The sequence below is a fragment of the Kogia breviceps genome, chromosome 17 (assembly GCF_026419965.1).
Source record: "Kogia breviceps isolate mKogBre1 chromosome 17, mKogBre1 haplotype 1, whole genome shotgun sequence".
Taxonomy (NCBI): domain Eukaryota; kingdom Metazoa; phylum Chordata; class Mammalia; order Artiodactyla; family Physeteridae; genus Kogia; species Kogia breviceps.
In genome coordinates this window covers 57,601,405-57,673,493 of record NC_081326.1, presented here as the reverse complement: position 1 = coordinate 57,673,493, position 72,089 = coordinate 57,601,405, and the positions used below count along the sequence as shown (strand labels likewise).

At 40.2% G+C, this 72,089-nt stretch overlaps 1 protein-coding gene across 1 annotated transcript; it reads right to left on the bottom strand.

The window, feature by feature from the left end:
* Positions 1 to 24,745: 24,745 nt before the first annotated feature.
* Positions 24,746 to 46,256, bottom strand: MED30 (mediator complex subunit 30). Its single transcript, XM_059042843.2, has 4 exons — positions 45,916 to 46,256; positions 38,985 to 39,143; positions 36,952 to 37,056; positions 24,746 to 26,551 (listed from the first exon to the last, which is right to left on the bottom strand). Exons 1-4 carry the CDS (start codon positions 46,090 to 46,092, stop codon positions 26,456 to 26,458), a joined length of 537 nt encoding a protein of 178 aa, XP_058898826.1. The 5' UTR covers positions 46,093 to 46,256; the 3' UTR covers positions 24,746 to 26,455.
* Between the last annotated feature and the right edge of the window lie 25,833 nt (positions 46,257 to 72,089).

Genomic DNA, 72,089 nt, shown 5'->3' with positions numbered 1-72,089 from the left:
ATTGCTTTGATAAAAATCAAAGTTCATTAAAAATAAAGAGCATGGATAAAATTTTTTTAAAAGGTATTGAATAGATCTATGCAACTGATGACTGGTTCTTATCCGCGGCATAGAAGTCCAGGATAAATTAAAAAGTGGAATATGCTGCATTTTTAAAAAACAAGCATCTGAAGATGTCAGACTATTCAGTCATATTTTGCTGAATTTTATTGGGGCAGGAAGCAAAGAATATGTTATAATGACCTTTTTGCATTTGGAAATTCTTGAATATCTCTGATTATATCCCTATGAATGTCAAAGATTTATTGAACTAAATCCAAACTAACAAAGCAAATAAATTATGAAGAGATTTTTTTGGCATTAGGGAGAATTCCTTTGTTTTTTGAAGTTTTTGTGAGAATTCCTTTACATAGCAGCCTCCTCTGGTACACTGAAGTTTTAGTAGATATCAACCTCTAGCAAGAATCTAGGGAAGATCAAAAGAAGAGATACTTAAATCTAAAGAGCTGGGAGTTGCTTTTGTTCCTTGATTTCTCAGGAGATAAGATAAAGCAGCTCTGGCACCGCAGCTTGAGTTAACAAAGTTTGACATCTGTGCCGCTTGTGAGGAGCAGACCCACTGCTTTATTAAGCAGGGTGCATATTTACAATCGTTGAGTGCAGTGACCAAACATGTGAACTCTTCTCAGCTTGACTTGGAAACTGCTGAGATTAAGAAACTTCCAAACCACTGAAAACATTTTTTAAAGAAAGAAAAATCAATCCCCTTGAACAGAGCTAGAGGTGAAATTTACATCACTTTCGAAAAATTTCTGGCCCTTCTTGTTGCAAAAATAATGTAACTGTGAGAGTTGCCTTCACTGGCAGGAAAGTAGCAACCAGTACTGTCTTGAGGAAGTAAACATAAAGGGTAGGTCAGTCTTGAAGCCTCATTAGGCATAGCTTGCTTAAGACTAGGTCCCCAGGGCTCTGTGAATGGATGGTGACAGCCAGCCCCTTTTCTGTCACCTGAGCCTGAAAATTCATCTGCAAGTGATAAGATGACAGAGCTGGTTAAAGAGCAAGGCTGAGAACAGCTCCCTCTCGGTGCATTTTCTCACCTTATGTTGACTTCTAGAAAGCTACCGCCTCTGCCCTCAGTACCTCCAGCACATCCTAATGTCTCCTTGAGGCATCCCGTCCCCACCCCCAGGTGGGCCGACGCATCCAGTTTCCCCACAGTGTTTGGGGAAAAGGAGAACAAGAAAATCGAAGCAGCGGCCTCTTTTGTTGCCATTCCAGAACAGAAGGACATTTCAGAGTCTTTAAGGCATCTCACCAGGGAGAGAAGATTGCAGTGTAGCAGGAAGGAGGCCGGCAGTGTTCTGCGGCAGATTTAGATTTACACAGGGCCGGTGAGAAACAGCCGCTGGCTCTGTCAGTGCCCAAAGGACGTATGAGCCCTGAGCAGCAGCTGGGCAGCCTTTTTTTGCAGGGAACCTAGGAAGAGGCCTTCCTGCATATTTTCCCTGTGAACCTGGGCAGCCCCTCCTCCCCCCACCCCTTCCCTTGCTAATTTCAAAGGCCCTTACAGATGCCAAGGCCAGCAGCCAAAGCTTGCTGAGAAAGTTCAGCAAGAGAAGAGCTCGAATGATTCCGGATGACGATTCCTTCTCCTTCATCTGCTGGGTATTAATAATAGTCACTGCTTCATGGGGTTGTTGTGAGGATTAAAGGAGTTATTAATTAAGTGGAAGATGATTAGAAGGATGTGTGACCCAGAGAGTGTTAGCTGTCTTTAGTCATAGTAGTTGTGGTAGTATTCAAAAGATCAGCAAGAACGTGAGAGATGAAATTACACTTTATCTAAGGAGGCAGTTGGGTGACCAGATGACTAGATATTATCTGATTGAAGTGAAGTGTCACAGCTTTGAATGAGGACTTCTGTGCTGGAGGAAATGGGTCAACAGAGCCCTGCAAATGAATCCCAGAGAGGTTACAGAAACTGAACCCATCGGAAGTTGGCTATTGATTACAGAACCATTGAATGTAGGAGAATAAGTGTTACTAATTTATTCATTTATGAATATTTTGGAGACTTTGGTCCAAAGCCTTCTTGAACAGTTGAGAACATTGAGGGGTCAGGTTAGATCAGCTTTTCCTAAGGACATGCCCCCCAAGGAAGTAGGAGACCCTCAGAAAGCCTTTGTCCTTCATTGCACAGTGTTCTCCTATGAAAAAAAAGGTTGCAGGATGGAAGGCCCACTCTTCCTCAGTTTGTAGCCAGTTTTGAGCCTTGACAGTGATACAAGTGGGACATGGTCTGCCTCCTTTAAACAAAGGTAGAGCAGGTGATTTCGTTACACATGTAAAACTTGGTCAAGTATGCTTACCTGCCTCTTAGAATTGTGAGGATTCAAAGGTGCTTGACCCAGAACCAGATAACTGATCAATAAATGTTGATTCATCCCCCTCCTGAGAGGGATTCATAGTAGTTTCTGTGGAATGCAAATAGTATTGTCAGAATTGAAATTTGCACACAGTGCTCTCAGACTCCAAAGCCTGCTCCCAAACTCGACTGTAACGTAGGCAACTGTGGTGCAAAGCAGAATCGAAGCAGAGAGAGAGATGCGAAAAAGTTGTAGTTCTGTGTCCCACGTACTGCTCAAATGCTCACATTTAGTTTCCAAACTTAAGAGAGTAAATTAAATTCTTAAGTTGGCACTGTGGTTGCAATGAGACGCGAAATATATTGCTTTTGTATCCATTCTGGACTGGTCTGAATTGCCAGTATCCTGTTCAGTGCACAGGGAGCCCAAGGGAGAAGCCCCGAGTGAGGGAGACTGGCCCAGGCGTGTTGGGAGGTAGAAAGTGGGAACTGGCTCCTGACCTTCAGCTGCGATGCCCCAGGCAGTCACTTAAGCTTGTGAGAACCGCAGTGCATTCAGCAAAAGTCTTCTTTTGTCCAGGATGAATGGGAACAGTCCCTCTGGAAAAAGATGGCAGCTGAAGAGTAGAAGGGGAAATCAGGGCTCTTGATATCAGGAGCTGCATAACTGGCATGCTGAAGAGGTGAAAAGAAACTCTTAGGTGCAATTAAACAATTTGCATCCTTGGAACAGGGCCGGGTCCAGAAACTTCTAATATATGTTTCTGGAGATTTGGTGTCTTTCCCACAAATGCATGTGCCCCTCCCCTACCATAGCTCAGCATTCCTTCATGCAACAAATACTACTACATGCCAAGTAGAGTTCTAGGTGCTAAGGAAATGATAGTGTTTCGTTGTTGTTTTCTTTTGTTTTAATGTGGACAAAGCTCATGGGTCTTATATTCTAGAGAAGACAGGCAACAAACAAGTAAAGAAATACATAATAAAATACCAGGCTATTGTGTGGAGAAAAAGTAAGCAGGGTAAGACATAGGAAATGTTTGGAGATAGCTGTTATAAACTGAGCTGGCAGGGAAGGGCTTTCTGATGGATGATCTTTGATCAGAGAATGGTGGGAATGAGCAAGCAAGTATCTGGGGAAAGAGAGTTCCAGGAGATGGAAAGGCAAGTGCAAAAGCCCTGAGGCAGACACGTGAGGGATGTGGGCCAGGGCTGGGGTAGTCAGAGCAGAGAGAGCAAGAAGGAAAATGCAGGAGATAAGATCAGACAGAGGCAGGAAGCGGAGCAGGCTGGACTTTGATGGCGGGGAAGCTTGACTTGTCTTCTGAGAGAAAAAGTCTCACTTCTCATTTATGTTTTAATAGTATCATTTCATCCAAGCTGAAGGCCAGAATGTTTGGTTCCTAAACGTTCCAAAAGGAACAGTTCATTAGTGCAGAAAAGGAGACAATAAAGAGGAGGGTACCTTGCAGGAGAGGTGTGTTTACATTCCTTCAAATTTTAAGTGAACATAATTCCTACACAACAGAGGTCTGCTTTCAGGCACGATAGGATAGCTGTCCATCAACCCCTCTCTGCTGTGGGGATACAAAAGGAGGAGGAATTGTACATAGAAAATTCAAAATAAGCAGGGGTTTGTTTGACTAATGTCAGAAAAAGTCATATAAAAATTAACTCGTGTCGATGGCAGGGCAATAGATAAAGGAGGCAGGAGCCCAGTGGTTGGCCTGGGAAAGTCACACCAGTATTAAAAACTTCCCAGAAATGGCCCACAAAGTGGATAATCCACAGGTGAGTAACCGGTGACTGAAATACAACAGTTAAGACAGCAGTTTTGATGAAACAACCTCCAAAGCTTATTAAGTGATTTTTCAAAAGAAAACAAATTGGCTTGAGCCTCCTCCTAAAATAGGCAGCTATCTAGCAAACTCTTGATATAATGATCTTGGGAGGTTAACACAAGCCTTGCTCTGTCCTTTTGCTTCTTGTTGCTCTACTTGTAAAACCGTGGTCTCTGGATTGTTGATTAGGAATAGCTTTGCCGTTAACGGTTCAGAATCCTCCCAATACTGTGGCCTTGATGTGGAGAAACGCTTCGTATTGTGACACCTTTGGACCTTTGAATCTCCGAGCCACCAACGTGTATAGTCCTGATACCTCGACTCTTCTACTATCATCATTCTCAGTCCTGAAACACAGGCACTAGGTCTGCAGAGCCCAGACTCTGGAATCGAACTGCCCATATTTAGACCTTGGCACTGAACCCTGGCTCTGTATTTACTGGTTGGGCTTGGATGTACCTAGATTTCCTCATGCATAAAGTAAGGGAAGATAATAGAGTACTTGTAAGAGCTCAGTGTAAATACACGCACACACACACACACACACACACACACACACACACACACAGAGTAGTGTGTGATAAAAAGAGTTCCTTAATGCTAGTTATTCATATTATTAGTGATATCAGCTTAGAGTTTGGTTATTTTTCTTTCTTTAATTCCGTCCTTCCCTTTTTTCTTTTCTTCTTCCTTCTTTTAAGATTTCTTTCTTGTTGTTTGTTTCTTCTTTTCCCTTATTACCATCATTAGTCTTCATCCTGTCATTATGGTTGCTGCATCCCAAGAATAGGCTGTAGACCCCCTTGATTTGGGCAGATAATATGGCGGCATGATGGTGAGTGGAATGTAGGCGGAGTCAATGCTAGTACTTTACAGATGATACAAAGGCTAATAAACACACCTTCTTACCATCCCTGGCCCAGAAGGAAGGTGGGTGGAGGAAGGGGCAAGGGAGGGGAGGTGTGAAAGGGGAGGAAGGAGGGGGAAGATGGAAAGAGAAGGGAGTGAAGAACAGCCACAGAAAATCCTGGGGGGGACAATACCCACAATGTAGAGAACGTAAACATGAGTCATTTCCTGAAGTGCTTTACCATCTTATCATGGGGATAATTTATCCTTGATTATAAGCACTACTGCAGTTAACACTTCAGTATAAATACGTGCATCAGGAAAACCTGCTTTTGTACAAATGAGGCCCTTATGGGCCACCATAAAGTTGGGAAGATGTAAAAATGGAGTGGGAGGTGGAGACCAAGAGAACAGTGGAAGCTTTAGGGAAATGGATGAGCAGGTTGATACAATATCAGCTAATGGGGTACGTCTGAGGCAGATAAAAAGAGCACTGACTCCCAGGAGGAAGGTCTGAAAACGCTCCGTCTTTGGGAGCAGCTGTGTCGTCTTGGCCATGACAAGCTACAGTATGTCTTGCTGGCAGTCAGTACATTTTACAGTGCTGGACGGCATCGGTGAGAGTGAAGAATCCTTGTTTCGGTTTTTCAGGTGACACCAGGGACTGCAGAGAGAGACGTTTTCTTCTGGAACGGGGGCGATGGACCTGAAACCCAGAAGAAACTGAGCCATTACCTAGAGATAAAGGGACGAGCTCCCTGGCTGGGAGAGGGGTAGGGAGATGGACGGCCAGGCCGGGACCCAGGCCCACACCACCCCGCTGAGCGCCAGGCGCTTCATCCGTCCCCCTCTACCGGAGTGTGCGTCTTCCTTCTCGCTTGCTGACGCGTCCTGGTCCTGGAACCTGACCTGCAGCCGAAGGAGGGAGAGGTAAGGTTCTGCCCCATCTCACCATGTGAACTTGGGCAAATTGCTTACCGTTTCCACCGCTCAGCCTCCTGATCTGCAAAACGGGCGATGGAAGAGTGCCTTCAGATCAGGTTAGTGTTATTAAACGGCGTCCTTTGGAAGCCCTTGAAGGACAGAGGTCTCAGGGGACGGGGAGAGTGGGGAAAGGTTGTGTTTCAGTGTTCCTTACGTCCGCATGCATCCCCTGCCCTGCCGCCACCGTGGAGAACAGCTTTTTCTCGCGTGAACTGTGCGTTTGCACTGCAGGGCAATATTAGGTCTGCGAAAGGCTTTTCAAGGCTGAGATTGAAAACCCACCGGCGTCGGCCATCTCTAGGATTGCTTCTGCCTCTTATTTTCTGTTTCTGTTTTTCACGAGGTGACGTGAGAGTACCTCGTGCTGAACACACGGTGGGGAAAAGGCCCAGAGAGAAGTAAACTGGAAAAATGAGTGTGTGGAGGGTACCAGGGCTTTGGCTGGGGGAACCCCCAGGGCTTGCTTAGGAAGAGGCAGAGGAAGGGTCTGCGTCGTGCTGGAAGGGGGTCGTTCTCCCCTACCCCCCTCACAGTGGTCTCTCTCAAATGCAGAATTAGTTCCTCCTACTTTAGATTACAGGAAGGATCCAGTTTGGAGCACCTATTTCTTACTAAGAGTGTGCTATGTAGTCTGTAATTTAAGATATATTACCAAAGACAGTATGATAAAAATAGGTGCTGCTGATCGCCCTAATTGGGATACACATTGCAGGGCTGGTTCCCTGCAGTGATGGTTGCTGTAAATGCTCAGCTTTCTTTATCTGCAATTGGCGGCAGAGCTTCAGATATTAGCATACTGTTATAATAGGTTAACCTTGAGATTACTGGTGTTCAAAATATGTTGGTTCTAGAAATCTCATATTATAAAAAAACCCCTCTTGTATTTGCATAGAGCACCGCAGTCCAGTTAACTCAGCAGTCTGTACTCTTCACAGCGGTGCCTGAAGCTTGATTCTGAAACTGCCCTTTATCCGGCAGTTGATTCTGCGATTGCCTGATTCATCCTCTAACATTAATAGAATCTCTGCTTCCAGAACACTGCCACTTTGGCTTATGCAAGGGCATGGTCAGAACAATTAAGAGGGCAAAGTTTTGGGAGTTCATCCAGTTTATAGAGCAGGTTGTACGCCTCTGTTGTTCCTTTGCAGACTTTGGTCTGAGGCCTGTTTCTGATAGAACCTGGGAGCAAAGTTTTGGGGGCAGAAAGTTACACGTTTGCCACTCAAAATGGTGGATGCAACCAGCAGCCTAGTTATCACCCAGGAGTTTGTTAGAAATACAGAATGGGGCCCACCCCAGACCTGCTGGATCAAAGTCAGTATTTTAATGGGATCCCAGGCGATTCATGCACATTCTGCTACAGACTTCACCTACCTCTGACTTTAGTTGCTGATACCAAAAAGAATCCAGTAATTGTGAAGCATGAGATTGGTTTAGGCCAGTTTGCAACAGAAAGAAGGAGAGTTTCCAAGGATTTTATGCTGAGAGGAGCTGGGAAGGAAGAGGGAAAGAGAAGCAGGGACGGAAGTAAAGCTTAGTAGAGGTTGCAAACTCACGTGCTTCCGTGGACGAGGCCGGTATGGGAAACAAGGAAAGGGGGCGTGATAGGAACTCTACTGCGACCTGGAGAATTTGTGCCGCCGTCACACGGCCGTCACTGCTCTGCTCTGGACGGTTGCCACGCAGAAACGTGGCCACCGTTGTCAGACCTTCTGACTTTTTCAAGAGCCTGGAACATACATTTTAATGGGAGATTCTCTCATTTTTATTCAGTGAGGCCCAGTAGACTAAATCTAATTCTATCAGCTAATAACAGCTGAGCTTACACAGTCACTAGCTGCTTAAAAGGGCCGTGGCAAGTCACTTCTCTCTATTTCTATTTGTTCATTCCTTTCATGGGTTATTATTAGAGAACATGTAATTTCCCAAATCCATTAGGATAATAATGACGTGCTTGGGAGACCTGAGCCAAAGGCTCTGAGAATACATCGCTGGTTTCAGTTGGAGATGATATCCCTTGGAAAGCTGGAAACCTGCAGTTTCCTTACGGGGGTCTCAGTTTTCTGGTGGTGAATCCAAGGGTTTGGAAAACAGCTACTTAGCCATCCATTGCTATGTGAACAGGTGGCAACTATAAGCTTTGCAATTTGGTGTTATGTAACTGAGTTCAGAGTTGAGGTGTTTGATTGATAGGATTTTATTTCTCTAGGGAGGCACCAGGCATTGTGAGTGAGCAGTGATAGAGGTTATGGGAGAGCTCGGAACCCCCAGGTGAGCGCAGTGAGCTGCTTCCCTGGGGATGTGCCTCAGAGTTGATCATTTTCAAGGCTTTGTCTAAAGATCACCTCCATTAAAATCGCTTGGAGTGTATTTTGAAATGCAGAATCCCAGGTGTGATTACAAATCTGCTAAATAAAAAATCCAGGGAATGAAGCTATGAAAAAATTTTAACAGACACTCCAGATCATTTTTATAAAAATTAAAATTGTAGGGCGATAGCGTTTCAATGAGATAATGCTAGGTGGTAGCTGATTGTTCTCCATTCTACTGAGGATAGAGTAAAAAGAAATGCACTTAATCTGCTGCGAAAAGAATGAGACCGTGTCGGAAAGGACAATAGGATTGAGATGCTTGAATGACAGTATCATGCCAGTGAGAGAGCACCCCTGACTTAGACCAGGTCCATATGTTGTCCTGTAAGCCAGTTCTCTGGGAGCAGAAATACTATGACTTGTAGTGTCTCCCTATTTCTGTGGTGCAAATACTCCCGTCACGGCCAATTTCTTGCTACCGACATGTCATCACTGAATGGGAAGTTGGGAAGGGACGTGAAGAATTGGCTCTCATGAGCCTGTGCCAGCCGGCTCTAGCTGACCACAGGCAGCCCCTCACAAAACAGTCCCAGAGGAAAATGTAAGTGCATGGAACAGTTAATGCTATCAATACATACAGGAATTAGATATAAATGTAACTATATATCTAAATACATAATTATATATATAAATATAAAAAATTATATAAATGTAAAAAAAGTGTATAATTATATATAAATGTTAAAAAATAGTATATATATATATATAATTAATATAGTTTAACCACATAGAAATTTATACAAAATCCCACTGTAGTGTTCCAGATAGCTAGGTTGGACTAGGTGCAAGGTTTCTTTACCTTAATGAAGCCAGTTTACACACCCGGGGCTGTGTTTCCCAAAATGTCCATGTGAATCACCTTTGGATCTTGTTAAAATGCAGATTCTGGTTCCATAGGCTGTGGGGCGTGGCCAGAGAGTCTGTGTTTCTAACAAGCTTCCAGGTGAGGCAGTGATGCTGGTCCATGGACCACTTTGAGAATGTCAGGAGAGAGTCAAAGCAAGTTGACTCATTTTGCCCCTTTCCCTCGAACACAGATCAAAGCCTCAAAACTTATACTTCAAGGGGTTGAAAAGTCTTACCTTAGTTAGCACCAGCGCAGACAGAGATGGAGAGCTCCAAACATGAGAAACATTGTCCTGGTGTTCGGTTAACCAGTTCCACAAGGTTCTTCCTCAGGAAGGGAGTAATTGGAATGGGTAGAAAGATTTCTTTTGCCTAGGGACCTAAATCAAAGGGCAGTTCCCTGCCTGTCTGTGTGACTGAAAATAGGGATCATAAACAAAAGCTGACTCTGAAGTCTCCTTTACTAAAGATGCCTGCAGACATGATAAATCGATTGCCTATAGAGGCCACATTGGACTTGGAAGGACCACGGACATCCACTGTAATGAGGGGCTCTGCCTGATGTCCCTCTTTTATATGTACCACTTTAGGATTCCTAAACAGTCTTTTAAGGATTAGGACTGGCTCTTGGGGCCAAGAAAACCAAGCTTGATAGTGAGACAATAAATCTCTCTTCTGATCTCTCTTCTCTTCTAATTGAAGAATAGAGCGTTTTGAGTGTTTATGGGTATTAAGCATTGTGCTAGTGTTTCACCTGCTTTTGTTTTTTTCACAAATCCCCCACCAATTATACAGGGACGGTATTACTGTCCTAATTCTCAAGTGAGAAATTGAGGCACAGTGATATGATTCAATGTGCCTGATGTCAAAGGGCAAGTAAGTGGTAGAGTCAGAATTTAAACCCAAATCTGTTTCTGCATTTGCTCTGCATGTTTGTCCTTTTTGCTTCTTATCTGTAAACTTTTGTGAATAAGGATTATGCCTTCTCTCTTTATTTCATCATTGAATACCCAGGTAGAATTGTGTCTGTGTTTGTGTCTGTTGTCTATATACACAAGAAGTCTATATACAGTGCTTTGTTTCTTGGAGCTCTTGGGGACTGATAACTGTGCAAATGAAAATGAAAATGTTAAATCCACATTTATATGCTTATATGTTCACACACTCAATGTGTTACAAATAATTCCAAACTATTCAGTAATTATTGTGTATAATTTTCAACATGCAACTGATAGAATTGGCTAATAATGTACAAGAAAATGTGCATGTAGTTGGTACGAGCACACATGTGGACCACTCAAGAAGAAGTTAACAAACCCAGTAGCAGAATGGAGCTGGAGAAGCTCTGTACATCGCAGGGGGCACGCAAGAGAAAGACATTTAAAAGCCTGGCAAGGTCAGATCAAGATGATGGAGTAGGAAAATCCTGAGCTCACCTACTCCTGCAGGCACACCAAAACTACAACTACATGTAGAACAGCTGTCTCTGAGCACAACCTGAAGACAAGCAGAACAGATTTCCTATACCTAAGGATGTAAAGAAAAGGCCCCATTGAGATGGGTAGGAGGGGCAGAGATGTGATCTAATCAGAACCCACAGCCCCGGTTTGGCAACCCACAAGCAGGAGGGATATCACAGCCACAGAGGTCACCGCTGAGGGGCAAGGGGTCTGAGCTCCATGTCCGGCTCCCCAGCTTGGGAAACCTGCACTGGGAAGAGGAACACTCATAATATCTGGCTTTGAAAACCAGTGGGGCTTATGTCTGGGAGAGCTGGAGGGGTGTGGGACACTGAGACTCTGTTTTTAAGGGGGTTGCACACAAACTTACTCTCCCTGAGTCCCAGTGCAGAGGCAGCAGCTTGAAAAGCACTTGGCTCACACAAGAAGGAGAGTCATTGACTAATTTTAGGGCATGTGCTAGAGGGACCAGGATCTATTGGAACTTTCTCTGGGTGTGGAGACACTGACAGGTCACATTTCTTTTTGCTCTCCTTCTACCTAGCTGGCCCAGTGCTGGTGGATATCATTTCTGACTCTCCCCATCTACCTTGCCAGCACCTGTCCTGTCGCTCACCTGGGGACTTGCCCCAGCTGGCACTCCTCCAAAGTGTCCCCTGCCACATCACGCCTGGTGGGCAGCCTTAGACGGCACTGGTACCCCTCCAAAGCAGCTCCCATTCTAGGGCAATCAGCGCTGCTCACCGGTGCTGCCCACAGCAGCCATAGCCAGACCTCGTAGACAGCTGGGCCAGGGACCAGCCCTGCCCGGCAGAGTGTCTGCAGCAGTTGTGGCCCAACCACAATGAAAGCATTCATGCAGCCCACACAGGGGATACCTCTAGAGCCCCTGGCTCTGTTGACCAGGGGAGATTGCACTACTGGGCCCCACAGGACACCTTCTACATGAGGCCATTCTTTCAAGACTGGGAGACTTAGCTGAAATAACTAATGCATAGAAACAAACACAGAGAGTTAGGCAAAATGAGGAGACAGGAATACCCTCTAAAGAAAAAGCAAGTCAAAACCTCAGAAAAAGAACTAAACTAATGGAGACAAGCAATACCAGATAAAGAGTTCAAAGTAATAATCATAATAATCATAAACATGTTCTCCCAAACTTGGGAGAAGAATGAATGAACTCAGTGAAAACATCAGCAAAGAGATAGAAAATATTAAAAGAAAAATTGAAGAATACAGTAACAAATGAAAAATGCACTAGAGGGAATCAGCAGCAGATTAGGGGATGCAGAAGAATGGATCCGTGATCTGGAAGACAGAGTAGTAGAAATTACCCAATTGGGATAGCAAAAAAAAAAAAAAAAAATTTAAAAAGAATAATTTAAGGGACCTCTAAGACAACATCAAGCTTACTAACACTCACATTATAGGGGTTCCAGAATGAGGAGAAAGAGAGAAAAGTACAGAAAGCCTATTTGAAGAAATAATGGCTGAAAACTTCCCTAATCTGGCAAAGAAAACATATCCAAGTCCAGGAAGCATAGATTTCCAAACAAGATGAACCCAAAGAGACCCAAACCAAGGCATATTATAATTAAAATGGAAAAAAATTGGGCTTCCCTGGTGGCGCAGTGGTTGAGAGTCCACCTGCCAATGCAGGGGACATGGGTTCGTGCCCCGATCCGGGAGGATCCCACATGCCGCGGAGCGGCTTGGCCCGTGAGCCACGGCCGCTGAGTCTGCGTGTCCAGAGCCTGCGCACTGCAACGGGAAAGGCCACAACAGTGAGAGGTCCGTGTACCACACACACACACACACACACACGCGCACACACACACACACACACACACACACACACAAAGGAAAAAATTAAAGATAAAGAGAGAATCTTAAAAGCACCAAGAGGAAAACAAATAAGTACATGAAAGGAAACTCCCATAAGACTATCGGCTGATCTTTCTGCAAAGTTTGCAGGCTAGAAGGTAGTGGTATGATATATTGAAGGTAATGAATGGTAAAAACTTAACAGCCAAGAATATTCTACCCAGCAAGGGTATCATTCAGGATTGAAGGAGATATAAAGTATTTCCCAGAGAAGCAAAAGCTAAATGAGTTCATCAACACTAAGTTGGCCTCACAGGAAATCTTAAAGGACCTCTTTAAACAGAAAAGACCATTACTGGAAACAAGGTAATTATGAATGAAAAAAATCTCACTGGTAGAGGCAAACATATAGTAAAGGTAGTGGATCAACCAGCTATAAAGTTAGTATGAAATTTAAAAGACAAAAGTAATAAAATGATCTATATCTAAAATAATTGATACAAAAAATACAAATACATAAAATATGACACCAAAACCATAACACATTGGAGAGGGATTAAAATGTAATGCTTTTAGAATGTGCTTGAGTTGAAGTGACCATCAACTTGAAAAGACTGCTGTATATAGGTTGTTATATATGAATCATGGTAACAGAAACCGATACCTGTAACAGATGCACAAGAAATAAGAGAGAAAGGAACACAAACATAACACTTAAAGTCATCAAATCACAAGGGAAGAGAACAAGAGAAGAAGAAAAGAACAGAGAAGAACCACAAAAACAACCAGAAAACAGTTAACATAATGGCAATAAGTACATACCTATCAATTACTTTAAATGTAAATGGATTAAATGTTTCAGTGACGAGATATAGGGTGACCGGGTGGGTGCAAGACCCATCTATACACTGTCCACAGGTTACTTCAGATCTAAAGATGCACACAGACTGAAAGTGAAGGAATGGAGAAAGGTAGTCCATGCAGATGGAATCAGAAAGAAAGTTGGGGTAGCAATAACATATCAAATAAATCAATAAAAATTTTAAAATAATAAAAATAAAAGCCTGGCAAGTGCCTTGACCTACTGAAATGTCTGAATCAAGCCAGATGTGAGGTGCCCTTCTCAGATCCCCACCCATTCTCAGACCCCAGGAGTGTGGGTTCAACTCTGGCCAGGCCTTCTCAAGCGGAGGTCTGCTTGGCTCCCTACAGACCTCAAACTCCAGGGACACTCGGGAACGGGAGTCGGATCACCGACGCTCTGGAGAGGGAATCTCAGTCCCACAGCACCATCGGTCTTCTTGGTAGCCTTTCATTTTTTCCTGTAAGAACAGAGCACTGGTATTAAAAGTTGTGGGCTGCTCCCATCTGAGGAAGGGTTTTCCTTCCTTATGCTTCTGCATACTGTGGGGTGAATGGTACATGTTTCTTGAGGTGAGAGTCAGCTCTATCAACCTCTCATCTTTGTTAAGCGTGCAGACACTGTGTATGTTGGCCCAATTCTTCTTCTTCTCTGCTTCCTTCCTGGCAAAGCCAGCATCCAGTGCCAATGACTAAAATGCTGTGTACCCACTTGTGCACTATCCCTCATGGCTACAGGTGGCCATGCCATTCATTCCTGCCAGATTAGGTTTAAGGAGAAGCGTGTTAGGGAGTTCAGGGTAAAATTTTCTTCCCTGATGCAAAGGGTGCTGTAGCCAAAGAAGTCCCGGCTCCCCTCTGCCTTGCCTGTGGTCTGGGGGTGTAAACGTGGTGTCTGGAACTACAGCAGCCGTCACACAACCATGAGACACGAGGCCTAAAGACTGTAAGCCACCATGTCAAAGATGGAGGAGGGGAAAGATGGATAGAACTAGGGTCCTTGATGTCATTGTTAATTTAATGACCCAACCCTGGGACCCAGACTTCCAGACGCCTTGTTCTCGGGGATAACTTGAAGTGTTTTTGTTTAAGCGATTGTTAGGTATTCTGTTGCTTGCGGTTCAAAGCATCCTAAGTGAGACACAAGTTATGTGATCTCTCTGAACCTAAACCTTCTCATCTAAAAAGTGAGGTCAGCACCACCTAGGAGAACTGCGGGTCACTAAATAATCTGATCTACGTAAGTCACCTGACAAAAATGCCATCTCAGAATAGATACTCAGCACATTTTAGTTAAATGTAAAGAAAAATTGGAAGTGTGATGCACTGCTTTTGGCTGAATATGAATATTGCTACAGCTATTTTATGAACCTTCTAATGTATAGAGTGAACAGTACAATTTTTTTTTTTTTTGCTTTACATTGCTTTATATTATTACTTTGTAAGTATCATGTATGTGTAACTATGCATACCCACACTTACATGGTTTTTTTTCTCCTAACATCTTTTTCTCTGCTTAGTTGGGAAGTGGACTCTTTCTCCTTTCTCTGGGAAGGAAGGGAGATGATCACAGTAGAGTTCAAAGGCTCAGGAAACAGTCTGAGTACTTAACAATAGCTCTCCATTTAAGAACTCTTTCTACAGCTGGCTAGACTGGTTTAAGCCTCCTCATATCAGATTTTCCTGGTAACGTTTTCCAGTTTTCCAAGTTTGTATAAGCTTCAGCAGGCTACAGACTTTACCAGAACTTTGGACAGGATGCTCATTGATCTACTAGGAAAACACTGTGAAACCCATCTTCCTCCCAGATGGAGGAAATGCATTCGCTGGTAAAGCTTCCTCTCTTTTGTTTCTCATCTCTTTGTCATTTCAGAAGTGGCTGCTCTCACAGACTCTTTGGTGGTTGCTGAAATTGGCTTTATTTGTTTGCTTCTTAGAAAGCAATCAACTTGTCTATGAAAATCATCTTCCATTGTCAGGCCAACAATGGCTCTTGCAGCCTCCTCTGTGTCTTCAAGTGGAATTCAAAAGGCACTGGTCTCTTCCAATTCCAAAGGGCCAGAAAGCGCCCAAGGCTCGGCTCTTGAACTGCCTAACTAAAGTACCCCTGTGTCTTCCTGCCTGCTCGAGGAAGTGTGCAAAGTGGCCCTTCCTCACTGGAAGTTCCATTTTCAAGAGTGCTGGAGTGGACAACTTCATGTATGCCCCTCTTATCTGCTTTTTTGCAGTACACTATACTGCAAGATGCAGAGACCCATGTCTTTGGTGAAAGTGGCTGCAGGCTGATCTGGCATAGGCTGGTGCTGAATTGGACCAGCTGCCAAGGAAGGCAGCCCTGGTCCCCATACCCACGTTTGCTTTGCAGGCTGAGGTCATATGGTTGTGACATCTCACCAGATTCAGAACCAAAACGTTGCTCAAGATGCAGCTTTCATGAGTAGTGTGAACTGGAGGCAGATGCTCAGTACAGAGGGTCCCTGACCTATGACTTTTCGGCTTTATGACGGAACGTGATAGGCATTCAGGAGAAACTGTACTTTGAAGTTTGGCCTCTTGCCCAGGCCAGGGGTATGTGGTTCGATACTCTCTTGTGACGCTGGGCGGCGGCAGCAAAGCCCCAGCTCCTCGTCAGTCACCTGGTCACGCGGTCAACAACCGACACACTTATAACCGCTCGGTCCCTTTCGGTACAGTATTCAGTAAATCACGTGAGATATTCAACACTTTGCTATAAAATTGGCTTTGTATTAGGTGGTTTTGTCTAACTTTAGGCTAATGGAACGGTTCTGAGCAAGTTTAAGGTAGGCTGAGCTAAGCTATGATGTTCGGAAGGTTAGGTGTATTAAATGCCTTTTTTTTTTTTTTTTTTTTTTTTGGTGGTACGTGGGCCTCACTGCTGTGGCCTCTCCCTTTGCGGAGCACAGGCTCCGGACGCGCAGGCTCAGCGGCCATGGCTCACGGGCCCAGCCGCTCCGCGGCATGTGGGATCTTCCCGGACCAGGGCACGAACTCGTGTCCCCTGCATCGGCAGGCGGATTCTCAACCACTGCGCCACCAGGGAAGCCCTAAATGCCTTTTTGACTTACAACATTTTCAACTTGTGATGGGCTTATCTGGGACATAACCCCAACAGAAGTTGAGAAAGTTCTGTATTTACATTCCAGAACATTCTGGAACATAGTCGAGCAAAGCTGCTCCTTCAAGAGTGGCAATGAAGCATGAGTCTTAGGAGCATATGTTGTTTTTTTAAAAAAATAATTTATTTTTTAAATTTTTGGCTGCGTTGGGTCTTCATTGCTGCATGCAGGCTTTCTCTAGTTGCGGCGAGCGGGGGCTACTCTTCGTTGCAGTGCACAGGCTTCTCGTGGTTGGCTTCTCTTGTTGCGGAGCACGGGCTCTAGGCATGCAGGCTCAGTAGTTGTGTCTCGTGGGCTCTAGAGCGCAGCCTCAGTAGTTGCGGCGCACAGGCTTAGTTGCTCCGCAGCACGTGGGAATCTTCCTAGACCAGGGCTCGAACCCGTGTCCCCTGCATTGGCAGGTGGATTCTTAACCACTGCGCCACCAGGGAAGTCCCAGGAGCATATGTTTCAATCTAAGATTATCTGAATGTCTCTCGGGCAAGCTATTTCACCTTAGTTTCCTCATTTGTAAAATGAGGGTTTTAATAAAACCTACCTCATAGTAGTGTCTATAAGGACTAGGTGAGGTAGTGGTTATAAACCACAGGGCATAGAAGTTAATAACTGTTGTGTATTATTTTCATAAATTCTTTATAACCTTATGAGTCATTTATTCAAGAAGTATTCATTGGGTGCCTATTATGTGCCAGGAAGATTCCCTTCTTGTTGATGTTCAAAATGATACATTCACCTTGAATGACGTGTGGCCGACAAGCCCCGTCACAGGTCAGTTGTTCATGTCCTCTGAGATGCTGCTGTTTCTTCAGGAGTTTCCTCCAGAAAGCACTGCCCTGGTTGAAGAAGGCAATCCACCACCCCCCCCCCTCAGGAAGTAAAACCCACTCTTGCCCAGCTTTTGTGCTCTGTAACCAACTGTGGCTTGTAAGAGCATTTCAGACTCTGCCAAGAGCCCTTGGAGCACAGGTCTTACTGAATTTTAGCTAACAGGCCTCACAGAGTGGAGTGCTGTGCTCAGCCAAAGTATTGCTCTGATTTGCTGGATGCATTTGGATTCTCCTTATGGTGAAATGCCTGGTGGCTTCTGAAGAAGTATATAACTAGATACAAGGAAAATAGATGAAAGAAAGTGCAAAAGATATCTAGGGCAGGAAATAAAAAACGAAGACCATATTAGCTCTGTTTTTTTCAAATATTACTTTCTTTTTCCTTTCCACGAACTGCCTGTTCAAATAGTCCTTTATAACACTGCAGAAGGAGAAAATAAGATAAAGCGTACTGCATCTCCTTCTGTGAAAGCAAGCAAGATTCCAGTCTCATGTTCTAGGAAGTCATAGTTTTGAAGTGGTGCTGGTCCTTCCACTGCACCTGAAGGGAAAACAATGGTGGCCATGGCAGGAGTGCCTGACATTTACCAAGTGCTTCTATGGACCAGGCCCACGCTAAGGGCTATACTAATATTATCTCATTTTGTGTGTGTGTGTGTGTCTGTGAGGGGGTCACCTGATTGCTAAGAGGAGCTCAAGGTCTAGATCTTCCAGGGGCGTTCAGATTTTAATACCCTGCACATCTGTCTATGTTTTACTTTACCCATGTTTTTGAATCTTCTAGTCCATGTACTGGTTAAGAATGAGGACATTGGAGCCAGACTAAGATTTGAATTCAATTCAGCTACTTTCTAGCTGCATGGCCTGGGGCAAGTGATTTAACTTCCCTGGGCTTCCATTTCCTGATCTGTAAAGTGGGAGAATTAATAGTTCCTATTTCATGGAGTTGTGCAGGTTAAATGAGTTATTACATGTAGAACAGGGCCTGGAACACAAAATCTATCATTTTTTCTTGATCCTCTATGATTAATTCTCCAAGGAAAATATATTCTTTGCTTTCAGTCCTCACCCCCTTTCTAGCACCTGTAAAAAGGGAATGATAATATCTTATTCATATGGTTGTTTTAATGACTTAGTGACTTAGTGTATAGAAAGTATTACCCTCTGTACTGTCTGTTCATAGATGGCACTACATAAATGAGTTTGAACTCCTCTTGATATTGTAGCATAGAAGCTTATTCTAAGATTTTTGGTTTATCTTTAATTTTATGGGTGCCAATCATTAATAATAATGCATTCATTAATGTATAAATTTAATCATTAATATGTAAATATTTTGACCTCAAAAGTATTGTTTCTTGCATCAAGTATAGTGGAAAAAAAAGAGAAATAACTGCTTAAGGTAACGTACAAAGTAAAGAGATCATCTCCTAATCAGTAGAAATTTATGAACTAAAATGAATTTTGATTCAAACAGGCTTGAACACTATTAATTGAATATCTGTGATGGTTATAGCATTGTGCTGGGTGGAGGAAGAGGGAAAATTAATCTGAATCCCAGGGAGCTTTCCATCTACCTGGGCAGACAAAGCACACACATGAAGCTGAAACATAAGAGCAGAAGGTAGGGTGTGATTGACCCAGGAATCTGCAGAGTTCAGAGATGGTAGAAATCAGTGTGGAAAGATGTGAGGGCCAGCAGTGGGTTCACAGGAGCCTTGAAGGATCGTTAAGGATTTAACCAGACAGAAGGAAGGGAGGACAGGGCATCCAGGTTGAGGAAGAGGCACAGCCAGTGCTGGATTTGCCAGCGTGTGACATGGAAAGGCTGGGAACAGAGCCTTCTGAAGGGCAGCCATCAGCTACCTGGGTCTGTCTCAGGCAGGTTAGAGTTTAGAGTAAAACATAGCCAGAAATCGGAGACTGACAGGACAGAAGTGTTAGAAGCAAGAAGACGGGATCAAAAAACGCTTGGGGTAGGGTGAGGAGTTAGGGCTTTGCAGACAGAGAAATGGCAATGGCAGTGCATCTAGTTGAGTTTTGAGTTTCCGCTGTGAGTGTGAGGAAACTTGAGCGCTGCTTATTGGAGGCTGGAGTAAGCATTGGCTGTAGAGAGGGGGTAATAAGTGGTGATGAATTTATTCTTCAAGCTTGATCTTAGACTGAACTCCAAGTAGAGATAATGGCATCTGACATCTATGTATTTCTTTACCTTCTCCACCCTTGTAAACAACCAAGTTGATTGTTAGGTGAGGCAGTGGTAGATTTTAAGTATATAGCTTTTTAAAAAAATGGTATTTGTCTTTCTCTTTCTGACTTATTTCACTTAGTATGATAATCGCTAGTTGCATACATGTTGCTGCAAATCTCAGCACCAGTTTTTAAAAAAATTTTATTTATTTATTTAATTTTTATTTTTGGCTGCGTTGGGTCTTTGTTGCTGCGTGCAGGCTTTTCTCTAGTTGTGGTGAGCGGGGCCTACTCTTCTTTGTGGTGCGTGGGCTTCTCATTGTGGTGGCTTCTCTTGTTGCGGAGCACAGGGTCTAGATGCGTGGGCTTCAGTAGTTGTGGTGCGTGGGCTTCAGTAGGTGTGGCTCGTGGGCTCTAGAGCGCAGGCTCAGTAGCTGTGGTGTGTGGGCTTAGTTGCTTCGTGGCATGTGGGATCTTCCCGGACCAGGGCAGGTGGATTCTTAACCACTGTGCCACCAGGGAAGTCCAGTATATAGCTTTTGTAAATATAAACTTTCCAGTTTTCAGAGCTATCTAAAAATATCCACATAACATATTATGTGTCCCTTTTACAGAGGGGAAAACCAAGTCATAAGCAAGCTGAAAAATTTGTCCAAGGTAACAGCTGGTAAGCAGCAGAGCTGGGATGCAGGGAGTCTGTCTTTAGGGTTCACACCCTCACCCACTATTCAGGACTCAGTCTCATAGAGTGAGAATTCTCTAAGAGCTGAGATATTTCTCTCACCATCTAGAAGCAGAAGACCCTTTCCTATCTAGGTCCATCCCACTCCCCCACAAATACAGAGTCTTGTAAACAAGCAAATAACCCAGTACTTATACAAAAATCTTTCAAAGGCTCAGGAGAAAATACATGCTCAAAACAGAAGCTAGGAGCTCCAGGAAATGCCCCAAACTCTCTGACCTCACTAGGCCAACAAACTGTATTGCTACAACCTTGCATGTATTGGCAAGAACAAGCAACATGTAGGAATCCATCAAGACGAGCAAGGAAATAAACTCGGCACAACTCTGTTTCATGCTTCAGTTATTTCTCACCTGGACTGTTGCTGGCACCTTGGCAAGCTCTTTTCGTTCATCCGTCTTGCTTTTACTGTCTATTCAAAACCCAGAAACACATTTATTTTTTCTCCACCAGCTATAATTCTCAAACCACCCTTTACTCAGGCAATTATACCAGTCTTCTGTTTCATCAGAGAATTCAATTTAAATTTTTAGTGTCAGTGGTTAAAATACTTCATACATAACTTCAAGTTTGTATGGTTTTAATTCACATTTATGTTTCCGTTTACACCCTGGCTTCTTTAATTGATTTATTTGTTAGTGATGCCATCTGTAGATTTTAAGTACTGAGCTTTCACAAATGACTCCCAAAGCTGTTTTGAAGACGATTTCCCTCACCTTATTGCAATTAAAACTGTGCTACATTCTCATTTCCAGAGGTGAACATTTTTATAGCACTGCCTTTTTGTGTCTTTAAGATTGTTACAGGTCTGGGCATACGTAGCAGTAACTTTTTAACCACAGAGATAATTTTTTCTTTTGTGGAACCCCTGGGAAGGAGACCTCTAGCTTCAGCTCTGTAATCTGCTCTGTAGGCACCAAGATAATCTAAGTCCCCATGGAATAAAAGCAGGCCATTGGTTCTTTGATTTGGTTGGTGAGTGTCCAATTTGTAAATGTGAAGAAGTCCTCTGAGAAGCCTAGAGTTTGTGTATAGGGACAGCCAGCTCTCTTCTAGCTTATATTCCATAACCTTTGAGCAAAAGGTCCTTTCCAACTTGGTACATCCACCTCCTAGCCTGGTGCCCAGGGTCTGTAGGTGATCAACAGATGCTGTTTAGATGAGTAAATCGTAAATCCAGCTTAGTTATTTTATCAGTCCCGAACGAGACGTGGCTGGAACTTCCCTCGTGGCTCAGTGGTTAAGAATCCGCCCCTGCCATTGCAGGGGACACGGGTTCGAGCCCTGGTCTGGGAAGATCCCACATGCCGCGGAGCAGCTAAGCCCGTGAGCCACAACTGCTGAGCCTGTGCTCCAGAGTCTGTGAGCCACAACTACTGAAGCCCGCGCGCCTAGAGCCCGTGCTCCGCAACGAGAAGCTGCCGCAACTAGAGAAAGCCCCGTGCGCAGCAACAAAGACCCAACGCAGCCAAAAATAAAAAGATAAATAAATAAATAAATTTATTTTAAAAATAAATAAAACAAGATGTGGCCATGTACAGCATGAAACGGGGAACAAGGAGAAATGTCATCTTCCTTTTGTCTTCACTCAACCTCTTAAGTGTCTTGAAATTATTACGATCTGTAAGGATGGAAGATCATGCATCAATCCCCTTTGCCTCTAAAAGTTGTTGACTGGATGGCGTTCTCCCTTCAGTTTTTTCCTAAGCGGTACAATTGTGGTTGATGACACCCAGACCCCTGACACCCAAGAGTGTAGAATCAGCCAGCTAGCCTTCAAAAATACATTAGTGTATAGTTGAGTTTTAGAACTTTTTCCTCTTGAAGTTCTTTGCTCCAAATATTTAACTATTACTGGAAAAATCAGGCCTTCAAGATTCTTTCCATGCTTTTAAATCTGCATACAGCAGTGGCTCTTACCTTGGCTGAACGTTGGAATCACCTGGGGAGCTTTAAAACACTTCGCTGCCTGGATCCCACCCCAGCTATTCTGACTGAATTGGCCTGGGGCCTGGCTTCACAAGGGATTTTAACATTTTCCCAGTTGATTCTAATGTTCAGCCAAGGTTGAGAACTGCTCATATAAAGTATTATTTTTAAATTCTTAAAAGGCTAGAACTTTAAATATGGCACAAAACTTTTCATTTTGTATCAATACTGCTACTTTTTATACAGTTTTTCATGTTAAAATACTCATAATGACTTTCACTAAACTGCATAGAAAAATATTTTTCCAGTGTCAGTGACAGATCACTTGGAAAACTTGTTTTTAAATATGCAAAACTTTCAGACCCTACTTTAGGGATTCTGATTCAGCAAACTTGTGCTAAAGTCCAAAATCTGTATTTTTAAAAGTGCACCCAAGTTGATTCCTGTGCTCACTAACCTTGAAGAGGTACTGACTGCCTCAAAAAGACATCTGAATAAGTTAAAACAGGTTAAGGTAGTTCTAACAAGGACATGCCACGTGGTGATCTTGTAATCCTGTGTCATAGAATAAGACCTCAAAGTACAGAGAAAATACAGGTTTACATTTTCTTTATAAGTTTTGGGAATGCAAATTACATATTGACAACAGTTAGAATTTTCCAAAAAAAAATGCATGAATCATCAGTGCATTCGTACATTTACTGATGTAAATGCATTAGTGTACAATTCAACCCTATGTAAAAATATAAACTTAAAGATATTAACTTAAATATATTAACGCTACTTCTTTAAGTTAAAAAAAAAGATAAGAGAATTCACGACTGCTACCATGTTAAAAATATATATACATCTGGAATATCTTTCAGTTTAGGCTTAAAAAAATCAGTCCTTGGTCCACAAATGTTTTAAAGGAATAGAAAAAATTTTAAGGCATCCAGTTATGTTGGACAAATTTGATAACAAGGTCTTTGAACTTTAGGACAAAGAACACATTTTAGTTTAAGGCTGAAAGACTCCTCTCTCTAGCTTAAACTTCTTTGGGAATTTAAGGAAAGAATATGAATTACTCAAACTGGAACTACATCAAAATGTCAAGTTAACACATTTTGTCTTATAATGGTGCCAAGGGATCTAATGTCTGAATGATGAGGGCCTTCGGTTTCCAAATCATTTTAAAGATAATTTCATTACCAGGATGCTGAACTTTTCATTTTATGTTTTTCTTAGCTCTTTCATATCTCTGCTTTAACCCATGGGAGGCTAACCAAGACCTGATAAGATCACATTGCAATTAATTAAAAAAGCTTCAAAGGAAAAAAAAAAAAGCCTGTAAAGAAAAATGTCAACACAGAAGTCCACAAATTGAGAAAAAAATTAAAATTAACAATTTTCTCATGAGTCAATGATGCATTTAGTTTTCTCTAAAACTTTTCTTGGGGTTTGAGAGTTGAATAACTGATGTTATCTGAGGCAGTATTAGAACCAAGGAAGAACATCAGTGGACTGTGGTTGCCATTGTTGTGTGTTTTTCTGATTGGTATTTTTTTTCCCTAGTATTTGTTCCCTGCTCGGTAATTTTTCCATGACTCTCACACCCAACTCCTAGCCACAGAGATGGGCTTATAACCTGGCTGATCTAATTATAGAACCTACATGTACACAACAGTTGGTTCAAAGGTTGGTTACATGACCCAAGCTCTGCTGATCAGGGTCCACTCCAGTTCTCAACGCAGAGTGGGAGGAGAAGGGGCCCAGCCTCTGGAGTCAGGGCGTGGAAAAGATGTAAAGGTAAGCTGGTGGGAGGCCATCTTTCCCACCATTTGGAGAAAGCCTGTCTACGGTAGGAGAGAATAGAGCAGAGAGAGAAGAAATTAGAGGTGGGCAAAGAGAATCCTGGGGCGTTGACTCTTGCTTCTAATTCTTGAAGTCTTGGTTTCTGCAGCTTTTCTCTGCTTCTGTGAGCTCTCCTCAAGCATCCTTTCTTGCTACATGAATTAAATTCCCTTTTTGGCTTAAGCCATTTGGAATTGGGTTTCTAACATTTGCAACTAAAATTCTAACATAGAATATAAGATCAACGAATCCCACCTATCACTTTACAGACAAGAAAACTGAAATTTACTTGTCCAAGGCCACACATCGTGATTGAATTGCCTTTCTGGCTCTTCAGTCTCCCGGCATGCTCTCCCTCAAAAAGCTGAAACTTTGTTAGTGGAGTCTATGTTTTTATAACCCCAACACATTCACAACAACCCTCAAGCAGACTAGTGAGCGACTGGATAAACCAGCCATCAGTTTTGAGGACTTCAAGAACACACGGTATTTGAGGTTCCCAGAATTTGGGGCTACTGCTCTATAGCTGCATTGATTATTGCTCCATATTGAGATTCTCTATAGAACCAAGCCTCCAAAGATACAATTTCCACATTCCTTTCAAGAGTTGAGTTTGTGACACCTTGAATGATCTAAGGAGTTGAGTGTGATTAAAACAAAACAAAACCAAAAAACTCCATTTGGTTAAAACATTTTTTATAACTGCTTTACAAGTTGTCAGTACCAAAACACTAAATTCCCAGCAGTCTACCATGCAAAGAACATACAGTGAAAACCTGTAAAAAAAAACAAAAACAAAAACAAAAAAACCCTCCATGTCCAACTGGTGATAGGCTAAATAAAATAGATACTACAGATTTCTGGGGTAGATTGAATTATTGGTCCTAATTCTTCTTGTCATAGCTTCATATACCATTACCTTCTGCCTTACAACTGCTGTGCTTCCCACCGTGGGGTCATTTCCCCATTTGACTAACACTGGGCTTGCTCGGGGGAACTTGCTCTGATGAATGTACAGTGAGAGAGTCTAAAGATGTCCTCGTGGTTTGGCTTGTCTTGTCACGCTTCTGCCACTTGTTAGAGGTGGGAATCTGTATAACTTAAAATGAATAGGCAGTATTTGCACATGCTGGAAAATTCCACAGGTATACAATGAATAGTAAGCATCTTTACTTTCATCGTCAACCACCCAGGTCCCCTCCCCAGAGGAAGCTGGTACCCTCCAGAGAATCCATATACTACAAAGTCAAATAGCAGTATTTATTGAGTCAGAACCAAGGCCAGTAGGTAGGGGCTTCTGGATCAGCCTGGGAGAAATCTTTCCTGAGAAGGCTCCAACTCTCTTATTTGAGGATACATTATTTATAATCTGAGAAACCGGCTCCTGTAGGCAGACCTGTAAAGGACTTACTACTGTAGACCAACTACCAGTCTACAGAAGCATTTGTCATATAGAGCTATCTTATTTAAACTCTTAAAATTTCACTGTTTAGGGCTTCCCTGGTGGCGCAGTGGTTGAGAGCCCGCCTGCAGATGCAGGGGACATGGGTTCGTGCCCCGGTCCGGGAGGATCCCACATACCGCGGAGCGTCTGGGCCCGAGAGCCATGGCCGTTGAGCCTGCGTGTCCAGAGCCTATGCTCCACAACGGGAGAAGCCACAACAGTGAGAGGCCCGCCGCGTACCGCAAAAAAAAAAAAGCACTGTTTCTAAAACATGCTTAAGATTACTTTAGGATATATCTGAAAAATCAGATAGGGGGTTGCTTCTTGGCCTAAAGCAGGTAGCAAATAAGCACACAGTTGGGATTTCAACACATTTTTCTCTCCTTTTAGGGACAGATCATTCCATTTAAGGCCAAACACTTGAAGAACCACAATAAAAACAATTTCAATTTTCATCTGCTTACAATAGAGAAGTTAACTGTTTTCACATTCTAACTTCCTTGAGACTCAAACTAAATTTTAAAGTTGAGCTGAAATGGTAACTTATATGTTTAATTTGTACCACAGATGGACTGAACTTGGTATTTTCATCTGCAAAAATGTTTAGACCTTTCATTTCCTCCTAAAAGGGTAATGAAATGAACAAAACAACCATTAATCAAATTTAGAAATTTATTTACAAAACTTAATTACTTTGCTTTTAAAAAAACAATTATTCAATTCATGAAGATTAACCAAAACAAACCCCATCAAAGTTTATTACTACCATAATCTTTCATAGAATCAAAAGCTTAAAGAAAAACCACCAATGAATGCTTTCATGTAAAACCACAGTGTAAAAAATAGAAACTTTCATTCTAGTGACTAGAATAAAAGCAGATAAATAATCTTCTTTAAAGGGAAAAAATACTGTATAACATGTGTAATGCTGGAAATTTAAATATCAGTTTAGTTCCTCATTGCTAACATGGCATTTATATCCCAGATGAGATTTCGTAATTGATCCATAATTTGTTTCAGCTGTTGATTCTTCTGTTTGAGTTTCTGTATAAACAAAAGAATTTATCAGAAATGTTTCATGAAATATATACCATGAAGGTAGAAGACTAAAATGTCACAAGTTAGAACTCTAATGATCCAGACAGAAATTAAGCTAATTTCCTTTAGGCAGAAGGTCTCAATCCTTTTCTGGCCTCAAACATTCACTGCAAGGCACGATGAGTTCTAATTCAGCCCTCAGAGGCCTACAGCTCCATCCCCCACCTCCCTTTGCTCCTCCACTTCTACCACCAAAGAAAATAAGCTAAATATTTACTTGTTATAAAACCTAAGTAAATAGGTTTTCCAAGAGGCAGCATAGCATAGTGGTTAAGAACACAATCTCTAGAGCCAGACTCCCTGGGTTTATACTCAGCTCCTTCACTAACTAAATATATGATGTTGGCCAAATTACTTCAGCTCTCTGTCCCTCAGTTTCCACAACAGAAAAATGGGGGTAATAACTGAACCTACCTCATAAGAGTTTTTATGAGGATCAAAAGATTTGATTCATGTCAAGTGTCAGAACTGGGCCTGGCATACCAGTAAGCATTCAACGAATGTTACTGGTAGGCACAGAACATAAACCGTCAATATAGAATATAAAGTATAATAAAAATGCAATGCCTGATGCAACCGGTCTTTCAAACACGTGGCAGAAGTCACTGTTTGCTCTCAGCATGAAGTGCGATCTAATGCTGAAAACTGAAGACAAGATGGCACAGCCCTGGGCTTCCCTGGTGGCGCAGTGGTTGGGGGCGCAGTGGTTGGGAGCCCACCTGCCAGTGCAGGGAGCGCGGGTTCGTGCCCCGGTCCGGGAAGATCCCACGTGCCGCGGAGCGGCTGGGCCCGTGAGCCGTGGCCGCTGAGCCTGTGCCCCGCAGCGGGAGAGGCCACAGCAGTGAGAGGCCCGCGTAAAGATGGCACAGCCCTGATATAATCTTCTTTGTAACTGAGATTTGCTGGATGCCCTGAATGCACATGGCTGGTGTCTGTATCTCTAGGTCTGGGTTTCTACTAGACCACAGTTTGTAAACTTTTTTTAAGCATCCTTTCTCCAAATCCTATGTAGTAAATGTCTGTGTGGATAAAACAAGATAAACATAGAGAATTTCAAAGTACTTACTAGTTATTTTAATAATCATTGCTATTAAGTAACCTCTTGGAAACATTACATTTGGAAGTAATATATTTAGTTAGATAATTTTAAAGATACTATATTAAAATACCTCCAGATCAAGTAGTACATGTTCATTATAAAGAGACCTAAAAATCTTAATTTTTATTTCATTAAAGAGCAAACTAAGATTAAATAAATTGCGTATATTCTATCTAGAGTTAGAGAGGTAACAGGAGGTAAGAAGCTAAAAGGGAAGAAGAAATTCTTATTGGAAAACAGAAAAGCAATTTAAAGAGACTTCAATAGTAATTAAATTTAATTCATATTTGAAAGGAGAATTAACACAACTCAGTCAGATTAAAACATATGACCGTAGAGTACACAGGGTAAGCATACAGTATTTAGTACCATAAAGCTCACTTTAACATAGTTCTGGGGAAAAAGATACTATTAGTACTTTAGGTACTCAGTCTCCTTGTTCAGTTTCACACGCCCGATCTTCTAAGTTCTGTTGTCATAAGTATGTGGTAGCTGCCTATTAAGTCTTTGTCATCCTGGAGACCAAGAAACTTCTGCCAGCAATCAAGGGTGGCAGAAAAACAGGAATATACGAATAAAGGTGTATATTGGGAGGTCGAAAACCTCAGTCCCCGTTCTGACTTTGCCTCTAACTTGCTATTTGATCTTAGACAAATTCCTTATCCTCAGTTTCCTTCTGCAAGAAATTGGATTATATAATCTATTAGGCCCTTGCCAGTTCTAATTTGTTTATACCCACACATAAGATGAAAATCAGTTACACAGACACATGTAATGAAAACCAGTAAGCTTAGTTCAGGGAACTAATTCAAGGCTTCAAAATGATTCAGTCAGCTGCCCTTTTCCACCAAGCCATCATTCCCCTAAGCTGTGAGAGACTTCAGCTACCATGATTCCCTGGCTCAGTTCTCATTTTTCAGGAGGAAAGTAGAGGAGAGCAACTGAATAAGAATAAAAGGAAGAGAAAGAATATGAGTTGATTTTTAAAAAATTATTTGAATTAGTAACTTCTGACATATCTTGAATATCATCACTTTAAAAAAATTTCAGAACTTCTCTTTGACATGGAATTCTTAGCCTGTAACACATTTTGTTCCATAAATATTTACTGAGGGTATATTATGTGCCTGGCTCTGGGTTAGGCACTGCAAGGGAAGAAAAATCTGTAAGAAATGGTCCACATTGCCTTGAAGAAACTCAGCATGAAGTAGGAAGAAGATACTGCCCAAACGACTAGACCATAACCTGGTTAAGGCAGGGGAAAAATATCAGGTGCTGTGGAACCCCAACTGGTAGGGTCAGCAAACAAGGAAAATATTTTTGTTTGGGGTCTAGAAAAGTTGGTGGTGAGCAAAGAGTGGAAGGAAGGATAAATTTGGTCTTGTTAGTAGATAATGGGGGTCCATTTAAATTCTTGAAGAAGAAGAAATATGATTTAAACTGCAATGAAAAACATTAACTGGGCAAATGTGTGTGATGGGTTCTCCTAAATAACTTCAATAGTGACAAATCTGTATCCATGGAAAAGGAGAAAGAGGAGGTATTGAAGTTTTTGAAACAGTTGAAGACCATTCAAAGGCCAAGTCTGGTGAATGAAGCTTAGTGATCACATTTTCACTAAAAATTAAAGAGTAACTAGAAGTAATAAAATTATATTCTTGAGTGGTTAAAAACAGACTTTCAAATCAATATCAAAACAGAGGTTACAGATGGCTCCCACAATGGTTACATCATTGGATAAATGCTACTTTCAAGAATACTCATTTGGGGCTTCCCTGGTGGCGCAGTTGTTGAGAGTTCGCTTGCCGATGCAGGGGACGTGGGTTCGTGCCCTGGTCCGGGAAGATCCCACATGCCGCGGAGCGGCTGGGCCTGTGAGCCGTGGCCGCTGAGCCTGCGCGTCTGGAGCCTGTGCTCCGCAGCGGGAGAGGCCACAGCGGTGAGAGGCCCGCGTACCGCAAAAAAAAAAAAAAAAAAAAAAAAAAAGAATACTCATTTGGAAATATATATATATATATATATATACTCATTTAAAAAATTTAGCATCATTAACTCTTAAATAAAGTAAGAGAACTAAAAAATGTGGGATATTTTCAAGGTAATATTCAACTCTAGGGAATAGTAAAACTTTTTTTAAGTATGATATGTCATAAGGCATTTGGACAGTTTGTCTCAAAGAGGCCACAAAGTTTTAAATTAAAAGAATTAGCATACAAGTAAAATACCTAGAGCCAAAACACATCATGAAAATACCAACAGCAAAGCTGACAGTTATGCTTATTAGTGATTAAACTGTAAATAAAGTTTCATGACATGATACAGGATTTAATATATACAATCTTGCCACTGATTGATTTTAACAGAGGTTGACAGCTGCTGTTATCAAAATCAATCATCTGTGCCTTTGTTACATTAACAGGTGAATGTGTAAGTAGAGTAGATACTTAAAAAAATATATTTATGCTAAGTCATACCATGTAATTTACTATTCATACAAAGGCTGTGACAATTGGTCAAAAATGCTTTAACTTCTAACTGCTTGAACTCAATTATAGGTCAACTCTGTAAAAACTACCCATATATCTCTTTCAGTTTCATTTTACCATTAACAGAATACTTTTAAGTAAAATAGAACTCATTCTGATATCCTTAAAATATAGTCTCAAAACAAGTGTTCATCCTTTACTTGGGTATTAAGGCTTATGGATTCAAGGACATATGAAAATAAAATGAAGTATTTTAAAAAGCCAAAAATTTGACTATTAAAATTATGCCATTCTTCGTCTGATGATTTATATCAAATACTGATTACAAATTTCATGCCCCAAAGTTTCATGCCACTATGGTAGACATCAGTGACATATATGTTGTTAGAAACCAGACTGACCATCAATATGTTCTGTACAATTTCAAGTACACAGTGATATTCAGCTGACCCTTAAACAATGTGGGGGACTGGTTCCAGGACCTGCCGCGGTACTGAAATCTGAGGATGCTCAAGTCCCACAGTCTGCCCTCTGTATCCATGGCTCTGCTTCCGCAGATTCAGTCAACTGCATGTTGTGTAGTACTGGAATATTTTATTGAAAAAAATCTGCATGTGAGTGGATCTGCACAGTTCAAACCTGTGTTGTTCAGGGGTCTTAACTCAATTAATTTAAACTACTTTTAATAGCATCTGTGTGATTATGTAATTAGGCCAACATTTTACCATCTGAAGGTGGCTATTTAAAATAAATTTCACAGAAACACTCAGGTATGTGTGCCATTAAGGCAGAAAAATATATATCAATTGATCATGAGTTTACTCAGTGTTTTAAAATTTTTCTATTATATTTTAATTTTATATTCTAGAAGGGAGGTACAAAGTTGGAAGAAGTGGGGGAAAAGAAAAAATAAAACACCTTAGTACCACTAATTATACATAAGATAAACTCAACTAACAGTCAGAATATGTATTATATTCAATTCACATTTATGATGTTTTATTTAAGGAATGAGTCAAAAATCTCTTTGGGTCAAAAAATCCACTTTGGTTTTCAGCTGTTAACTTTATTCTCTTCTGCGTTTTTTAGGGGAATTTCAATTTGAGTTAACCAAATCTTAGTCCTCTCCCTCTTTTTTTTTTTTGGTTTTGGTTTCTGTTTACTGCTTAATTCTCCAGTACTGTCTCAAATTATAGTAACAATTACCAGGAAGTAAGAGAGAGCCATGAGGCCAATCAAATGAATACTTCCTCTGCCATTCAAGAGAAGATATTTTCTCTCTAAATTCTCTTAAAAAAATATTCCCATGGAAATACAGGGCTAAGCTTTAAATCTGTTTAAAACATGTAATGATTCTTTCCTCTTTGTAATAATCTTCTGTTCAATACTATGTTAACTAAAACAAGTTTTATCCCAAAGTTAGAAGCATGTACAACAGCAAATTCAACAGATTCAAATGGTTTATTCAAAATCAAAACGAGTTCTCAAATGCCTGAAGTATAAATGGGAACACAATTTAAAATATGGGCTTTTATTCCATAAACAGATGAACGTTCAGATACTACTTTGTGCATTGAAATAAGCCTGTTGCAGATAAACACTGCGGACTAAACACATGTGTTTATCTTTTCTTTTTTCTCAAACACTAATAAAATGGCAGGAGAGGAATGAAAAAGCTATAAATCCATGTGGAGAAAATGATCAGAAAGGAGACAACAGTAGATGTCAGGTGGCACATTTTAAGAATGAAAAGTAGAAGGGGAGCAATACATGACGTGGGAGGAAACTACTGTACAACCCAGATGGATGCAGGAAGGGTGCCAATGAGAACGGGCTGATGCTCCACGGAGAACTGGAGACGGGTGCCATCGCCAAGTCAGCACGTGAGCCCAGGGGACAGAAACTGGAGGGAAACAGCTACAGGGACTAGCGAGAGCCCCGGGTGCTCACTGCCACCCCTCACCAACAGGGGACTGAGTACCCTCTCCCGTGTCCTGTCCCACGTTCAGCGAACGAGCGGTTTGTTTCCTATGGAATTGAACCAGAACAGCTGGGGATTCAGTGCCACCAGCACAGCAGACAGCAAGAAGACGTGAGACTCTACTCTATGTAGGGCACTGGAAGATTCTTCTCTGAAGAAACGGAACAGCCCTAAAGAAAAAAAGCCTCAGTAAATGATAGTTGGGGGTCCCCCCAAAGAGAAGAGCCAACTTGCTTCCAAATCTCGCTATGATGAAGCCAACTCACAAAGCCTATGATAGGCTTTCTAGTGCTTCCCTCCCAAATATAAAGGGCTCGGGCTTCCCTGGTGGCGCAGTGGTTGAGAGTCCACCTGCCGATGCAGGAGACACGGGTTCGTGCCCTGGTCCGGGAAGATCCCACATGCCGCGGAGCAACTAAGCCCGTGAGCCATGGCCGCTGGGCCTGTGCGTCCGGAGCCTGTGCTCCGCAACGGGAGAGGCCACAACAGTGAGAGGCCTGCATACTGAAAAAAAAAAAAAAAAAGGGCTCATGTTTAAGCATCAGATGCTCACCAGATCTTTTAGAGCCTCTATCTGCAAAGACAACCAAGCATAACGGGTTGGCAAACTATGGCACGTGACCTGTTTTTGTAAGGCCCATGAGCTAAGGATGGTTTTTACATCAGAACAAGGACCATGGGCTTCCCTGGTGGTTAAGAATCCGCCTGCCAACGCAGGGGACACGGGTTCGAGCCCTGGTCCGGGAAGATCCCATGTGCCGCAGAGCAGCTAAGCCTGTGCACCACAACTGCTGAGCCTGCGCTCTAGAGCCCGCGAGCCACAACTACTGAGCCCATGCGCCTAGAGCCCACGCTCCACAACAAGAGAAGCCACCGCAATGAGAAGCCCATGCACCGCAAGGAAGAGTAGCCTCCGCTCGCCACAACTAGAGAAAGCCTGTGCCCAGCAATGAAAACCTAACACAGCCAAAAATTAAATAAATAAAATAATTTAAAAAAGAAATGAACAAGGACCACATGTCTCACAAAGCCTAAAATATTTACTATCTGGTCCTTTGAAGTTTGCCAAACCCTGTATGAGACGATTATGGAAGAATACCTTCTAATTTCTGAGGGAACTTAATTTACAACATAGAGTTTTATATCTAGCCAAACGATCAACTGCACAGATACGTGAAGGCTAAAAACTTAAGTCCCTGCATTCCTCCTAAAGAAGCCACTGACGTATGGACCTTGCCAAGGGAGAAATAAACCAAGAAAGAGAAAGATAGGAGATTGAAGAAATAGTGAAACCAACAGAAGAGGTGAAGGAAAGCCCCAGGGCAATGGATGAACAGCAGGCCTAGGGAGCATTCAACCCAGACCTGAGGAGGAGAGGACTCAGGGGGTTGGGGGGGAAACCTGTAAGTCGTCTTATAATTTGATTCTGGAAAGTTGGAAGACAGTACTGAGGTGCGGCCACAGATGCATAAAGAACTAACCAAAATTTTTCAAAATTACAGAATTATTAACTTTAGGAAAACAAAATAATTATTCAAAGAAATGTAATTCTAGTTTACTGTGTGGCTTAGCAATAAGCAGTATTTATGTGCCATAATAATATGAACACAGAATATTTACTGAACCCCAATTATGACAATTGCATTGAAAGGACTGGGGGAGGGAAAGTATGTAGGTGGGTCCAGGACAGAGAGACTGTAGAGAGAGCTACATCCTCATGTGGAGAAAGAAATACTTTTATACATCACAGTCTTGGTATCAATTACATCCTTTACTTAAAATTCACAAAATTCTACGTCAATAGCTAGTAAGAGTTTTTTGATTACACCCTGTCAAAGTATTACTATAGTCTGATTATATGATAGGTCTTTAAAAAAAATCAAGAATAGGTTATGACTAAACCATCATATTAGGAGAAAAAGAGGAACTTAGGGAAATGGAAAGTGAAATGAAACTTACCTTTAGAAAAATTACATCTTTCTGAAGTTACACAAGCTTCCCCCCCCCTCCCCCTGACCCCCCCGGGGAAATATCATAATATCTTCTATGGTAGAGAACAAACTATATGCATGTCACATGTGGTACTCTGAAATCAAAGTTACCATCACAATTGTGTTTTATTTATATATACATTTCACTTCATTTTATAAATAATATCCTTACTATAGAGAAAAATAGAACATATCCATTGTGAATTAATACATAGATTATCAACAGAAACATGTAACACTTAATAAATGAATGTCTTATATCTCTGTACTACCAAACACCACTTATTCTTCAAGATCTAAATTAAAAGTTCTCAATCCCCTCCTTATCCCCTCGTAATTTCCTACTGTAAATTGTTTATGCTTATTACTGTCAAATTTGCTGGAACTATTCTTCTTAATTTATATTTCACCTCTTAAAAATTGTTTTAAATGTTATTTTAGAAAAATCTATCCATCTTTTTCTTTTTTCCTGAGTTTTGATATACATTTTTCTTTTAATTTTCCAATATTTTGTTTTGCAAGTCTTATTTTCAACTCTGAAATTCATTTTGACACATGGTGTAATGTAAAAGCTAGCTTAATTTTCCCCAAAAGTGTCTCTTTTTAAAGACTGATTTTCCACACAATCTCTCTTATGTCAATATTAAATTCTCATATATAATAGGAAGACTTTTTCTGGCTATTATTTTACTAATCTATTCTTGTGCCGGTATTTCACACTTAATTATTGTTTTTACAATATACTTGATATCACGTTTTAGTTTTTGAAGCAAAGAGTTCTTTATTTTATTACACTTATAGGAATTGTTTTATATATGTATTTTAGTATGCTCTCAAGAAAAAAATTCCAATTTGGATTTTATTTGGATTTGTTTTTTTTTTTTTTTTTTTTTTTTTTTTTTTTTTTTTTTTTTTTTTTTTGCTGTACGTGGGCCTCTCACTGCTGTGGCCTCTCCCGCTGCGGAGCACAGGCTCCGGACGCGCAGGCTCAGCGGCCATGGCTCACGGGCCCAGCTGCTCCGCGGCATGTGGGATCTTCCCGGACCGGGGCACGAACCCGTGTCCCCTGCATCGGCAGGCGGACTCTCAACCAGTGCGCCACCAGGGAAGCCCCTGGATTTGTTTTTTGATTGGTATTGCACTAAAATCTTACTAGTTTTGTGCAGTTTCAAGAGAATTCATATTTGGATTTGGACTGTTACTGTTTAGAACAGTTATTGCCCATATAAGCACTTAATGTGTTCTTTCAACTATTCAAAACTTCTTTTATGTATCTTAATAAGTTTAGTTACATATATCATGGAAATAATTCCTAACTACTTAATATTTGTTGTTGCAATTGTGAATAGGATCTCATATTCTAATTTCTTTATGGCATTATAGAAAAATGGTATCAATCTTGTATTAAGCTCTTCTTTCAAACACTTACTGACTCATTAATCAATGAGCTTCTTTGAGCTTAAGCTTGAGTTAAAATGTTATGTACAAGCTTAAGGAACTTAACAGATTTGTACATAATATTATAACCCCTGTTTCCTAAAGTTTATTTCTGTTTCACTGGCTATATCTTCTAAAATAGTATTAAACACAGTGATGTAAGGCATCCTATTTTATGCCTATATTTCATCTCAATGAAAAATGTTGGCTATCTGAAATAAAAATTTTTTTTTGTTTGTTTTTTTTTGTTTTTTGTTTTTTGTTTTTTGTTTTTTTTTTGGTGGTACGCGAGCCTCTCACTGTTGTGGCCTCTCCCGTTGCGGGGCACAGGCTCCGGATGCACAGGCCCAGTGGCCATGGCTCACAGGGGCCCAGTTGCTCTGCGGCATGTGGGATCTTCCCGGACCGGGGCACGAACCCGTGTCCCCTGCATCGGCAGGCGGATTCTCAACCACTGCGCCACCAGGGAAGCCCTAAAAAGTTTTTTTTTAAAAAAAGACTATCTTGTTAATAGTTTTAAGCATTCTTTGAATCAGCAACATTTGAGGTCTATCAAATGTCTTTTAGATCTGAGAAAAATAAAATTTTTTTTTCAATTTAATCTATTGATATTACATATTATACATGTAAACTGAGTCATCCTCTACCTCGGAAAACCCTCTGTGGCTGTGGTGGATTAATTAATACCCTGATAAATTCTATTAACTAGCATTAAGAATTTCAGGAGTGGGGCAGGAGGTGGGAGCGTGTATTTGTAAGTGAAGGAGCGAGATTGGTAGTTTTATTTACTGTGCTATTTGTTAGGTTTTGGTAACCATGTTTCCACCACAGAATGAACTGACAACATTCCTTATTTCCCTATGTTTCTAGAGAACTATCTGAACATTATCTTCTGAACTTCTACAAGTACTCAGCAATATATTCAAGTTAGGAACTTTTGGGGAGTGGAGGGTGGGATGGGGTAGTGCTTTGATAACTCAATTTCTTATTCAGCTGTTGAGACATTCACCTCTCCTACTTGTAAATTTTTATCATTTGCTGCTCCAAATATGCTCTAAGCTAGAGAGCTACAATTCTGCCTAGAAAAGAAAAAAGTAAATGGGTTGTGACTGAGTGGCTATGAGGCTTTTCTAAGAGCTTTATTGCCTGAATTCTGTGATGTCTCTTCTGACTATTCAGATGGCAATTCTGCTTACTTTTTAGTTCTGGGTCGTACTCTAAGTAGGTTAAATTTGTCACAGAAACAACTTCAGGTAATTCTATAATTCAAATTATGTTCTTGAGTTACACAGACTCCCTTGTAATTTGTATCAGTAATTCAGAAATATAAAACATACAGACTAGCAACTCACTTTATTGACTTCAGCAATTTCTCGCCTCTCTTCACTAGCAAAACGAGGTGGGCCGGCCCGGTCATCATTCTTTGAGCCATCTTCTTCCACGTATGGAATAAGTTGCTGGGAGTGACAGACAAAAGTTAAAAAAGTCAAACATATGACACACAATTTCCAATTATATTGGTATAGATAATGCATCCGATTAAGATCACTTTTTATATTTTTCTCTTAATAGTACAAAAATATATTTTAATTCAAATGATGGCCTAAAATAAAAGCCTTAGAAGTCTATCATTTCAATGCACTCTATACATTAGCTTTTCAGGTTTCTTTTGCAAAATAGTCCTTTTAGCAAAATTAGTTGTCACATGTAATTAAGTAATATCCTACTCAATCAGCAAATATTTAATTGGCAGATAGTGGGTGAAGAGACACTGCAAAAATAATGACAAATAAGATATAAGTCCTACCCTTACGAAATTTATAGTTCGTTGAGATGGAACAGGCTTTCCTTCATCTATGCTAAAAAGAAAGGAACTTCATGGATGTGTATTATATAAATGTCATTTACTTGCTGTAGAGTATCTGTGCAGATTTCTAGATGTCTTTTAGTTGGGAGACTTTTTTTTGTAAGAGAAGAAAATTTATATAGCAATGAAACTTCTAGCAGGATTATAATTAAATACATATGATTTGTGATGAAGTTTATTTGATGAAGCCTCTTGTAGATGCGACAGAGACTTCAGGAATTATCTAGTCCTTCCATCTTATATTACCAATGCAGGAACAGGACAGAGGTAAATAACTGGTACAGTCAGAAGTCAATCTGCCCAAACTTCTATGAATTCTTGGGACAAATATAAACTTGCCCACATTCACAGCTACTTTCTTCCTTTCCTCTCTCCTAATGCAAGCAGAGCGGTCCTTCCTCTTGAAAACACTTAGTCTCCATTCCTGTGCCCTGATTCCTCTGCCCTCCTGTCTTCATTATTTATTTCCCCAAACCTCACCCTACCATTTTCTTCCTTTTTTATCTAAACATGTTCTCCCATTTGGAGGAAAAAATCCCTAGCCCTCAATTCTATCCCTCCTTCCACCTACTGCTTTCTTCTCTTGCTTTTAATCTAACATTCCTGAAAGATGGATATCCACTTTCTGTCTTCAGTTCCTTATTTCCTGTTTAATCTTCAGCTCACTGTGATCTGACTTCTTGTTGCTACCTTTTCACAGAAGCTCTGCTCAAATATACCAACAATTAATCTGGTGGACAGTTTTCATTCTTTATTTTCCTTGACTTCTGTGCAGCATCTGTCAATGTCAACCACATTTCCCATCTTCCACATCTCTGACCCCTTCTTTTCAGGCTGTATTGCAGTTTACTCTTTCTCTGTTCACTCTTTACATGCTGACCACTCAAAACAAGAAAGCACTGATCACGGGAAACTGTTCCTTATATGTAATGAGAGAACATCCAAACTTTCCCAGCTACCTTTGGTGGCAGAGATATAACTTGTCAACAGGAAAAGGGCACCTATAAAAATATCATATACCTAATTAACTAAAATATATCTATGATCCGAGATTAAATTTTAAAAATATTTAAAAACTAGAGTGATTCCACTAAGATAATTTAAATTAATAATGATAAAAATAGTTATAACCTTTTATCCGTAAAGAACTTACATGAAAACCACTTTAAAAGGATTTTACAATACTATTAATATGCCTACTAAAACATCATGCACTGACTGAATTAAAATGAGACACTGGAAGCAATAATAAAAATTGCCACAGACAACTGTCTCCTCCCAACAACAAAAATTTACTATCAGCCTGGATGTTAAAGTCTACTAGAAATTATTAACATGAAAAGACAGTAATAATTCTATGCATATATATATCTCACAATTTCATCTTCTCTAGTCAAAAGCAAAACCAGTATGTTTCATAATCTGGAAATATGGTTGAAAACAGAAGAGAGAAAGGAAAAAATTACAAATGTTCTGAGACTATCTTAGACTCATCCTCCCTCTACCACTAAAACTTGCCTCTACTGGAATGGGATCCATCCCTCCGCAGTTTTCATTGCATTTATCATAGACCAATCTCAGCTTCCTGAAGAGAATAGAGAGTTGGCGAAGATGATCCTGTAGCTTTGCTAACCGGTCTTGATATGTTCCAGTATGGTAAGTGACACCGTTTGGCAGCTTCTCAACAAAAAACCAAAAATATAAGGTAATGAAAATCAAGATTTGCTTTAAGTAAAGCTAGCAAAAAGAAACAATCTTTAAGCAATGCATAAAAGCAAGCAGGCAGTTCCTCACAGTTAATCAAGTGCAATTTTAAGAATTTAAGAGTAATACATGTTCATTTATTAATTAGCTCCTTGGCATACTGTAAAGCAGCTCTAGAAAAGACTTTGTGATAAGCCTCTCTGATCAGTTGAAATGCTTTCCACCTCTAACTTTTGATTATATTTATATCATAGCTTTGTATTATAACTTTAAAAAGAATACACAATTTTAATATCACTTACTATTATATAAAGGCAGCAAGCTTCTGAACTCAACCAGGAAGTTAAAAACAAAATACAATTTAAAGAAAAGGAAGAAAAGGAAAAAATTAAAATAGGAGTTTTCAGCAGCAGAAAAAGAAGAGTATGCTGCCACTGTTGCAAAAATAATCTCAAAATACCTTAAATACGATATAAGATAATTAAGATACTCAAGGCATGCATTAAAACATAAAGCTGTCACCGAAAAGTTTCACTTTAAAAGGAAATCAGCAGGAGATAGGTGTAAATCAATCTGTACTTGAACATCATTAATAAATTATTACAAGTAACTGCTATGATCATAACTCTGTTGGATGCTTATATATTTTTAATTCAGGAATTTTATCAAAAGAAGCCAAAAATATATACTGAAATGACAAAAATCACAGATAAGTGGAAAAACTACTACCTATTTAGAACTAAATGCACCTTTTGTGCAGTGCTGAAACTCACAAACAAAATCTTCCTTTCTCTGTACATCTTTACAGTATGTTATTCCCACAATTTGATCTGTGAAATCATCCTGAAATTAGAATTAACAAAATTTGTACCATGTGTTCTAGTATACGAGGTAATTTCATTATAAGCACTCATACATACACTTACCCTGGGGAATAAAGTGACTTAAAACCAAGACCCAAACTACTGTCTAAGAGCTAGAAGATCAGTCCAGTCTTTCTAAACCTCAGTTCATCCTTTTTTTCTTTTCTAAACAGATAAGGTAGGAATGCAAAAAAAAAAGCCTGATAGAGTGTTCAGAGACGAAAGAAAACAAGACACATTATTGTTACAAGTAGGTAAAACCATAAACACTAAAAAAAAAAAAAAAAGACTGTAAAGGCCTATACGTAGTTGTTAAAAGGTGTAATAGTTGATAAAAGATGTAATAGGAAGATAGGCTTAATAATTCATTTTCTTCTTTTCTCTCATTTCCAAATTTCCTGTAATGTTATGTTTATAAGTTAAGGAGATGGATCTTCTGAAATTCTTTGAAATGAGTTTTATTAGGATTTTTGGAAATCCTCAAGAATTAAAACATCCTGAGGATTATATCTCAAAGAAATGTGATAAAGGTACCAAGGACTGAATTAGTCAAAACAGTTTAAAGGAGAAAAGCGTTATAAGAGTTCACCCCCCAATACAATGTAGAATTTCTCATGACGTTTCGATTTATGAACTTTCACAGACATTAACAAATAAGAGAAAAGTTTCAAAGGGTCACTGCTTTCTTGTTTGGGTGATAATAATAAGGATAATGATTACATCTGGCATGCAGAAGCAGGCTCTACCTTTATTATGGTACTGACTACTTTGAGTACTTTGCCCATATTTTGTACTTAATAAAGACTAGAAGCAACTGACATTTATATCCCTGTATTTAGTAGAGTGCACACACAGAGAAAGTTTTGAAGTACAGTCTGGATTATTTTACTTTCATGAATTATTTTTTCCATAAATCGACACTTAAAATTCACTAAGAATTCTGTGTTATGCAAAAGAACTCTTGATAAATCCTTTCATAAAGGAAAACAAAATCCACCCCCCCTCAAATTCACCCTCTTAGCAAGTTTGGGTATTAGTTTTCACATAGAGCATCAGCTTCTCAAAGAAGGGAGCAATTCATTCAAAATATTTACTGTACTTTTCATGTGTCAGGCAGTGTTCTAGAAGCTGAGGTAGAGCAGTGAACATGAGAGAGATAAGTTTCCTATACCACAGAGTATAAGTTATAATTGTGCCTAGGAGCTCTTGGGATGGATATACTATATAATGTAGATGTTTAGCTAACAAGCACATCAGTAACCATTTCACTAATGAATACTGAATATCTGTAAATAAATATGTGATCATACCGCTAGACACTAAAAAGGCATTTAACTAAATTGAACATCCATTCTTAAAACAAATATAAAACTCTTAATAAAAATTCCCCAACACAATAAAATGCATTTATCTCAGTTAAAAAGTCAGCACCATGATTAATGTGGAAATATTACAAGCATCTGCACTAAATCAGGGATGTCTACTAAGACCACTAATACTACCGGTGAACACTGTTCTGGAGGTACTGGCCAATGCAGTCAGAGAAGAAAAAAAAGCTGAAATATTAAAAAGCTGTGGCATAATCGTCACTATTTACAAATGATATAAAGTGCTACTATCAATAAAGGAAGTCAAGAGAGAGATGGGTACAAAACTAATACACAGAAAACCATAGCTCTGCTTTCATATATAAAAACAAAAGAAAATGAGAAAGGAAAAAGACCCCATTTACAACAGCAACAATAAAGATAAAATATCCAGATAAAATATTTGACTTAAAAAATGTCAAGATAAATATGAAAACTTAAAATACTTCATAGAGACACAAAAAGAGGGTATTTTGTGTTCCTGGTTAATAAGCCTCAACATCATACCAATATAAAGTCTCTCTAGGTTAAATCAACCGAATAAAAGCACTAACAGGATTTTCTCAGAACTATTAAGGTGATTCTAAAGTACATGTGGAAAGATAAGCAAGAATAGCCAGGGCAATTTTGAAGTGTAAATACTTTATAGAGCCTCAATAAATACAAGAAAGTTTGCCATTACTACATAAAAGAAAGCAGCTAAGTGGAATAGAGCATCCATAAATTGATTTGTTTATATGTAGTAGCATCTGAAATCAATGGAGGAGGAAAACGAATTATTCAATCAACCTTTTGGAAAAAGTGAAGCTAGGGGCCGTGCCTTACACTTCATACTAGGATAAATTCCATACGGATCAAAGTTTTAAGTATAAAAATGGAAACAAAACTGAATTTTTCCTGATTTTGGAGTGGGGAAGGACTCCCTAACTTAAACATTGAACCTAAAAAGACTGATAAATTCAGCTACCTTAAAAAAATATATGTATGGCAAAAGGTAAAAAACAGACTGGGGGAAAAAATACTTGCAAGTTATATCATACAGAGCAAGTTTTTCTAATATGTAAATAGCCAAATCTTATAAGTTGGGGGAGAGGGTAAAAAAGACCAAAAAAAAAAAAAAAGATGGGAAAATGGGCAAATAATACGAACAAGCAGTTAACAGAAAAGGAAACAGAAATGATTCATAAAAATATGAAGAGATGCTGGAACTCATTAAGACTAGGAGAAATGTAAAGTAGATTTTCACCTATCAAATGATCAAAGATCCAGAAATATAATTTGCTGTGTTAGTCTCAGCCTGATTGTTGGTCAGGAAATGGTAGCGTAAGCTGGTACAACTTCCATGGAGTGCAATTCATCATAATTTATCTAATTACAGAAGCACAAAGCCACTTCTAAGAACTACCCGGCAGGTATACTTGAGCATTTATGTAGGAAGGTATTCACTACAGTATAACAGTGAGAGATTAAAAGCAATCTAAATGCCCTTCACTAGAGGACTGGCTAAATAAAGCACAGTATGTCCATGCGCTGGATTACTATACTATACACCTTAAAAGGAAAAGGAAGTATTTTCTGTATAGATATGAATAAACTCCAAAATGTACCAAATGAAAAAAGCAAGGTGCAAAATGTGTATAATATACCAGTATTATCTGTGCAAAAAGGGAGGAAATGAAAGAATATACACGTACATTTGCTTAAATATGCACAGACTATCTGGAAGGATATACTAGGCTAGTAATAAAAATCAATAATCATCATCACCTGTGGAGAGAAGTTAGCTAGCAGATAGTGATGGGAGGGGGAATATTCACTCTAATGTCCTTTTTTATTTCTGAATTCTGAATGTATTATATATTCAAAACAATTTTTAAGATTTAAAGCATAACAAATAGAACCAAAGCAATACTTTCCTATGCAGGGAATCTTAATCTGGGATCTGGCGATCTTTAGGGAGACATCTGTTAACCCCCTGAAATTTTATTCAAAATGTTTACATGTGCATTTTTCTCAGAAGAGAGTCCATAGTTATCATTAGATTTTCAAGAGGCTAAAGGACAACTAATAAAGAACCATTTTTCTAAAACAAATGCTCAGAAATAACCTCAGCAGTTGATATTTATGGCACTTCATCCTTCTAGATTAATAATATAGAAGATAATTTTAAAAATTTGAATACTTAAAAGAATGCATTAATAAATAGCTTATATGTAGTCTTGTTTGTACCACTTCTCTCAGCTTTTTATAAATGAAGGAGCACATTGTCGCTTCATTTCCAGCCAGTCATGATATGGCCCACAGGGTCTTAGAGGACTTAAATCACAGAATTCACAATATAAGAAGCACAAAGAAATAACTACTGTAGTCCCTTACAAATTGGTTTTGAATATATGTCCACATGTAACCTAGTTATTAATAATACTTTTTTGAAAGAGTTCAGTTCTTTCAGTGTCAGTTATAGATGTGTATTATATCTCTGTTAATAGTACAAACTGTTTGACAGCAAGTTAGTATTATAAAGAGGTTAGTAGGACGAGCTACCAGTCATGTGATGTTGGGTAAAGTCTTTAAGCCTCAATTTCCTTAACTGTAAAATAGGGATAAAAATACTTCTTAGAACTGTTCTTACAACAGTATACCTGACCAAGGAAAGTACTTGATAAATGTTAGCTATTAGCTCTACTAGTCCAATACAGCAGGTTGAAAATAAAGAAATATTTGCTAAATTCTGAGATCATTTAACCCATACTTTAATCATCTTATATATTAATCTATTAATTTTTAAAACAATTGCCAAAGATTTCATATCTTCTCTTGGATTCCCTTTGTATTTTATTTCACACTGGCTTTATTGACATGGTCTTAAAATATTTCCATACAACTGTATTACTTCTAGAATCAAGAGGAAAAAAAAAAACTCAACCACTAAAAAAAAAGGCAATAAAACATTCTTTAGTGCACCAATTGAAATAAGAGTTCTAAAGTTCTAAGAGTCTGAGGGCCTGGTTTCAAATTTACCCTATACGGACTAGATTTGGACAAGTCACTTTACCTCTCAGAATCATAGAATCCTCATCCATAAAACAAGAATGATATCCACATCACATAGTAGTAAAGATAAGCATTAAAAATGGGTTAGCAAAATGGTGCTGGAATAATTGGATATCCAAATGCAAAAAAACCCACAAAACACTCAGATCCATATCTATCATTATATAAAAAAATTAACTCCATGTGGATCATAGGCCTCAATGTAAAACCTAGAACTGTAAAACTTCCAGAAGAAAACATAGGAAATCTTTGCCACCTTGGGTTAGACAAAGATTTCTTAGATATGGAACCAAAAGCAAAATCTGTAAAAGAACAAATCAATAAATTGGATTCCATCAAAATTTAAAATATCTGTTCTTCAAAAGGCAATATGAAGAGAATGAAAAGCCACAGACTGGGAGACAAAACAAAAAGACATACAATACAGAAAAAAAAAGACAAGACATAACAATAACAAGTGCTGGCAAGAATGAGGAGTAACTAGAAGGCTCAAGCACTGCTGATGAAAATGAAATGGTGCGGCCACTTTGGAAAAGTTTCTTAAAATGTTAAACAGACATTTCCCTTATAACCCAGCAATTCCACTCCCAGGCATCTATCTACTTAATTGAAATGAAACACATGTTCACACAAACATTTGCAGGTGAACACTCATAGCAGTATTATTTATAAGAGCTGCAAAGTGGATACAACCCAAATGTCCATCAATTGATGAACAGATACGCTAATTGTGTTATATTCATACGGTAGAACACTTCAGCAATGAAGAGGAAGGAACTACTGATATATGCTGAGTGAAAGGAGCCAAACCGCCCGCGCGCACCAAAAATCATAGTGCATGTTATATGAAACTCTACAAAATGCAAACTAATTTACGGTGCCAGAAAGCAAAGCAGAGATTGGCTGTGGATGGAAGGCCAGAAGTAAACATTTAAAAGGGGCACGAGGAAACTTTGTGGGGTGATGGATGGTTTCACAAGTCCACATGTGTCAAAACTTTAAATGCCTTGTACTGTACGTCAATTATACCAAAATAAAGCTGTTTAACAAAATGCTTAGCAGAATCTAAATTCAACACCTTTGACTCTCAAAAAGTATTCTGTGGGAAAATATGAGATTAAAATAATCCCAAGAGCATGGCGGAGTGAGACTCACCTCTACCTTGAAAGATAGAAGAGTTCGCCTAGAAACCTGAGAACCCGGTCGAATCTAGAAAATGTGGCTTCAATCTTCCAGAAATCCGGCCTGGAAAACATCACCTCCACATCTTGGGGACAGACACATTATTGGGGAACGCTTCTGAATGTAAATGGGGGCGACGACATACTCGAGGTTTGGCCACGACAGCCGCGTCGATGCCCAGGGGCCCCACGTAACAATTAAACCAGCAGCCCCTTCCCTCGCAGAAACATCCCGCTTTCTCCACGCATGGCCATGACTGGAGCCCTCCTTCCTTCCCACCTGCATGTTCCTCAGGAGCTGGAAGATCTCCATGGTGCGGTACACGATGTCCTGGACCGTCTCCTGCCCGATCCGGCAGAGCGATGCGGTGTTGACCTCCCGGGCCGCCTGCTGGGCCTGGGGCCCGGCGAAGGGCCCGGGCGCCATCCCCGACGCAGCCAACGGAGGGGTGGACATGGCGTGGCAGCGGCGTCAGGTGAGCAGGGCTGCAGAGTAGGCGTCAGGGTGTCCGCCCGACGCTGGGCGGTCGCTGGCCTCGGCGTGAGCAGAAGCTTCCGAGACTTGGGCGGTCAGATTTCAACACAGCTGCCGTGACTTCCGCCACCGTGACGTAACACGTCATTAAACGTCACGGGGACCGCGCCCTCGGCGGGGTCCCTGGGAACCGGTGTTAGCGCAAGGTCGGCCGGGATTGGACTGGAAGCCCGGGCGGGGCGGGACGGGCGGGTTGATTGGCCAATCACCGGCTGTACTCTAGCCAAAGGGGGCAGTGCGCGTAGTGGAAGGCCGGTGGGCTTTCCCACTACTTCGTTTCCCAGTCTCAGCCAATGGTTAGGATTCTTGATAGAACGCTTACTTTGTCTTAATTTGCTTGCTGATGATTTTTTTTTAAATAACAAGCATACGAAGTTTGTAGTGGTATTGTCCTTTCACAACTAGAAAGCAGGCCCAGAGGGGCTAGTTTGACATTTTTAGTCGCATACAGCTTGCAACTGATAACCTGCGATTTGAGTTTTTGATCTTCGTGCTTCACTGTGATCTGACATCAACTCCCCATTTGTTGTTGGTCCCTGCTGAAAAGTCGGTTTATTCGGGAAGCTTTCCCGATCACCGGAAGTTTAAAATTAACACTTCTGTCTCACATACACTATCCCCCCACCCCCTTCCCCTGACTTTGGCACTATGTCGTATATAATTTTCAGTTTGTTTACATTCTGACTTCTCCTCGCCTTATTCACACACACTAGAATGCAAACTTTGTAAAAACAGAGACTATGTTTTATTCGCTTACTGTATTCTCAATGCTTAGTGATTGGCACATAGAAGGTGCTCGATAAATATATGTTATGACATTATAAAGGTAAGAAAAATTAGAATAAAGCCATTCTCTCTCCTACCTCTTCGTGTCCATTTCCAAAGGAGGGGGAAAGTCCAGAATGTGAAAACCGGTGATAGGCACTAAATTACTGTGTTTTGAATGGTATCTGAACACTCCATTGGTAAGGACTTCACAGGAAAATGTTATTAAAAATAACACAGGAGCCATTGTGGAGATTTTAAGCATAGTGATTTACAGCTGTTTAGTGAGCAATTTAGAAGCAAAAGCTCAAGGTCCTAATATCTAGGTGCTAACAATTTAGGGGGTCAGGGACAATCTGAAGGGAATAAGTTGGACCCTGATGCTGAACGGCAGAGAGTGCAGAACACTGGAGCCTCTTCTGTGAGGGGATAATGGGCCAAGGGGGCCTCCAGATGCTCCCAGGGTCACAAGTTTAGCATCAGGCTGCGTGAGGAAATAAGGCTGAAGAGAGGCAAACCTTGAAGAACCTTCTAAGACATATCAAGCAGTTTGGGCTTTATTCTGAGTGAAAGAGCAAGCCATTGAAGAATTTCAGGAGACAGGAATAATTGCCAGAAATATTCAACTTAGAAGGTTTATTGTGGCTGCTAAATGGAGAATGGTGAGTCTGTACTGTCTCCTTGTTCACTCCCAAAGGAAGATGATAATGATGGTGATGGTCTGTATTAGAGAAATAGTACAGTGGGTAACTTTGAATGAGTATTTGGTAAGTAGAATCTGGAGAACTTGATGTTGACTGGATTGGGAGTGTGAGGAGAAGAAGAAGAAGAAGGCACATGTTTCTGCCTTAAACAAACAGCTGATGTTTATGCCATTTACCAAGGTAGGGCATACTGAAGAAAAACATGTTTCAGTGAAATTATGACTTGTATCAGTTTCCTATTGCTGCTCTAACAAATCACCACAAACGTGGTGACTTAAAACAACACGAGTCAATGCAATCGCTATCAAATTACCAATGACATTTTTTTTTTACAGAACTAGAACAAAAAAACTTAAAATTTGTGTGGAGACACAAAAGACTCCGCATAGTCAAAGCAATCTTGAGGGGAAAAAAACGGAGCTGGAGGAATCAGGCTCCCAGACTTCAGACTGTACTACAGAGCTACAGTAATCAAGACAGTATGGAACTGGCACAAAAACAGAAATATAGATCAATGGAACAGGTTACAAAGCCCAGAGATAAACCCATGCACCTATGGTCAACTAATCTATGACAAAGGAGGCAAGGATATACAATGGAGAAAAGACAGTCTCTTCAATAAGTGGTGCTGGGAAAACTGGACAGCTACATGTAAAAGAAAGAAATTACAATACTCCCTAACACCATACACAAAAATAAACTCAAACTGGATTAAAGACCTAAATGTAAGACTGGACACTGTAAAGCTCTTAGAGGAAAACATAGCAAGAACACTCTTTGACATAAATCACAGCAGGATCTTTTTTGACCCGCCTGCTAGAGTAATGGAAAACAAACAAACAAATGGGACCTAATGAAATTTAAAGCTTTTGCACAGCAAAGGAAACTATAAACAAGATGAAAAGACAACCCTCAGAATGGGAGAAAATATTGGCAAATGAATCAGCAGACAAAGGATTAAGCTCCAAAATATATAAACAGTTCATGCAGTTCAATATTAAAAAAAGAAACAACCCAATCCAAAAATGGGCAGAAGACCTAAATAGACATTTCTCCAAAGAAGACATACAGATGGCCAAGGAGCACATGAAAAGCTGCTCAACATCACTAATTATTAGAGAAATGCAAATCAAAACTACAATGAGGTATCACCTCACACCATTTAGAATGGGCATCATCAGAAAATCTACAACAACAAATGCTGGAGAGGGTGTGGAGAAAAGGGAACCCTCTTGCACTGTTGGTGGGAATGTAAATTGTTAGAGCCACTGTGGAGAACAGTATGGAGTTTCCTTAAAAAACTAAAAATAGACTTACCATATGACCCAGCAATCCTACTACTGGGCCTGTACCCGGAGAAAACCGTAATTCAAAAAGACACATGCACCCCACTTGTTCATTGTAGCACTATGTACAATAGCCAGGGCATGGAAGCAACCTAAATGCCCATCGACAGATGAATGGATAAAGAAGATGTGGTACATATATACAATGGAATATTAGCCATAAAAAAATGAAATTGAGTTATTTGTAGTGAGGTGGATGGACCTAGAGTCTGTCATGCAGAGCAAGTCAGAGAGAGAAAAACAAATACTGTATGCTAATGCATATATATGGAATCTAAAAACAAACAAAAAAATGGTGCTGATGAGCCTAGTGGCAGGACAGGAATAAAGATGCAGATGTAGAGAATGGACTTGAGGACATGGGGAGGGGGAAGGGGAAGCTGGGACAAAGTGAGAGAGTGGCATGGACATACATACACTCCCAAATGTAAAATAGATAGCTAGTGGGAAGCAGCTGCATAGCACAGGGAGATCAGCTCGGTGCTTTGTGACCACCTAGAGGGGTGGGATAGGGAGGGTGGGAGGGAGAACCAAGAGGGAGGGGGTATGGGGGGAAAAAAAAAGAAATGCATGAATTAAATCACCACTTCACACCAAAGAATGGTTCCTCCCCCAGGTTTAGAGAATTTGTATGCCTTGGTCAACTGTTTCGTGTATTTAAGTGCTTAATGTCTTTTTTCCTTAAGCGTCACAGTTATTGCCAACCAAAGTCTACTATTCAGACACACTTAGCAGGATCAGGAGATATTTGTAAACACCGTCAATGAGAGCATGAGGCTTTAAAGAGAAAAACATGTTTTGGGATGAAAAGGCTCAAACTGTATATGAATTTTCCTATTGTTTGTGGTTGATTGTCTCACAACCACGTGTCCTGATGATGGTTGTTCCTTTTTTGGGGCTAGAAGTAAATATTCTACTCCTCCTTTTCAAGTTTTATGGTCATCAAGCAAACTAGTTGAAAACTAACGATAAGGGCTTTGTGATCATTGATACTTCAAGGTGAGTAGTAAATGAGGCAGAATAAAGTGAGTAATTCACCTGCCAGAATTTCCTGTACCTTTGTCTACTACGACTTCTCTTGAAGTTCTTTTGTTTCAAACTTTTTCATAGAGTACTGGATGGAAAGCCTTCTGCATTGCTGTTAATGGTCTAAAGCATGGTCTCCAGATTTCTTAATATATTAGAAGATTGGATACTTGTTTAAAAATACCAGTATTGACTACATTCACCCTATCCCAAACTGCGTAACATCTACTGCTTCAGTATCTAATGGGATGCCTGGAAAACTACTTAAAATTACACCTTTTTTTCCCCTCTCTCTCTTACTCTTTCTTCCCTTAGCCTCTCACTTCCATTTGTCTTCTGATATAATTTATTTTCCCCACCTCCTACCTTACCCCACTGAGAACTTCTGATCTAAAAAACAGAGCCCTTTGTCAATCGTTTTAGCGAGAATCATCTTACAACCAATTTTGTTTAGTTAGGGTGATGATGTAAATTGAACAATACCTACATTTAAAAATATTTACACACATTCTGAGGGGCAAAAAAATAAAGGTATGGTAAGTCAAGGCGTTTCTCTTAGGGGGACATCATGTACAGCCTGAATTTTGAGCAGATTTTTGAGAGAGGAGTAACAGGTAATGGTGCAGCAGCAGAGGAGAGAGGCATCTCGTGTATTGGCGGAGGATGAAGCAGACAAATCAGGGGTGAGAAATCACAAATCTTCAGGATAGAAATAGTGTTGGAAGAAAGTACTTGCTTGTCACTGGCCAAATTTTCGGAAAGGCCCAATTACGAGAAACAGCTCCTACTTTGATTCACTCTTTCCCAAGGTCAGAGAGGTGATTGTGTGATGAGACTGGGTCTAGGATCAATCAGTCGGTCTCCACCCCCCGCCCCTCCCCCTCCCCCCCCCGCTCCACCCCCTCCCACCCTGCTCCCCTCTCCCCACCCCACCCCCTACCTTTTTTCTCTCCCTTAGGCGAACCCTCCCACAGTGCAGTGTCCTCACCTCCTCTCCCTCAGGCGCTGCCCCTACCCTTCCTGGGACTGACAGATGATACAAGAGAAAGGCAAAGCTAAAGCATATTCTATAATCTAGCTTTACCAAGAATAAGGCTGATATTTTACTTTGATTTTTCTGTACGTATTTCTCATCACATCTGATCTGCTAGGTTAAAAGAAAGGCAATATTATGGCCTTTAAGTCTCAACATATGGTCTAATTGCAAAAGAAGCAGAGAATTAAGACAAACCCCGTCATCCTGAAACTCCGCTTTCATCTTGTTATTCTCTGTTTATGTCCTTCATATGATTCCAGTCATCTCCATAAAAAGTCTCAGTTTCTCTGACTTCTCAAGGCCTCCCTTTTTTTTTTTTTTTTTTTTGCGGTACGCGGGCCTCTCACTATCGTGGCCCCTCCCATTGCGGAGCACAGGCTGCGGACGCGCAGGCGCAGCGGCCATGGCTCACGGGCCCAGCTGCTCCACCGCATGTGGGATCCTCCCGGACCGGGGCACGAGCCCGCGTCCCCTGCATCGGCAGGCGGATTCTCAACCACTGCGCCACCAGGGAAGCCCAGGCCTCCCATTTTTTACTTCTGTTCTACCTGAGCAACCTTATTTCTCCCTGTCTTGAGCAGATCAGTCATGGACCTTGCCATTCTCAGGGTCCTTTCTAAAGGAAACTGCTCTTCCTACTTAGGTGGCAGTCTTAGGTGGCCACTTCTGTACCCTATGACTCCTCGCCCATCCCAGTACTAGGGATGGGCATGTGACCCAAGGGCAACCAATTTATAAACTGGCCAACAATGTATATTGCTGGCTTCGTACAAAAAGCTCTGCCCAAACAAGGATGAAGGTAATAAAGTGGGATGATCAGAAAGTGTTTCTCAGGACTTTGAAGGGAAAGAAAGAGTGAGTCAGGCAGTAGCCAAAGGGAACAGGATGGTTGGGAGCTTGAAGAGAAGAGGACCCAAAGACAAGTAGAGACTGAGAGAGGCTGGTGGTGTTGGGAGGGGTGACTGGAGGGAAGCTCATGCTTCAGGACCATATAACCGCATGCACCATCTTTCTGCCGTAATTTATTTGACCTCAGAGGGCATGCTGTCTTTACACAAGTTGCTCACAAATTTGCGCATGAGATCTGGACTCCTGGACGTGCCTGGTGGGGTCCTGCATATTCTGTCCATGTTCTACCTTTTCTCAGCTCTTGCCTCTCTTGCACCCATGCACTATGCGTTGTCACATTGTCCTAGAAGCTTTTCAAAGACACCAAATACTTTCTGTCCTCTGAGTTTTCATACAAGTTCTTCTCTCTCTGTGGATTGCTTTACCCCATTCCACTCACTTGCCAACCCTTTTATTTCCCTGCTGGCTTCCCTTCATTTAAATCCCAGGAGAAATGTCAGTTCCCTGGACCCTCCCAACTGAAATATGGTCCCTCTTTTATTCATAGTACTTCCAGTTTCATCCTTTCATAGCACTAACCGTATTTTGCAATTATATGTATATTTTAACATCTTTATTGGAGTATAATTGCTTTACAGTGGTATGTTAGTTTCTGCTTTATAACAAAGTGAATCAGCTCTACATATACATATGTTCCCATATCTCTTCCCTCTTGCGTCTCCCTCCCTCCCACCCTCCCTCTCCCACCCCTCTAGGTGGTCACAGAGCACCGAGCTGATCTCCCCGTGCTATGTGGCTGCTTCCCATTAGCTATCTGTTTTATGTTTGGTAGTGTATATATGTCCATGCCATGCTCTCACCTCGTCCCAGCTTCCCCTTCCCCCTCCCCGTGTCTTCAAGTCCATTATCTACGTCTGCGTCTTTATGCAATTATTTTTATATTTGCACATTTATTTATTTGATGACTGCTCCCTCCAGTAGTCTGTAAGCAACATATGGGGTAAGGAGTATATGCATATTTGTTCACCACTGTGTTCTTAGCATTTAGCTCAGTGCCTAGGACACTGTAGATTTTTTTTTTTTTTTTTTTTTTTTTTTTTTTGCGGTACGTGGGCCTCTCACTGTTGTGGCCTCTCCTGTTGCGGAGCACAGGCTCCGGACGCACAGGCTCAGCGGCCATGGCTCACGGGCCCAGCCGCTCCGCGGCATGTGGGATCTTCCGGGACCAGGACACGAACCCACGTCCCCTGCATCGGCAGGCGGACTCTCAACCACTGCGCCCCCAGGGAAGCCCCGGTAGATGTTTAATAGCCAGTGCATTAAGGAAGGAAGTATATTAAATGGTTCCCTTACTTCTCATTCCCATCTGTCTTTCTCAAGTCCAGACATAAGATCCTTCACTCTTTTCTCTATCTCAGTGCTTCTTTTTTCTCCTATCTTTTAATTACATTTATAGTTTAACCACTACAAGCACATTTGACATTTATTATTATATCATCTGTTATTCCTTAATTGTTTTCTGCATGCTTGGTTAATTTATCCACTGATGAAAGCAGGAACAGTGTCTCATGCCGTGTATCCCCTCCTTCCACAAAGTGCCTAGAACAGTACCAGACACGTTATGAAATTTACTAAATAGTTGACAACCTAAAACAAGTCCCTTTCAGTGAATGCACCAAAAGATGGAGATGTGGGGTGCTATGAAGTTCTAGAGACTTACTTTTAAGTCTCTCATATTAGGAAAAAAAGCTCTTCAGGAGAAGGAACTGTACTTTCCATCATCATTGTCCTCATGACTGAGAATTAAAGGCCCACAGATGCAGAGCTCTAGAGTAAGCACAGGGGAAGTTTTAAAGTCTATTTACAAACATAGTCCTAATATGTTTTTCAATTAAAACTTAGACAACTGAGACCTGCTTTATGCTTTGAATATTAATAATCAGATTCATTGGTTACCTTTGCGTGAACAAAGTCATAAATGGTGAGGAAGCCCTGCTGATTCATCTAAAAATTAGACTTTAGGGCTTCCCTGGTGGCGCAGTGGTTGAGAGTCCGCCTGCCGATGCGGGGGACGTGGGTACGTGCCCCGGTCCGGGAGGATCCCACATGCCGCAGAGCGGCTGGGCCCGTGAGCCATGGCCGCTGAGCCTGCGCGTCCGGAGCCTGTGCTCCGCAACGGGAGAGGCCACAACAGTGAGAGGCCTACGTACCGCAAAATAATAATAATAATAAAATAAAATAAAAAAATAAAAATTAGACTTTAACATTTACTAGCATAAAATTATTATTTTTTAGGTATACTGCAATTTTATTTCAGTTGCACAAAGCATGTAGGAAATTTAAATGAAGCAGTATGGTAAAAACAGCAGAGAACCAAAAAAATCTAAAAAAGGAAGTACACCTAAAGCATGAGAATTCAACATTCATTAAGTATTGCTTTTAGTTCTACTTTTTGGACCTAGCTACCTTAATTAGTAAAAATTTTACTGTTTCATCTTTATCTCATCTCCATATTTAGCTTACAAAAGTCTTAGAGAGTAGGCACCATATCCTCTTTTTTTCAAGCAAGTAGTGTTTATTAATTTAGTTTCACTTATTATTAAAATAAAACTTATATACAATAAACTGCACAAATTTCAAGTGTACAATTTGATGAGTTTCGACATATGTTTACACCCCAAAACTACCACAATCAAGGTACTGAACATTTCTAACACCTCCAAAATTTCTATGTGCCCTTGTACCTCATGCCTCACTTTATTCCTTATGTTATACAATCACTGATCTATTTCTATCGTTATAGGTAAAATTTCATTTTATAGGCTTTTATAAAAATGTAAACATAGAGTACATGCACTTTTTGTGGCCTGGATTCTTTTATTCAATATAATAATTTTGAAAGTCATTCCATGTGGATGCAAATTTTAGTAGATGGTGCCTTTTGGCTGTTGAATAGTATTCCATTGTATGGTCATACCATATTTTGTTTATCTGTTCACAGCTGATGGACATTTGCATTTTTTCCACTTTTAGAATATTACAAATGAAGCTGCTATGATCATTTGTAAACATGTTTTCACATGGAATTGGGTAATAGTGTAATCACTGGGTTATACATGGTGTATGTTTAAATTTTTAAAAATCTGCTAAAATGTTTTCCAAAGCATTTGTACAATTTTACATTCCTACCAGCAGCTTATGAGGACATATCACCCCCAACATTTGGTATTACCTGTGTCTTTAATCCTAACTCTTTTGAAAAGTACTTAATTTAGGTATATCAGTTTTACTTTTTTTCTCTTGCTGACAAATGATGAACATTTTTTCCATGTGCTATTATGCATCTGTGTATCTTCTTTTGTGAAATGTCTGTCAAATCTTTTGCCCATTTGTAAACTGGCAAGTGGGTAGAGTTCTTTATATATTCTGGATTCAAGTCCTTTGCTCGATGTAATTTTCAGATTTTAGCTTCTTTCAGTGGAATTTTAGGTCATTGAGAATGTGTTGTATTTTTCTGGCTCTTTGTATTTTGAGACATTTTGGATTCTATCATGGGCATTCTGAAAGTTTTGTTGTATAGACTCTGGGTTCTATTCTGTTCCTCTGAGAAATTTTGTTGATGTTTCCTTTTTAACCATCAATTGACCTGGTACGACATAAGCTATAACTCTTTTATTACTTTCTGTGGACAGTCATCTAAATTTTAGTTCAATTCTTTAAGCCATTGTTGTATTGCTTTAGGTACACGGGCCTCTCACTGTTGTGGCCTCTCCCGTTGTGGAGCACAGGCTCTGGACGCGCAGGCTCAGCGGCCATGGCTCACGGGCCCAGCGGCTCTGCGGCATGTGGGATCCTCCCGGACCGGGGCACGAACCCGCGTCCCCTGCATCGGCAGGCGGACTCCCAACTACTGCGCCACCAGGGAAGCCCCAACCTTAACCTTTTAAAAAAGTTCTCATGCATAGACTTAGGGATTTACTCCTCTGGCTTTCTCCCTCTGGGATTCTCTTCCCACTCTCCAGTGGTGGCTGTTGTCCAGGCTCTTTCCTTGGTTCTTCCAACAAGAAAGATGGTGGGGCTTCTCTTACAGTTTTAGCTTCCTGAGTTGCAATAAACTCTGTTATTGCAGCCCAACTTTGGGGCAAAGCCATAGGAAAACACAAAACTCACCCCCATGCTTGTTGCTGCTCCAGATTTCTAGTTCCCTCTGTAATCTGCCTGCTTTTGTTTCCTCTTCAAAATCTTTAGGTTTAAGTGGTTTTTTTCCCCAGAATCTATAATTGTTATAAGTGGGAGGACTGCTCTGTAAGGGAGTTACACCACCATACCGGAAGGGGAACTCCACCATAAATTCTGTTATCTCTTTTATTCCTTGCTGCAGTCTCTTTAGAGCCAGAGCAGGAGCTTAGAGATCAGGTCACCATTTTTCTTTCTGCTTCTACGTGAATATACATAGCCAAGACTACTGAAAGCGCATACAGGAGACAAACAGCAGTTGGGGGGTTGGGGACGTGGCTGAGGGAGAGATCAGAAGTGTCAACGTTTTCCTAAGCATCGCAAAATGGATATTTTGGATCATAGTTTAGAAGTAGTGGAGCACAAATCCTTTTCTTTCTGTTACCAAAGCCCCGTCCCTTTCCCTTCATCACCCTACTTCTCAAGCTTGAATTCTGTGCTAGTGTCTCTACCTCTCCATGTTATTTTGACGTGGCATCATTTTCTTTTGTTGACTTGGGGAGCTGTTGATTCCTCCCAGAGGGGTTACCATCTATGCAAGGTATGTCCAGATCTAAACAAAAATTGGGAACTGAAAGAAAATTCTGTATTTGCATTACTAAGGGAAGGCCAGTCTCATTTTCCTTTTTTTAATCAAAAAGTACACTCCAGGTATTTGCTCACACAAGCCTTCAATAAATGCTTGTTGAAATGAATTGAGTCCTTGGAAAAGCGTTTAGGGAGATTAAGTGAATCCTGGAAATAACCACGCCAGTACAAAATCATATGCAACTTAAGATCTATTAGCATCTTCAACTGTGCCTTAACACATACATTGTAACAACCTGAAACTCATTAACAGCTTGTTCTCTGTCTTGTATGATCAATGGTTTGCTTTTCACTTACAAGATTTTTTTTCTTGCTCTGCTTCACAAAAGAAGAGATGAGGACTAATGGATAAACATACCAAAATCAGGGAAGTTTTATGCATTCTTAAGAAGTTTCTTAACATTTCTTAACATCTTACAGAGTTAAAAAAAAAAAGGGGTTTATGTCCAGGAGTTCTTTTCTTTCCCTAACATTATCATTCTGTTTGTGTCTGTGAACCTGGTTATTTCTGAAAAGGCTAGGGATTTTTCTTTCTATGACTCATTCATTGTTCATTTAACAACATTTATTGAGCACCCAATACGTGCCAGACACTGTTCGGAGCCCTGGAGCTAAAGCCGTGAAGAAAATAGAGAAACATCCTTGCCCACATGAGCTTACCTTCTAGTGGGGGAGACAGACAATAAACTAATAAATGAATCAAATAACACACAACAGAGGGAAATATATACTATGTCAATGGTGATAAGGGCTATGGAGAAAAACAAATCAGAGAAAGGAGATAGACAATGCTGTTTAATTAAACTAGTCAGAGAAGACATCACATAGTAGATAATCTTTGAGTCAAGACCTGAAGGAGATGAGGAATCAGGCTCTGATGTAGTGAGTAAAAACATTCCAGATGGCTTGAGAGTGACAGCTTGTCATCTCTCTTACGTGACCCATGGCTTGAGGACCCTGAGCAGGGAGGCACTGGGAAGGGAGCTGCCTGGTACATTCAAGACCCAGCAAGTAGGCCTATGGGGCCCGCACATTGCAACCTCAGGTGCGGAGCTGGTGGACAGAGGTTGCTGTATCGTGTAAGGCATTTATTCTAGAAAGACACGGGGGTGGAGGGCTGGTTTGAGCAGAGGAGGGAGACGGTGTGACTTTGATTTTAGCAGGATTTCTCTGAATGGAGTAGACTGTAGAAGACCCAGATCAGAAGGGGAAAAACAAACAAACAAACAGTGGAGGTGATTAAAATAATTCAGAGGCAGGATCCTGAAAGGTTGGACCAGGGTAGCGACAGGGGAAGAGGTGAGGAGCGGTCATACAACTGGATTTGTTTTGAAGGGAGAGCTGGAAGGAACTGCTGTGTGGAATGAGAGCAAAAGAGAAGTCAGGGATGCATCCAAAATTTTGGCCAGAGCACCAGGACCAATGTAATCATCAGTAACTGAGAGAGAGAGGGCCTTGAGAAGAGTATATTATGAAAAAATAATAATATAGTTATTACATGTAAAGTGTGAATGAAATGTCCATCAGACACCCAAATACTGGGCAGTTGAACACAAGAATGCAGCGTTTAGGGGAGAGGTTGGACTAGAGATATAATGGTGAGAGTTTTCAGAATATAGGTGATGTTTAATACCACGAGGATGGTTAAGATTGCTGCTGATTTCTGGAGTGCTGTAAAATTAAGAGATCCAGGAGATGAGGAACGATAAGGACAATAGACTGAGAAGGTAAGGCGAATGAGGTAGGAGGCCAATGAGGAGAGGAGAGTGTCCTAAAACCCAAATTAAGAGGGTATTTCAAGGAAGTGAGCAATCAGCGTGTCAAATGCTACTCACGGGTCAAACAAGGTGTGGAACAGCAACGTGGAGGTCATTGGAGATCATGATCACATTAAAACAGTTTAATTAGAGTGAAGACTGGTTGCAAAAATATTTTAGAGATGATTGGAAAAGAGGAACTGTCTCTGGTGAGTATAGAGAATGCTTTCCAGGAATTTTCCTCTAAAAGAGGGGCAGAGAAATAGTGGGTAGCTGGAGGCAGCTGTAGGGTCAAGAGATTTTTTTTTTTTTTAATTTAATAAGATGAGAGAAATTACAACATGGTTGTATGCTTCTAGAAATGATCCAATAAAGAGAGAAATGGTGGTGCAGGAGCGAGTGGGGAAAATTACTGCCAACAGGAGCAAGAAGGGATGGAGTCTAGAGCACAAGTGGAGGAGTTGGCCTTGGATAAGAGGATGGGCAGTTCATCCAGAGTAAAGAGGAGGGAAGACTGAGTGCCTTGGCAGAGATCCAAGTGCATTTGGATTTTTTCCTTCTAATTGCAAAAATTTTAGTTGTAAGAGGTAGATTAAAAAAATTAAAACCATGTTGGCACATAACATAAAGGCATAGTAAATATTATTGTTTTTACTGGGAAAAATCAAAACTGGAAGGGGTCAGCTTCTCAGGACTTTAATTTTTCAAGATGAGGAGACCAAGGCCAAGACATTAACAAGCTAGTTGTTGCTAGAATTGATTTCATCTCATAATCCTGTGCTTAGCTCATTACATTGGTTACTTAAAAAGGTACCATCCCCACTGTTGAACATAGTACATTAAATGGAGTATCTGTCTGTGAAAAAAATTTACATCAATAAGTAGTATATACACCAAGTAAGCATATAGTAATAGGAAGTCATGAACTACAGTCTTTTATATTCTTTCACCGAAGCATCACAACAACCAAGAGTTACGAATTATTGTGACCAGTTTTGCAGATAAGAAAATTGGGATCTCAGAGTATTCAATAGTTAAGTAACTTGGCTAAGGTTACACAGCCATAGGTGGCAAAACCAGATCTGAAATCCAGGTTTTCTGACTCAAATCCAATATATTCTCTAATATATTTTGTTATTTCTAATAATGAAATCTCCAATCATATTCCTGAGTTATCCAAAAGTTTCTGTTATTTTCAATGTCTTCTATTCATGTAGGAAAATAAATAAGTCAAATGCAATTACCATAAATGTTTTAACACTTTAGGGAGTAGTTTCAGTTGACTGAAGATATCACTCATCCAAAACTCCCTTTTTCCCAATGATAAATGAGATGTGGAAACACAAAAGAGAACTGATGATTAGAAGGCAACAGATGAAAATAAAACTTCGGGGATGAATTCAACTTAAAAACAAGGTAGTTTAAATGTCATTGATCCTTTGAGGTATGGGAACATTTTTAATATTTCTTAGGCCTTGAGATCATTGGTGGGAAGAAAAGCTGGTATTTGAGAGATGTGATTTAAAAGATGGTCCCGACTCAGGTTAACTTACAACCCAATGAGCTGAAAAATCCAAATATTTCAGAATCAAAGTTTTTACATTCGTATGGTGCCCGATACCCACGAACCAACTAATGTGAGCAAAAGTGATTTTGAAGCTGGTTTTCTCAGGACTGCAGAAGTAGGAAGTTGACTGGATAACATTGCCCTGCTTCCTCTCAGTGAACCTTGGGACGTAAGGTATTCTCCCTGGGCCAGTTTATCCCAGTCTGGGTGCTAGACTGTTCCTCTGGATCTCTTCGTAGACTTTTTGTTGTCCTCTGGGTCAGTCAGTTATCTCTCTGAAACTGAGGTTTTGCCATCTCATTGGTAGGAATGCGTCTCTTATCTACTTTCTCATCTTGGACTCTAGCAGCTTTTCACTGTGGTGAAATGTTTTCATCAAGAAGTAATGACAGTCATGACAATTTATGGAGTATTTACCAGATGGTAGTCATTTTACAGAACACTTTAAAAAGTGTGTTTGTGCTCATTTTATTCTACCAATGACTTTATATAAGTACTGTTTTCATTCTACTTTTTATACACATGAGTAATCTGAGGTTTAGAGAAATTAAGTAAATTGCCCAGGGCCCTATAGCTAGTAAACTTTTCTTAACGTAACTCTGGGCATTCTTTCACAGGTAGGAGGACTTAGGGAAAGGCTTGGAACTGTCTTGTTTTTGTGAGAGAGGCCTTGGAGAGAAAGGTGGAAAGTGAAAGGTAACAAATTGACAATACAGTGTTTCTAGTAGTTGAAAGTCTCCTTCTAGCTCAAAATCTCTTTTGTCCTCAGAAAGAGAATTGTTATGGGGCCACCAACTGGGAGATGCACCGAGAAAGTTTCATATGGCCTCATCTATAAGTTGAGAATCATGTTCTAATTGAGTGGATACTTCAAACTCATGTTGGTATTGTAGTCAATGCTTTAATAGAAATGAAGACTAGGCTTTAATAGAAATGAAGACTAGACAGAAGTCAAAAGCCAAGTGATTTGGGTTTTATTAACATGTTACATAGTTTGCTTTCCTATCTCTTGGAAGTATCTAGTTAATTCACAGTGACATGAACAGAAATATACTGTTTTTATCCCTTTTCTGTTTCAAACTGAAGACACTGGGTTGGTTTCCCTGAGTCTGCTCACTCAGAGTGGGATCCACTGAGCCTTGCCCTTGGTTCCCATTCATATGTACTGTTACGGGCCTCCTTTGTCCTTCCTTGTTCCTTAGCACTGCAAACCCATCTTACATTTGGTATCACATCTTGGAGTTTCTTCCAAGGGATCCTGATCTTTCTGGGATTTTCACGTTGGTTTCCCTATACTGGTACATTTCAACACTTCATCACTTCATTTTGGCCTTGCCACCCAGCTGTCCAGGGCCATAGTGGGTAGCTCTAATTTCAGTATCTATCTACTCTCCCTTCCTTGACTCTTGTTTTGGACACAGGATCATGTTTCATTTATGCATTCATTCATTCACTCTTCATTTATTTAAATCGACAAATCTTTTTATAAGGGCTTTCAAGATGCCAGGCCTTTTGCTGTGTTCTAGGTGTATATTAGTGAATAAAATAGACAAGTTTATTTCCAGTGTTGATAAATTCCTTTATTGGTATTTCTTACTGAAAATCTCTGTCTACTATAATGTTTCAATCAGGTTTAATCTAGATGAAAATATATCCTGGTGCATTTCAAGCATTAATAGAAAATCTTAAGGAATCAAAATTTGTTTGCAAGCACATTTCTATGAAAAGTCAACTAAATGGAAAAGTCAACTAAATAAGAATAAAAGGGGAAGGGAAAGCTAATTAAATAAATGCACTTTTAAAGTCTACTGTATTATTTTTCAGTTCTAAATGTAAGGAAATGTGCAAATTTTCATAATTGCTTTGGATAGAGTGTGAAACCGAGGGAATCGCTTGAATTCAACTTCCACCACCATCCAGTGGTTATCTCGCTTTACATCATTTAGAGTATTTTCTTGTTTTAGGGGCACTTATTTTTCATATGGTTGAAAACATACCCATGTTTGCCTTTTTTTCATTTGCTGGGAAGAGAAATTATGTATATGCTGAAGACAATTTTTAAAAATTTACAGTCCCCCTTTCCCTCAGCTACTGTCATTGTTGGAGCCATTGTAGGTCTGTGACAGTGTCTGATTGGACAAGCAATCAGGAGAGAGCATTAATGTGTTGGGCACTTTTTAGGAATTAAACATCTTTGGTTCAAACTGTGGAGTGAAAGTGGATAGACTACATTGAAAATGATGGCATGTGCATAATTTTTTGTAAAATGTGTGATGTTTAGGATCTGGAGAAGGTATGCAAGAGCCCTGTAGTGGTGCTTCTGAAGAGTGAGAAAAAGCTAATAGGAAAGCGTTTGGGGACAGAACACACAAACCTGCCACTAAAACTAAGCAGCTGTAGCTCATTTTTTTTTTTTTTTTTCAAGAACAGATTAATGAGGAAAAAAGCCTTAAATATTGTGCTGTTAAAACATATGCACACACATGCACACACACACAAATCTCAGAGCCACTTTGGTAAATAATAATTTGATTTTTAAAAGACCCTCAGTCATGGCACTGTGCAATTATAATTTTAATAAGTAACTACAAACTTTAATTAACTAGCTGTGAAATGCAAACTCTCCTAAGCTGCGTAGGCATTATGTGTTAAACACGACTTCAGAATGAAACTGTCCAACTTAATTCTAGTAATCAAGTTAATACATATTCATTGAGTATTATCTTTTCCTACATTGTATTAATGGTTTGTGTAAAACTCAGCCACATAAAATGCAGAATTGCCTCAAAATTAGACTACACGCCTAATTGAATCAAGAGAAAATAAATATCAATAAAAGATAAACTCTTGGAAACAATATACACGATTCAAATATGGTTGCTTGGTGTGTGTTTTGGTCATGCACTTTCTTCTTTGTGTTCACTTTGATTTCTGTGTTTATTTTGGAAGTCCAGAATTTATACTTTGGGGATAGTATATGTATAATGGTGAATCTGAATTTAATGACTTACTACTCCAGAAAATCTTTTTTTTCTTTAGAATATAATATATAGGACAAAGTGAGAGAGGGGCATGGACATATATACACTACCAAACGTAAAACTGATAGCTAGTGGGAAACAGCCGCATAGCACAGGGAGATCAGCTTGGTGCTTTGTGACCACCTAGAGGGGTGGGATAGGGAGGGTGGGAGGGAGACGCAAGAGGGAGGGGATATGGGGATATATGTATATGTATAGCTGATTCACTTTGTTATAAAGCAGAAACTAACATACCACTGTAAAGCAATTATACTCCAATAAAGATGTTAAAATAAAGAATATATATATATTAATACTTTGGCATAACTCATTGTGATACCACATTTAGTATGGTGGTAAGAATGTAGTAGGTATTCAATAAATATCTGTGAAACTGAACTTGATCTTGCTTATCTCTATCCAAATGATGATTGTTCTATATTTACTCCCCCTTTCACTGTCTATGCAGTAAAGCCTATCCATATTGTATCTATGATGTCCTATAGGATACTCAAAACTCAACGTATCCAAAGAGAAATGTATCCTCTTTCATCCATCCACCTGTGGTTCATGTCATCAACATCTACCTGATCATGCAAGCCAGGAACCTTGAAGTTATCCTTTCTTTGCTCTCTTTCAACAACCCCTGTCCATCCATCTCTGTCAAGTGTGTCACTACTTCTCTATATCCATGGCTACTACCTTAGTTTAATGTACCATATCTTTATCTAGGCTGCCACAATGTGCTCCCAAATGGTCTCCTTGACTTCTTTTTGCCCCAATTCCCAGTCATTCTATACATTGTTATTAGAGTTATTTTTCTAAGATATGATTTTCATCTCTTCCCTTTTGGGAATTCTGTCAAGTATAGGATGGAGTCTAAACTCTTCAGCATAACAGTTGGGAAACTCTGTGATCTTCAGAAGTCTGTCTCTTTCACTGCCATCTACAGCCACTTTCTCCAACACTTCCTTCAAGCTCGCTGAAATTCTTGAAGTCCCAGGAAGATGCTATAAACATCTCTGCATCTATTCTTTGCTTATACTGTTTTCTCTGGCTAGTGAATTTCTATACTTTATTCCAGCCTTGGTTTAAATGTTACCTGCTCTGAGGATTTTCTTCTCTGCTCCAGAAAGGGATAAATATTCTAGGTTATCTGCTTTGTAAATTATTAGTTGACATTCTATACTGTTATTTGTTTAGATGTCTGAATCATCTGCTAGATAGTAAATGTGGCTCTAAGAAGGCTTCCAATGATCCCCACTTCCATGTCCTCATGCCCTGGTGTAACGCCTCTCCTCGAGTGTGGGCTCCACTTAATGACTAACTTCTTCTTTTATGTTATTTTATAATGCTACTATTTCCCTTACATCGCATTTACAAAATGAGATAAATTTTAAAAATTCAAAACCTGTTCTTTGCAGTTTTATATGACTCTTTGGTGGTCATAGTTTGAAGAGTAGAAATCAAAATTGGGAGATGATGGGGATGGTGGCTGGGGTGGAAGAGATGCAGGTTATATTAAGGTAATTAATTTAAATAGTCTTTAATCATTTCCACAGCAATCGTTTGCCAGTATTTGCTGGACAGTCTCATCATTTCACATCCAGAGCAGAGGTACCTTCCCTATCCATTGTTTTCCACCCAGTTCTGTCCCATCTCCTCCAGGTTCTAAATTGCTGGCCCATCACTATTCTCCCCTGGAGGGCATCCCTGGTAGACGGGGGAAGAACTTCTGTCTGTTCTTGGTGTTCTCACAAGGTACCTGACATAATGTTGTCCCTTTTTCTTAGACTCACGAGGAAAAGAAATCACATAATTCTAATTTGTGACCAAGTGTTTGATTTGGGAAGGGATGACCGAACAGTACAGAGGGAGAAAACCAAAGCTCAGTATTTCAAAAATTATTCTGTTCTGCTTTCTTTTGTATTTTGTATTGCTTTCTTTCTTCCTCAAAAATGTCTACTACTTAAGTAGTAAGTAAGTATAATGACACAGGAACTGTGCTCACATGGGTAATTAATTTAGTCTTAGTTGGGGAGTTCAAGAAAGATTTGTGTGGAAATGTGTTATCTGCTGAAGAGCAATAAGAAACCAGCTAAAATGAAAAAGGGCTATTTGGGCCATGTGATCTGTCTATTTGTGAAAGTGTTTCCTTTCTCCCTACAATGGATGTGATGTTGAATGTGGCTCAGCCAACACTCACCTCATTATTTCTGATGACCCAAGGAGTGTGTCATGTGGATGTATCAAATGGATTCAGAAACGCATTCTGAGAGACTCAGCTTTGCATTATGTGTCCTGGGCTTCCATCGGTTCACCTTTGGACATCATCACTGGGATATAGACGTGAGAGCCAGCCACCAGTGGGCTGTTGGACCAAGGATTTGAATGGGTATAGTACTCAAAGGAAGGGTGAAACTTGGATATGAATGGCTTTGCGAATGCCACCACTTCCAACTAGTCTTGATTGTCAGGACTAGGCATAGGCTGGTTGTCCTAATATGACCTTGAGGATGGCGCCAGTGACTCACTTCTAAAGAATAAAAGTGTGGCACAAGTAATGGGATGACCTTGCCAAGATTTGGTGATACAAAACTTTGGTTTCTGTCTTGGGTTCTCAGCCTCTCTTGCTCTCTCACTTCCTTGCTCTGAGAGAACCCAGCTGTCAGGTTCTGAGTTGCCTTATGGAGAGGCCCATGTGACACAGAATTGAGAACGGCCTCTGGCAAACAGTCAGTGAGAAAGTGAGGCTTTTTGGTCCAATAGCCTGTGAGGAACCGAATCCTATCATCAAGCATGGGAGGGAGCTTGGAAGAAGGTATTTTCCCAGCAGTAGGAAACCAGCACACTCTCTTTGATACCAGGGCATCGCTGCACCGCAGTGTCCTTAGAGAAAGATTTATTTGAGGTCTCCTACCATGGGCTACCTAGGGACTGCGCTAGGCAGTAATTCAAAAATCAAAAAAGACAGGTCCTGGGACTTCCCCGATGGTGCAGTGGTCAAGAATCCGCCTGCCAATACGGGTGACACGGGTTCAATCCGTGGTCCGGGAAGATGCCACATGCCGCGGAGCAACTAAGCCCGTGCTCCACAACTACGGAGCCTGCGCTCTAGAGCCTGCGAGCCACAACTACTGAAGCGCGCATGCCTAGAGCCCATGCTCCGCAACAAGAGAAGCCACCACAATGAGAAGCCCGCGCACCACAACGAAGAGTAGCCCCAGCTCACCGCAACTAGAGAAAGCCCGAGCGCAGCAACGAAAACCCAACGCAGCCAAAAATAAATAAATAAATAAAGACAGGTCCTTTCTTCTTCTCCTTTTTCTGATTGTCTTTCTCTCCAAAGCTATTTCCTGTCTGCCTATAGGCACGCTCAGTTCTTAACCCTTCCCTCAGCACCCATACTTAAACTGCTATCCTCTCTCTTTTCAATGCGTGATGAGTCCTTAGAACAAAAAACCTGCCAGTGTGACTTGGACACAGTAATAAATGGAATAGTACCTGAGGTGGGGTCAGAGGAGAAGATTATTAAAATTCATATAGAACATTATAGATCATGGTACAAAAGTTGGTTTTATACCAAGTACGATGAGAAGACAGCATCGTTAGTGGTAACCAAATGGCAGTTTTATCCATTAGGCACTACAGCCTTCGTAGTAGTTGCCATAGACTAGTATATGAGCTTGTCAATAGCTTTTTTAAGATCTGGAAAAAAATTCATAAGAATTTTAAAAACCTTTCAAAAATTTTTTAGAGAAGCTATATTTAACATGTGACATGGGTATATTTTTATGTTTGAAATTATACGGGGTGGGAGCCTCTAAACTTTAGAAAGGTCTCCTAGTAGCTGTGGAACTGTTTGTAAATATCTAAAAAAGAGCATAGTGTCTCAGGGGACAAGAATGAATCAAAAGGTGAATAATATCCATGTATATAAGTAGCTGTAAATAATATGCTATAGTCCTCTGAGATAGTAAAAATGTGTGCATATACATAATATTGGATATTAAATATCACACATTAAATATATATTTCAGGCAGCTGTTATTTTTTAATTTCTATACAAGATGTATGGAATCAAGACTTCAGCTATAATATATACATCATTAATATATAATCCTGCCCCTTGAGTAGGGATCAAGTTTATTTTCAAAGTCATAACAAGATATATCTGGCAGTTCTTAAAACTAGACCCCATAAATATTTACTTGATATTTTCCTTGACAAGTATCTGAGAATTTATTTCCTAGCTGACTTGCAGACTGGGTACTTTTTCCCTTTGTTAATTTTTATATCACGTTTATTAGATACCTACAAAAACACACACTCATGCACAAATGCACACAAACATACATATAAAAACAATTAGGCATCAGGTGTCTCACATTGCCAAAGAAAATTGAAGTGAGATTTTTCCTTTTTCTTTATGTTCCAGTATAACCTGGAACCCTGCCAGCCACATCAGAATTGGATACATCTGTGAAATTAATTTGAAATTCACTAAGTTTAATTTTCTTGCCTCTAAATCAGCCATGGTGTCCTTCCAAATTTATTTCTCCAACTTTAGGCTTTAATTTTATTCTGAGATCCTTCTCCTGAGTATATTTTGGTCCCTTTCACTAGAGAACTGTCCATTTTAACCATTAACCATTTATATTTCCTATCTTCCCATTATTTGAGTTAGTAGTTTGTGTCTCAGACTAAGCCTTAATATAGTTAAGAAGGAACAATGTTTTTTTAGTTCAAGGAAATAATTCCCAAGTCATTAAAAAAAACTTTAGTTGCTGGTGTTTACAAACGTTCACCCTGATTTTGAAGTTGTACATGGCAGAGAAGATGATGAAGGGTGAGAAAAAACCCAAAGCAGCCTTTTTTAGTCTTTTTACCCCAGGAGAACCTTTGAAATAATTTTCAGGTCTCAGGGAATCCCTGTATAAAATTATTATATCTACAGCTCTCAATACATTAGTGGGATCAGTGAGCTGTAGATATGGTAATCCAATAATAACCCTCAACACTCTTTTGAGTGTAGAAAGATATTTTTCTGTAGATAAGTTTATTTGACCAACTTTTGATATTCTTTTTGTATGGTTCTTCCTTCTCACACTTTTATACTAGTCAGTAATGAAGGTTCAGTAAACATCAGTTCTTTTGGTTTTTATTTGATTGATTTAAAAAAAAATTTCATCCCAGTACGCTTGAAAGTCTTACCACCCAGTTGCTGAGGAGCTACTGTATATGGTAGATGACATGCACAAGAGTAGTTTTACTCCCTACTTGAAACTGAAAATATCTTTGTAGCCAGACTTTCTTAAAAAAAAAAAACTCTAATAGGTAAGCTCAGCTTCCCTTTTTTGAAGTTATTTTTTTCTTTCCTTTTAACAATTTTTTAAAAAACTCATAAGACAACGATAATACATTTCTATTAAATAACTGACTTAAGCCAGAAGAAGAGTTTAATTTGTTGAAAGGTAGTCTTGGTAGATTTAATGAAAAATCCAAATAGATTTTTTAAAATGTTATTTATATGTGAAAATTATTGACAAGTGTTATTAATATACTGACTTATTGTACTGACAGTGGAACCTTTTCAACTTCTGATACTGCATATGTCCTAGCATTTTATTCACTTGAATATTACATGCTGGCATTATTAGGTTCTTAACAATTGTGTTACCTTTACTTTTCTGGGTAGTTCATACTACCACTAAATAACTTGGCTTCTGAGCCTTTGCACTGGAAAAAATTATCTATAGATGATTTCTTTAAACAAAAGCATTGGCATTTAATTGCAGTGCCAATGTCGTGTGTGTGTGTGTGTGTGTGTGTGTGTGTGTGTGTTTGTTTCACTAGTGCAGTGAAATGACTCAGAAGATTATAATTCTTCATCAGTAGACGTATCAGACTTGTTTATGAACCAAAGACTAGAATCCTTCTCTTCCATCTTATATCTGCCTTAAAAACTTACCACATTATATCATCAGATGTGTTTTTAAACACAAACATTAATAATATATAAAATATAAGGGCCTAAAAAACTAAATGAGAAAATCACCCAAAGTGTAAAAACTTCATAACAAAATTGAGTTAGCATTTACACAGTTCATATTTTGCAGCATTCACAGCAATAGCAAAATGGCAAGGTGTGGCTAAGCCATGGTATGTGAAAATTCCTTCCTTAAGATAGAAATTTCTCATAAGTCAGTTGGTGACGCACGATGGGCGATTGGGCGAGGTAAGCTGACACCATCAACCTTCTGTCCTCTTTGCACTTTTGTGCAACTAAGTGTTCACCAGTTATCAACGACTTCCTTTGTCCCACATCAAAAACTGAAAATTGACTCAAGCAGATGAACACGATCCTACTGAGCCTCCTCGTACAGGTTTGGAAGACCTTTATCACAAACCTAATATGGCCATTCAGTCACTATTTATCTCTGCAAGCCCTAACATTGAGTGGCCCATTAAGTTTAAAAGGTAATGTGTTTTTTTTCCAATCACAAATCTGCCGTCGAACCCCTAACCACAAATCTGAAATCCCTAAGATACCACAAAGACCTTCTGAGAAACAACACTACCTTACAGTTAAGCAGTCCCACCTCTCCCTCCCTCCCTACTTTGACTAAGAAGTCAAAGATTCTTTTGTGTATCTGCTGAAGACACAGTACAGCATTTATCTTATGATCTAGAGCTTGGCTTATCACCCGTTAAGCATTTGTGTGAGAGGACATAAGTGTGGCAGATGTGGAGATGTGCTACTCAGTTCTTTCAAGAAAGGACTCCCAGACCGGCTGCAAAGGGTGTGATTAGCTGGCAGTCTGCAGCTCTGTGCTTCTTCCTCATGCACCTCGGCCTTTGAGCCAAGGTCTTGATACTCTCAGGTCAGTCCCTGGCCAATGACCAGGCAGGGTGGTGGAATGAGGGCCTGGCCATTTCCACCTGATGCCTGGTTCCTCCAATGAGCAGTCTTTGTTCCAGAGTTCTCCTGTGGGCTAGCAGAGACTTGTGAGATCTGTATCACAGTCTAATGGCTCCCCCTGTCCAACCCAGCTTCCTTCCTTTTCTTTTTATAGGAGTTAGTCTCTAAGAAACTGCTTACATTCCAAAGTCCATCTCAGCCTTTCCCTCCTGGAGAATCCAACATAGCACAGCTGGTACCAGGAGTGGCTGAAAAAGCAGGTGTATAAAATGGCGCTTTGGAAATGGACATTCACTGAAGATTTTAGGAGTCCAGGGGCTAAGGGTGTCCTGGGTCATCTCCTTCCAAGTAAATTGCTGCATCTTCTACCACGAAGGAAGCACAATACCTAGTCGGCTACCTCAAGATCTGGGGGGCAACCAAATCTGCACCTAGGAATACTGCTCTGAGCCTTCGAGTGAAGGAGAAGAAAGGCTGCCTATTTTGAATGAGGCCCAGAGCAAGAAAGGACTCTGTGGCAGGTCCAGGTTGAAGCCACTTGGGTCGCAGCCCTTTGGGTGGGGCAGAGAGCACATGGGGTGAGTAAGGGAGACAAGGCAGGAGAGGCAAGTGAATGGGCCAGAAGTCGGAGGTTAGAGCCTTTAGTGGTCTTCTGAAGAATGTATTCATTCTGTAGTAGGCCATTAATTTTTAGTTTTGTTTTGTAAAAGAATAACTTAGCTATAGACGTTTCTATAGAAAACTTGATAAGGTCCCATGTACACAATGGACTAAAGGATGTTGGGTGCTCTCAGGAAGATAATTTAGCCTTTTATGTTTCCTTGTTCCTCCCCCATCTCACCTCAGATATGCTCGTCCAAAACATTGGTCAAATTGAGGGCTTGGAAGAAGAGTGAGGATAGGATTGTGTACACAACCCTTTCCATTTTGTCCCTGCTAGATTCTAATTTTTTCTAAGAGCTAATTTCTGCGAGCCAATTTTTTCTCACTTGTTAGTTTGCCACGGAGTGTCATCCCCTGCTCCAGAAGACTGGGAAGTCATTTCCATCAATGCCTTTGTTACTACACAGATCCAATACAGTCAAATTGCAAGTCTTGGGGAATTTATTACAATGAGCTTTTACCTGTATATTTATTTATTTATTTATTTATTTATTTATTTATTTATTTATTTATTTATTTATTTATTTATTTATTTTTGCGGTATGCGGGCCTCTCACTGTTGTGGGCTCTCCCGCTGCGGAGCAAAGGCTCCGGACGCACGGGCCCAGCGGCCATGGCTCATGGGCCCAGCTGCTCCGCGGCATGTGGGATCCTCCCGGACCGGGGCATGAACCTGTGTCCCCTGCATCGGCAGGCGGACTCTCAACCACTGCACCACCAGGGAAGCCCTTACCTGTGTATTTTAAGTACTACCTCGCCTGTAAAGGACTCTTGAGTTCCCTAGAGAATAATGTTAGTATTTATTTTTTGCAGCTCTTTTAGAACCTCTTAAAAGTGTTTGACTTCCAACAGACTGGAAATATTTCTAACAGGAAAGTAGTGAAATTGTTTCTAGACATAAAACAATGGAACATTTGTAGTAATCAAGATAATCAAAAGCAAATGAGGTCTTTTAATACAAAATTTTGCTTCCATGATCACGTTAATGGAATTAATCCAATAGTTCATCGCAATAATAAATATTTGTGGAATTAATATATTAGTCATATAATTCATGTTAGAAAACAGTAACACAGTTTGCAAAATATGCCTTAATTGAGGCCGAGAGAGACAGAGAGAGAGAGAGAGAGAGAGAGAGAGAGAGAGAGAGAGAGGGAGAGAGGGAGAGAGAGGAGAGAGAAATTACACTTAGCTCTCCAAACTCTCCCTTGTCTTTTAGTGAAATCTTGTATCAAACAATATATAAATATAGGACTAGAGATTGTAGGTTGGAGCTTCTTGCATTTTTCTTAAATGTAGGTAGAGTCAGGAATTGCCTTTCAGGTTTCAGTGTTTCTCCTGAGTAAGGTCAAGTTAGTCCTTGCATAAGAGCTCCCTCCACTGGAGTCTGAGCTTTAAATATCTTTTTGCCTACTTTACTTTCCTTCAAGATGCTCCCCT

Coding starts and splice junctions, on each gene's coding strand:
- MED30 (XM_059042843.2), bottom strand. CDS start 46,092: ATGTCCACCCCTCCGTTGGCTGCGTCGGGGATGGCGCCCGGGCCCTTC. Junction 39,144..45,915: donor AGCTCCTGAGGAACATGCAG/GTGGGAAGGAAG, acceptor TTTGTTGAGAAG/CTGCCAAACGGTGTCACTTA. Junction 37,057..38,984: donor TGGATCCCATTCCAGTAGAG/GCAAGTTTTAGT, acceptor TGTCACTCCCAG/CAACTTATTCCATACGTGGA.